We start from the raw sequence: 60948 nt of genomic DNA, 5'->3' as shown, positions 1-60948 counted from the left end.
AAATTTCTTTAGGCAAGTGGATGCCTACCTTTTGAGAACAGTCTCAAAACCTGAATCAGACCTTTACATAATGGAATACTAGTGACACCTGGTGGACTTTTGAGGAAAATAGCAAGACACATTTCTAAAGACCTATCAACAAAATAGGTTTAAAGTGGTTTAAATAATGATAATGATAATGATGATGATGATAATAATAATAATAATAATAATAATAATAATAATAATAATATATTATTTATACCCCAACCATCTGGCTGGGTTTCCCCAGCCACTCTGGGCGGCTTCCAACCAAATATTAAAAACAGTACAGCATCAAACATTAAAAACTTCCCTAAACAGGGCCGCCTTCAGTTGTCTTCTAAAAGTAAAATAATTGCTTATTGTCTTGACATCTGTTGGGAGGACGTTCCACAGGGCGGGTGCCACTACCGAGAAGGCCCTCTGTAGCCTCACTTCTCGCAATGAGGGAACCACCAGAAGGCCCTCAGTGCTGGATCTCAGTGTCCAGGCTGAATGATGGGGGTGGAGACGCTCCTTCAGGTATACAGGACATTTCCCGCTCAGCCAAAACCCCCACAAACAAAGCCAGGGAACAGATGCTCTAGAGAAATCTGAGCACCCTCCTTATAATTAAATTCCAGGGTGTTTTTTGGGTTGTTTTTTGGGGGGCATGCCAGTTGCGCTAATATAAAGGTAAAGGGTAAAGTGACCCCTGGCCATTAGGTCCAGTCGCGGACGACTCTGGCGTTGCGGTGCTCATCTTGCTTTATTGGCCGAGGGAGCTGGCGTACAGTTGTGGCCAGCATGACTAAGCTGCTTCTGGCAAAACCAGAGCAGCGCACAGAAATGCCGTTTACCTTCCCAGGAGGAGAGACTGAGCAACGGGAGCTCACCCCGTCGCGGGGATTCAAACCGCCGACCTTCTATCGGCAAGCCCTAGGCTCTGTGGTTTAACCCACAGCGCCACCCGCTAAGATAGAAATCACCTTATTTATGCCCTGGCTGCAGACCAGCTCTCAAAGGAGGCAGAGTTCTTCAGGAACTGCATCTTACAGGATGGGATAGTCCTGATTCCTGGTTTGTCCCAAGTGGGTCTGTAGATGTTGGAACTCAGATCTCTTCCACTGGGGGGGTTGCTTGTGCCTTGATGATTGGTCCACACAGGCTTCTTAGGGGGGGTCAAGAGAACTGGAGACCCCATTGCCTCAAAGGAGGCAATGACTTCTGAAGGTGGCACCAGCCCTTTATCTAGCCAGGAATAGGGATGTGAAGGTATGTGGGTTGGTAAACAGCTTCTTTCCCTATTTTTCTTCCAGGTTTCTCCATCTCTAGCTAGGAGATATAACATGGAAGGAGAGGCTACAGTCAATGACCGCCTAACTGACTCTCTTGCTGCTTGGACTTGCTGAGAAAAGTTTGATGCTTGACCTCTAAGGCAAGGACACTATCCATGGTCCTGAAACTGTAACGTGATCTCCCCCCCCCCCAAATAATCTTGGGAACTGTAGTTTAAAGGTATGAAGAATTGTTAGGGCAGAATTTCTCAAACTTGGGTCCCCAGCCGTTATTGGACTACAATTCCCATCCTTCTTGACCACTGGTCCTGCTAGCTAGAGATGATGGGAGTTGTAGTCCAACAACACCTGGGGACCCTAGTTTGAGAAACACTGATTTAAGGGGTAGCCAGTACCTCTCAATAACATTTTTTGCTATCACATTCTCCTTTATAACATTTATTTAGTACATTTAGATCCCACCTTTCCTTCAATGAGCTCAAGATGGTATACATGGCTTTCCTCCTCCCTATTTTATCCTCACAACAACCCAGTGAGGTAGGTTAGGCTGAGAGACCGTGGCTGGCCCAAGGTCTCCCAGTCAGCTTCATGGCCGAGTGGGGATTTGAACTCCAGTCTTAACCCAACACTCTAACCACTACATTGTTCTTGTTTATTATTTATTTTTCCCCTGACAGGGACTCAAGGTGGCTTACAGATAAAAATAAGAACAGCTGTGGGGGGCATCATCAAACAACAATTAAACATTGATAGAATTAAAACGAACTAACTAACTAGATAGATAGATAGATAGATAGATAGATAGATAGATTTGTGGTGCCAGAGTTTGTTGGAGCAAGTCACCCATAATTCTTCGATTCTGTGAAGTTAAAATTAATCAATATTTGACTAAACTGCCCCCGCAGCAAATCTTTTAAGTTTCCATATTGCATAAATCTTGCATCCCTTATAATTGCATCACCGATCTTGTTTTATTCTGGAATCACTACTGGGAATAAACATAATTAAAGGAGGTGGAAGGGTTATGCCCACATCCCTCCTCGAGAGCCCCCTTGGCTTCAGAAGATTTTGCACACTGCATGACTTTCTTCATCTTTGTGAAACAGACGGGAAAGGGGCAAAGTCTAGCCTGCCTTTCAAGGCCTTTGGTTTATTTCTCGGTCTCTTTGAGTTTATAGCCTTTGAAGACAGTGTTTACCTACAGCCCAGCAGCAATTCTTGGAGTGCATTTTTGTTTTCTTAAGTGTTTTACAGCCCCAGGCACCTTCCAAGGACAAACACTCCCTGGGGTTATCCACATCTGAGGCTAAAGTATGTTAAGATGATAAGAAGGGCACCATTGCATTAGGCCAAAGGCCCACCCAACCCAGCATACTATTCTCACAGCAGCTAACCAGATTCCTATAGGAATCCCACTAGCAGGACCTGCGAGCAAAAGCCCGCTCCCCTGTTGCAGTTTGCAGCAACTGGTATTCAGAAAAAATTGCTGTCTCCGACTATGAATTGATCCACTCCTCTTTTAAAGTCCACCATCCAGGTTGGTGGCCATCATTGCCTCTTGTGGGAATGAGTTCAAAAGTTTGAATATGTGCTGTGTGAAGAAGTACGTTCCTTTGTCTGTTCTGAATTTTCCAACATTCGGCTTCATTTAACGTCCACGAGGCTCCCAAGTGCATTTCCGAGCACAATTCAAAGTATTGGTGCTGACCTTTAAAGCCCTAAACCAGGCACCCCCAAACTTCGGCCCTCCAGATGTTTTGGACTACAATTCCCATCTTCCCCGACCACTGGTCCTGTTAGCTAGGGATCATAAGAGTTGTAGGCCAAAACATCTGGAGGGCTGCAGTTTGGGGATGCCTGCCCTAAACGATCTCAGCCCAGTATACCTGAAGGAGCGTCTCCACCCCCATCATTCAGCCCAGATGCTGAGGTCCAGCGCTGAGGACCTTCTGGTGGTTCCCTCACTGGGAGAGGTGAGGTTACAGGGAACCAGGCAGAGGGCCTTCTCAGTAGTGGTGCCTGCCCTGTGGAACACCCTCCCATCAGATGTCAAAGAAATAAACAACTATCTCACATTTAGAAGATATCTGAAGGCAGCCGTGTTTAGGGAAGTTTTTAATGACTGATGTTTCATTGTGCTTTTAATATTCCGTTGGGAGCCGCCCAGAGTGGCTGGAAAAACCTAGCCAGATGGGCAGGGTATAAATAATAAATTTTTATTATTATTATTATTATTATTATTATTATTATTATTATTATTATTACTATAAGAGAGGGAGAAAAATGTCTCTCTCCCCACTTACCACACATAATTTTATACATGTCTGCTGTGCCCCACAGCACTCTAAAAAGACCCAAATGCTACCCTTTTCGGTTGCCCTTTTCAAAAAACAAACAAACAAAAAAAACCCCAGCTCTAAAATACCCTTTTTGAAGTCCTTGAAGTTTTATTAACTTGTTTTTATTTCATAAAAATTATATGCTGCTTCTTTGTAGGGGGGACTTCAAAGCTGTTTACAAATAATATAAAACAGAATTATCACTAAAATATTACAACCATAATTTCAAAAAACCACAAATAAATTTAAAACCACAATAAAATGGACAAAAACAAATTGATACTCATATCAACTTTCTAAACATCTGGGTAGGCTTGTCTAAGTAAGATCGTTTTCTTTTTTTTTAAAATACATTTTATTCCAATTTTCCAAATTCAACAAATTAACAAAACCAATCTTTTATACAAAATCTTATATTCACATCTTTTACCTTGCTCCGCCGAGCTATGACTTCCCCCCCTCCCTTCATGCGGGTTTCTTGTTAATTCCTTTTTTTTGCAGTTCCTTTTTAAACATATTGGTCAATTCGTAAGGTTTATTTTAATCCTGCGAGAGTTTTTAATGATCTACAGTTTTTCTCCATATAGTCCACGTATTTACTCCAGTCCTTTTGAAACCTTGTCTCCCCCTGGTCACGAATCTTGCATGTCAATCTAGCAAGTTCAGCATAGTCCATCATTTTTATCTGCCACTCCACAATTGTAGGTAATTCCTGTAATTTCCATTTTTGGGCTAACAAAGTCCTAGCCGCGGTTGTTGCATACATAAACAGTGTTTGATCTTCTTTTCTAATCTCTCCTCCTATTATTCCTAACAAAAATGCTTCTGGTTTTTTTGGAATGGTATATCTAAACATCTTTTTCAATTCATTATATAAACTTTCCCAAAATCTTTTAACTTTTTCGCATGTCCACCACATATGATAAAATTCACCATCTTTCTCTTTACATTTCCAGCAACTTTTATCACTCATTCTATACATTTTAGCTAACTTAACTGGAGTTAAATACCATCTGTACATCATCTTATATACATTTTCTTTCAAGGCAGTACATGCTGTAAATCTTAAAGTTTGATTCCATAGTTTCAACCACGCATCATATTCAATATTATGCCCCATAAGTAAGATCGTTTTCAGCGGACACCGAAAAGAATAAAGTGATATCAATAGGCAGGGAGCTCCAAAGTGTGGATGCTGCCACATTAAGTGACCGAGTTCTTACAGATTGTTATGGGAAATATGTAGTGTGGATGTTTTGTCCCTGTCCTGACTCTACCGCCAATAAGATTATTAATTATTATTATTATTATAGCATATTAAGGAAATCCCTAATAAATGCAAAAAAAAAAAATTCTGCTCAGAGGCAAATTCTATTATGGTTCATTGGACTTAGATCACTGGGTCTGGGACTTACAGCCATGCACCACACTCACCTGCACGCTTACTCAGGAGTAAACCTAAACGGATACAATGGGACTTAACTTCGGATAATCATGTATGGGATTTTCTGGCAGCAAGCAATGCCTGCAAACCTACTTGGGAGTAAACCTCATTTGAACGCACTGGGATTTCCGAGGAAGCCTGCATATGCGTAGACGTAGAATGCAGAGGCTGAGCTATGAAATTTTGTATTTAATTACCAGCTGAGCAATAAGCCTCCCTTAAGGGCGCAGCGACCAACCCAACTATCATTGAGTGCAACGGGGCTTCCCATATATGCCTTTCACCGCGAGAACTACAACCCCCACAACTCCTTGCGCCAGCACGGAAAGCTTCGGGAGGCCGGGGTCCTTCCACTCCCATGGCTTTCTCAGAGCGGCTGCCCATGGTCTCGCCTGATTCCCTTTGCCCTTCGCGTCCTCTCCGAAACAGCCTCCAGCCCGGAAAACCTTGCCCCGAAATAAGGAAATCCCGCCCGTACCGTGACAGGCCGCTTACCCACCTCTACTCTTTTTATCTATATTTAACTTCTCTTGTCAGGCGCTTGCGTGGTGCGCCTACAGAAGCCCCGCTGACGCCTGCGCGCCTGGTGGCGATGTCGTGACAGGAAGGGGCCGGCCTTGCAAGGCCCCCCCTTGTCATTGGCAGCCAGGGCGAAGGCGCCGGGGAGATGTCTTGCTGCGGGAGCGGCGCCGTGGGCGCACGAGGCCTCGGCCGCCTCCTCCTGCTCCGTGAGTGAGGGGCGGCCGGCGGGGGCGGGGCCAACGGGAGGGGGGGTCCTTCCTTCGTCACGTGACGCTGAACTTAACCCCCCCCTCCCCAAATAACCCTTAACTCTGCCATTTTCGGGGTGGAGTTCCCCCTCTCTCCCCCACTTCCCCCTTTCCGTTCTGAAATGGAATTAAAAGGAAGCTATTGCACGTTCGGGGGAATTCGCAACCAGAGAGCTGTCCTTGGCCACAAATAAAACATGTAGGGCTGCATATGAATTCAATAAATGCTAATAATGATAATGTGGGTTTTTTTTGGGGGGGGGAGGCAGAACCTCAGTTAGTTGAGTATTTTTTTTATGGATTTACTTGATTTAATGGGTGGCAGCTGCCTCCCCCCTTGGCTACACCCATGTCTGCATATCAGAGCCACAGCTCAGGACCGCAATACCTCAAGGACCGCCTCTTTCCATTTGAACCTACCCGGACCCTGAGATCATCCTTTGTGTGCCTCCTCCTCGAGAGGTCCGGAGGGTGGCAACACGAGAACAGGGCCTTTTCTGCAGTGGCTCCCCATCTGTGGAATGCTCTCCCCAGGGAAGTTTGCCTGGCACCTTCGCTGTACATCTTTTAAACTAGGCCTTTAGGTGATATGATTGACATCCTATGCCCTTTTTAAAACGTGGCTCTTTTGGTGTGTGTGTGTGTGTGTGTGTGTGTGTGTGTGATTGGGTTACTGTTTTTATTTTGATTTTATATATTGTGATCTTTTCTGTGAACCACCCTGAGACCTCCGGGTATAGGGCAGTACAGTGGTAACTCGGGTTACAGACGTTTCAGGTTACAGACTCCGCTAACCCGGGAGTAGTACCTTGGGTTAAGAACTTTGCTTCAGGATGCGAACAGAAACCGTGCGGCGGCAGCGGGAGGCCCCATTAGCAAAAGTGGTACCTCAGGTTAAGAACAGTTTCAGGTTAAGAATGGACCTCCAGAATGAATTTAGTTCTTAGCCTGAGGTACCACTGTATATAAATTCAATAATCAATCAATCATAAATTCAATCAATCAATCAGCAAGCTATGGGGTGTGTGTGGTAGCCAGGGTTTTTTGCCCCAGAGGGGGCGTCCTTGAGGCTCCCAGCCTCTGCGTGTATGCAAATACAAATAATCATAATCATAATAAAACATGGGGTATTTGTGCCAAACTGAGTCTTTGACCTGGGTGGATTAAAGCCTAGTTATGTGTGTTTATACTTCAGCTGGTGCAGAAGTTCAGCCATTTGGACGCTCACTGGGGAAAGATGGTTTGAGCATCTTGCACCCATCCTGGTCCGACTAGCACTGGCTTTCACTTGGTTTCCGGGTCCAATTCAAAGCGCTGGTCTAGACCATACGAACTGACCCTCTAATCATCCTCAGAGGTCTTTCTTTGTGTGCCTCTTCCGCAGGAGGTCTGGAGGGTGGTGACATGAAAAGGCAACCTTTTCTGTGGTCCCTCCCCTTTTGTGGAAGGCTCTCCCCAGGGAGGCTCGCCTGGTGCCATCATGACATTTAGGTGCTATCAATCTCAAGAAAACACTAGTTTCTGGCTTGGGCTAAGGCTAGGCTAATTTTGCCCGGGAAGTTTAGTTCCAGCGGTGTAGCTAGGCATGAGCCCCAGATCATTTTTTTTGCTTGACACCAGATCGTGGCCTCCTCCCTACCTTGTAAGAATTACTGTTATTAAACCCTTTTGCTTTCATAGTCGCTGGGCATGCTGCAAAGCATAGCGCTGTTGATGGTACCTTCCATCTTAGGTTGATCTGAGCCCTAAATTTTTATCTGTAGATTTAAAAAAAGTAATTAGGAAGATAGAAAGCTGCCTTATATCGTGTCATACCCTTGATCCATCTACCTTAGTGGAAGAGGCTCTCGGGGGTTTCAGAAGGGGCTTTCCAAGTCCAAAGATGCTGCAGAGAGGGGGGTGGGGGTTGAACCTGCAACCTTTGCCATGCAAAACATGTGCTCGACCCATGAGTTGCAGCCCTTTGCTGTAACACAGCTGGTTAGCTTCAGATGTATGCAAGCAGGTGTTTGTGACATGCTTGTACTGCAAAATCTTCCACTCCCCCTGGGTGGTTTTGTTTGTTGCCTGGGCACTCATTGGTGCAGATCTTAATTCCCCAGACCACACACTCGGTGCTACCTCGGAATTAAAAATACAGTACAGTAGTTAGACACTTTGCTGCTCCTTGAGATGTATTCCCCCTCTTTCATTAAACAACAACAACAACAACAGTAACAAAAAAACCCAGGTAAAATAAAAACCACAGGCCATGTGAGGCTTGGTGCATAGTTGAATGCTTACTGGAGGAAAGGCACCTCATCTCAACCATAATTGCTTTATGGCTTTATAGCTATAGCTTAACAATGAGAAAACCAAGAGTACACATTTGCAGTGGAACAATATAATGAAAGTTGAGTGGCGCCTTTCATTAGGTGCTGTTCACGTTTGCCTGGATGAAGAGTGTAGAATTCTAACAAAGATTTTGCATGTTTCCTTGTTCTCTCTCTCCCCCACCCCCACCCCGACTTCTTTTTTTGGAGTTTAATGAGACACCATCAGTTTTTCTCTTTTGATTGCATCCTTTGCTGTCCCTGTATGAGCAGAATGGACTTTTGCTTGTGAAATGGGACCTCACCCCCCCTTTTCTCCTCCTGCATGTACACAGAATCTGCTCAGGGGGGGATTTGGCGACCCTCTGGAGCAGATTTGAGGGGTGCACGGGGTTGAGGGTGGTGCAGAAGCGAGGATGATAAAATTCCATTGGCCAAGGGAACATTCACTCATGCAGCATTGGATTCCACCCAGTTTATATGCATCTATCTAGTTTGAAAACATGTGTTTTTACTGAGTTCTTAGTAAACAGCAGTGACTTGTGGTTGCAGCCAAAAAAAAACCCTCTCCGCCCCCCCCCCCCCGGTCTCATGGCATGTGCAGGGGTTGAATACTGCAAACATGTCTCTGCTTAAACTAGCACAATGAACAATGCTGGTATATAGCAATTGCTACAGTAATTAGTTTTGTGAGTCTCAGAACTTGTTTGGTGACGTTAATTTTTCAGGATGATGAGTGTATAGCGCCCACACATTCTGGAGTTCATTGGGACTAGAATACTTGGATTTAAGTCCATTGATTAAGTTGTGCCATCTTAAAACTAAAACATTTCAGCTTTATTAGATTGTTGATCAGCCTAATTGGAGCTAATTGGAGCTTCAAGGGCTCTGAGCCATCCCTAACTGCTTTTTGAATGACAGGTACTCGCACTTGTGCAAAAGGAAGCACATGATTTTGAATGCCGGCCCTTACACATTTTAGATTTCATTCTCTTGCTGTTGAAAATCCACATTTGACAAAAGTGGGCGGGGAGGAAGAAGCATGTGACTTGATGTGATAGAACACAAATCATAAATTATCATTGGGGCCTGAATGAAGTTTATGATTTCTTCCTTATACTGCAAATGTTAGGGTCCAGTTAAAATGTGATTGCTAGAACTTATCCTCTAAGGTTTCAAGAACAAGGCAGAACTATTTGCAAAAGGACTTTGAAGCAGCACACAGCAGGATTTAAAGCAGGCATCCCCAAACTTCGCCCCTCCAGATGTTTTGGACTACAATTCTCATCATCCCTGACCACTGGTCCTCTTAGCTAGGGATCATGGGAGTTGTAGGCCAAAACATCTGGAGGGCCGCAGTTTGGGGATGCCTGATTTAACGTCTCCACTCATCAGCTGATAAGCGGAGACTTCAGTCCTGCTCCCTGCCATGATCTCAGCAGGATTCAATCCCACGCTGATGAGCATGGGTCAAATGCTGCTGCTTTTGCTGCACATGTCAATTCCATGTGGGGAACTGACACAATCAGCCAATGCAGAATTGAACCTCAACCATCAGCTGATGTCACCCATCCTTCAGAGTGATGTCAGCTAATTGGCAGGTGGACATGGTTTTGGGAAAATAGCATCACGCTCTGAAAGTTACTTACCCCTGATGTAGGTAATTGCTTTTGAAAGCTCCTATTTCAATAAAGTTGTTTGAATTTCTATTAAAGGTGCAATGATCTTTTTTTCTTTTTAAAAAGCAGACTAACATAGCTGTCCTGTAATTTGTCAAAAAAGTATGGTAAAGTTTAATTTTCTGAGTTGTGCATTTATCCTGCATTCACTAAATAAGGTGATCGAGCTTTTTCCTGTATTTTTTTCCCCTAGTGCAGAAAAATGGGGTACGGCATTGTTCCTATTTGGCCACACGAAAGAATCTCTACATCACTAAAGACACAAAGGTCATTTGTCAGGGTTTTACTGGCAAACAGGTACGTGTTTGGCTCATACTGTTGAAGAGTGGTTTTCAAACTGGGTTTGAGGAGCCCAGGGGTTTCTTCGGTGAACTTTGCAATGGCCCATCAGCAAGATTTGGGGTGGCAGACCAGCTTCTTTGAAGGACAGCTTGCTGCTGCTGTTCGTCTTCCCCTGTAATACACAGCTGGGATGAAGTTTCTGGTATACAGTGGAACCTGTACTTACGAATTTAATCCGTTCCGAATGCACATTCGTATGTAGAAACATTCGTAAGTAGAAACGATGTTTCCCATAGGAATGCATTGGGAATGGATTAATTCATTCCAGGGCCTAAAAAAAGGCACTTTAAAGGCCAGCGGGAGGCCGCCACCAGCGGCTGTGAGGGGCCCGATCTGGCCCTATGGCCGGATTGGCAGCTGGGGGGGGGGCGGTGGGAGGCCGACGGCTGTGGCAGCGAGGGACTGGTCGGCAGCTGGGGGGCGGAGGGAGGCCGGCAGCTGCAGCGACGAGAGCCCGATCCGGCCCTCTGGCTGGATCGGGAGCTGGGGAGGCAGCGGGAGGCTGATGGCTGTGGCGGGGAAGGCCTGATCGGCAGCTGGGGGGGCGGCAGGAGGCCGGACGGCTGTGGCAGCGAGGGTCCGATCCGGCCGGAGGCTGATCAGCGAGGTGCTGGGAGCCGGCAGTGAGGTGCCAGCAGCGATCCAGCGGGAGACTGGCTGAGCGACGGCTGTGGTGGCGAGGGCCCGATTTGGCCTTCAGATGCCGAAGAAATTCGTGAGCACGCCCCTATTTTTTTTTATTCGTAAGTCGATTTTTTTGTATGTAGAGTCATTCGTAAGTAGAGGTTCCACTGTATTCTAGGACATGTTCCCAGCTTATACAGAGCACTGGCTACAAATGGCATATTGTGGCATATTGTGAATGTGCAGTTGTGCTGGCTGCTAAAGAGGAGATCTCAGTCACTTTGCCCCTCCCCAGACCTCCAAGGTTTGACTTCATGAGTTCTCTGAATCCAGGATTGTGGTTAAGGTCTCTCCTGAATCACAATCGGTAGCCGATGTTTGTTCGATGGTTTCAGGTCTTGTTTAAGGAGTAGACACCTTAACCACGATCCCAGGTTCAGAAGATGTGCTAAGTCAATCCTTGATGTCCCACACTGACCCATACACCCCCCTGCCAGCCTGGCGTCAAAATTGGGTGGTGCAACACCTCCTCTCACCTACTCAGAAGAAGGAGAGGCGTTCGGCAGAGCCTGTGGAGGAGCAAAAAGACTGCAAGCTCTTCTCTAGGAGCCAGCATAGTTGTGCAGTCACAGTGAGTCTTACTGTGATATATGAACCATACCAGTGCTGCTCTATAGGTCTAACCACTTACCTGAACTCACTAAGAACTGGGCATGGAAGACGTTTGGGGGCACCAGGTCTTCTGATACACACATGGATTTGTTGTTAGGAATGCTAATGTTTGTGCGGATCCCTGGAGGTAGAATAACATGAACATCATAAGAGGCCTGCTGGGTTACAGCAAAGGACCGCAACAGGTGCTCTTGAGATCTTCCGAGTGTGAAGGCAACATCGGTGTGTTTTTGCCCAATGTGGGGCTCAAACCCACGGCCCTAATACTAAGAGTTTCCTGCTCTACTGACTGAGCTAGTGGATTTTAGTCCAACTAATAGTAGAGCCCAAGGTCATGGAAGGTTAGTTTTATGTTGTATATGTGTTGTAATTAGAACTGGTTGACAGATCTAGTTCTGAAACTATCGTTCAAGTTGTAAACATCAGTACAAACTAGCGTACAGTTTGTATCTGCCTATACTGCAAATGGTGTCTTCTATTTATAGCTTCTCATGCCACACTTAATGTTTGGAATGCTGATCCATCATGGGTCACAGAAATGAAGCTGTGCCTTAGTTCTAGAAAGCAGTAGGACATATTCCTTTTTCGTTCACGTGTGTATTTTTCTACGTCTGACTTTTCTGTTTTTAAGAAAGCAGCAGAATTAACCTTGGGAGTATTTGGTTTAATGCAGGAATGGTGAGCTTGTGGTTCTGCAGGTCTCATTAGACTTCCATTAGTCCAACCCAGCATAATGGTCAGAAGTCATGGAATTGTAGTCGAAAAACATCTGGTGATCTCTGTTTGGACTGTTCCACTTAATATTGTAGGTTTGAGATGGCACGTTTGCATGCTTCCCAGGCTTGATAAAAATAACCAAGCATTTATTCCTCTGCACTTAGAAATCTAGCACCTCATGCTAGCAGAGTATGCTTGATTTTTTTAAAAAAAAAATTGGATCATGGTTACTGGCTCTCATGCAGCTCCCATTTCTTTCACTGGCCTTGTGCAGGAGAAGTCTAGCTTTGCATCACTTTTGTTCTCCTATCTTAACCTAGTTTTTGTTATGTTTGCATTTCTCTTGCAGGGTACCTTTCACAGTCAACAAGCGTTGGAATATGGCACCAATCTAGTAGGAGGGATTTCTCCTGGCAAAGGGGGCAAAACGCACTTGGGGCTTCCGGTCTTTGACTCCGTGAGGGAGGTAATAATATATTACTATAGAAGAACTGATCCCACATCCTGGTTACATCCAGACTAGATTATCTAAATGTCTCGCTAAATATCCATGCAGTAGAAAGCTAATTTCTGCTTCTGGTGATGAGAATATGCTTTTGGCATGCCAAACCATTTGAAAGATCGATGATTTCTTCTTCTTTTTTTAATGTAATTGTATCTTAGGCTAAAGAGAAAACGGGTGCTTCTGCCTCTGCAATATATGTGCCCCCGCCATTTGCCGCCGTCGCCATCAATGAAGCCATTGACGCAGAAATCCCCCTCGTTGTGTGCATTACAGAAGGTATTCCCCAGCAGGACATGGTGCGTGTCAAACACAGATTGCTTCGTCAGGACAAGACTCGGCTCGTTGGCCCAAATTGCCCAGGAGTGATCAACGTAAGGGCTCAAGCAAAGTTAAAACTAGTAGATATGCTTTATGTAGCCAAGATCTTCTTAAGAGAGTAGAAGCCTATATATTTTGGCTAAAGGCAAGCGTGCCGCTTGATTAACATTCTTGTCTGTCCTGGAGGGACCACCCTGGTGAGCTGCAGTTTTCTCCCAATGTTGCTTGACTCCAGTTCCCAGCTTCCCTGACCATTTTTATATATCAAATTAATTTTTCTGTTTTACAATTTAGAATACTCATTTGAACACCCTTAAAATATCATGACTTCCCTTCTTCTCTTTCCATGGTTCATTTTGCATATCATAAATCCCTGCATATTTTACATAAACTAAACCATTCAGTATTCCATGTATTACATCCATCAAAACTTATTTACACTGTTGAATTTATCTTAATGCTGCCAACGACTTAAAGCAGGGGTCCCCAGACTTTCTGCGCGGCGGGCCGGTGCCCGCCGCGCCGACCGCGCAGTGGGCCGGAGGGCAGGGGAGTGCGCGCGCAGCGGGCCGGAGGGCGGGGGAGTGCGCGCCCGTGCGCATGCGCACACGCACACGGGCGGGAAAAAATCGCCAAAAATCGCTTGTGCGCATGCGTATGGGCCTCCCCCGACCCGGAAGTGCACCAGAAATGACCTCTTCCGGGTCGGGAGAGGCCCATACGCATGCGCACAAAGGATTTTCGGCGATTTTTTGCCGATTTTTTAGATCGTCGCTGCGCCGCGCGCCGTGAGAGCGGGCGGCGGCAGCGGGCGGCGGGAGTCGTCGCGGGCCGGATTGGAAGGCCGATTGGGCCGCATCCGGCCCGGGGGCCGTAGTTTGGGGACCCCTGACTTAAAGTGTACACAATTCCCCCCCATATTTTCAATAAGCATTTTCCAATCTTCTCTAAACGTATGTTCTTCTTGTTCTCTAATTCTGTGTTAAGTCTGCAAGCTGCACATATTCCATCAGCTTAAGTTGCCATTCTTGTTTAGTTGAGACCTCGCTTGTTTTCCATTTCAGGGACTAACGAGACATGGGCCGCAGTAGTGGCATACCCAGCTTCCCTGACCATTTTCCACACTGGCTGGACACTGATGGGATGTGTAGTCCAACAGCACTGAGAGGGCCACAGGTTTCCCATCTCTGATCCCGCTAATGCAGCCGTCTTAGATTTGTAAACTCATGTTCAAAACCCCACTTGTCACTATCCCTTAGCCCAGGCAGTATTACAGCGTTGCTGTGAGATCAAAGCGGAATGTGTTTTTATATTCTGTTGTAAGCCACCCAGAATGGCTGGGGTAACACAATCAGATGGGCAGGGTACGTGGAAAACGAGCGAGGTCCCAACTAAAGAAGAATGGCAATTTAAGCCAACAGCTTGCAGATTTAACATACAGTGGTACCTCGAGTTACAAACGCTTCAGGTTACAAATGCTTCAGGTTACAAACTCTGCTAACCCGGAAGTAGTGCCTCGGGTTGCGAACTTTGCCCCAGGATGAGAACGGAAATTGCGTGCCAGTGGCGTGGCGGCAGCGGGAGGCCCCATTAGTGAAAGTGCGCCTCAGGTTAAGAACGGTTTCGGGTTAAGAACGGACCTCTGGAGCGAATTAAGTTCGTAACCCAAGCTACCACTGTATAGAATTAGAGAACAAGAAGAACATACGTTTAGAGAAGATTGGAAAATGTTTATTGAATATTGGGGGGGGGGGAGGAATTGTGCACACCTGAAAAGGTTGGTAGCATTAAGATAAATTCAACAGTGTAAATAAAGTTTGATGGATGTATTAATGGAATATTGAATGGATTAGTTTTTGTAAAATGTGCAGGAATCTATGATATGCAAAACGAACCATGGAAGGAGAGGAAAGGAAGTCACTGATATTTTGAGGATGTTAAAATGAGTATTTTTAGTAGTATTAATATTAATACTAATAATTATTAAAAACCAACCTTTTCCAAAGTTCGTTTTGGGGACCCCTGGACCTTAATAGCGAGAAGATCAGCTTTCTCTCACAGTGCCTTGCATGCCGCAGCTGGTCTTCCTGGAGCCATGGGGACAGTGCGCTCTGTTCATGCAAGGCATAGCTAACACCCCATAAACATTGACTGCATACCCTCTTCCATCAGCATCTGGAGGGCACCAGGTTGGCTACCTCTGCCCTGGAACATGCCCCACAATTCTGTGCAAAGTACAGAGGACTTGCAGCAAGTTCAGAGATTGCTTTGGGCAGGCTAGACCAGTGTTTCCCAACCTTGTGCCTCCAGCTGTTTTCGGACTACAATTCCCATCATTCCTGACCACTGGTCTTGCTAGCTAGGGATGATGGGAGTTGTAGTCCCAAAACATCTGGAGGCACAAGGTTGGGAAACACTGGGCTAGACACACTGGGAAGGAGTCTTATAGAGGAAGGTTGCGATGGTGACTTCAAATAAGTGTATGAAATGACATTGATCACGTTTGTTTGGTTTTTAGCCTGGAGAATGTAAAATTGGTATCATGCCTGGCCACATTCACAAGAAAGGAAGAATTGGTAAGACCTCAAAGATTTTTCTGATGTGATTTTGAAAAGTAACAACAACAATTATAATAACAAAAACCTGCAGTTGTATTCACTCTAATACAATAGAGCGTGCATTTGGCTTAAAACCCTAGCCTTCAAGATATTAGTCAATGTTGATGATGTCTTCAATTTCATGAGAGGTGTATTTTTAAACCTGTTGTGAGCCTTGGAGACTTTTGAGTAACAACCAGCTAACAAGTTTAAATAATAATAATAATGAAAATAAGAATGACACAATGCTGAATGGATTGGATTGGACATATCCACCTTCTTTTGATTTGGCAGGTCCTGTGGAGGAACTATCACAGAGGCAGGTTTGAAGCAGCAGAGCCTGCTTCAGGGACAAATTCAAACAAAACACGTGTGCCACCTTACCATATTAGCTAGGGCCAAGTGCTTCCATGCAGAACCCAAAGTCTTTGGAGGGGGAAATAGGAATGGCAGCCTTATGAGTAAGGCCCAGCTGAGTCCAGTCTTGAAACACCCAACCAAGTCTGCCCTTAGTCTGCAGCCTGTGTTAAGTGCTAACCCATGCCATCATGACATACATGCTTCAAAAGAGAGATAACCCCCAGGTTGACTTGAGTGCTCCCTCCCCAACCAAAGAGTGGCTTTTAGATTCCTCAAGTGGTGATGCACTGTTATTTTCGCACATGCAGAAAAGGCAGGCACTTCATATAAAAACCATGTGCTGCATGGGTGAGCATTATTTCAAAACTCAGGGCGGGTGCCACTACCGAGAAGGCCCTCTGCCTGGTTCCCTGTAGCTTTGCTTCTCGCAGTAAGGGAACCGCCAGAAGGCCATTGGCGCTGAGCAATGGGGTGGAGACGCTCCTTCAGGTATATAGGACTGAGGCCGTTTAGGGCTTTAAAGGTCAGCACCAACACTTTGAATTGTGCTCGGAAACGTACTGTTTCAAACAGTGGTTGATAACACAACGGACTTTGCTGCACACTCTACACTTTTGAATAAGTACACTCCAGACCCACGGGAAATCTTTGCGAAGGTGCTGTTGGTGTGGGTTTGTTTCAATGGGGCTGATACATCAGGGGCTGCTGGTATAATGCTCCTGTGTTGCTCTTCCGTTGCATTGTGTGGCTCAGGAATCTAGTGGAACTTAACTTACATGACCTTCAACTTAAGACAAGGACACTTTTTGGAATGTTACGTGCTGATCATGAAATTAGAACTTACAAGGTCCAAAGGTCAGCTTGTTCCATAAGTTGCTTTATAAAAATTTGTATAGCTATGTCTATCTATAAATCTTTTTTTTGTTTTGTTTTCTCCTTTCCTCACCCTTCAGGTATTGTGTCGAGATCTGGCACTCTGACGTACGAAGCTGTTCATCAGACAACTCAAGTTGGACTGGGACAATCCATCTGTGTTGGTGGGTTTGAGAGAGGCTCAGTCAGTGTGTAAGAAAATACAGTACATACGATTGTAGAAACCAGTTAAGAGATGCTGACTCCCATCCCACTTTGGATTAAATGCATGTTTTGCAGTAGTGCTAAACCAAAATTTCCTCCCTTGGCAGCCAGCGAACAGGGTAAGGAGACACAACTGGGAAGGGGCAGTCTGATGCCTGGGGTGGCAAGTAGGTGGACTATATGGACGAGAGTTCAATTTTGCAAGTGAGAGTGAAAGACCAGTTTCTCTTAGAAGAGAGGGGATGAGGGAATCCCCACTCTTTTATCCTATACTGTATCTGTTTTGGCATCCCTTTGCTTCCACTCTGGTTGAATTCTAGCGGGGCTTTCAGATTTAGGAAGTTCAGGCCGTAGTTTGCACGTGTCTCCCAAACTGGTATTATTTGCAAATGAAAAGAAAGAGTTGCCTTCGCAAATTCATTTTCTAATTTACATTTGACATGTTGATTGAAAAGAGGCAGAAAAGGAAGCAGGAATTCTCTCTCACTTAACTTACAAAATTCTGGCAGTTTACCTCTGGAACTGTTAACTGACATTTTGAGTTTTGCCCTGGTAAATGTGCCCAGCACAAGAGAATTTCAACACCAGGGTGAGAATCTAGAACAGGCATCCCCAAACTGCGGCCGTCCAGATGTTTTGGCCTACAACTCCCATGATCCCTAGCTAACAGGACCAGTGGTCGGGGAAGATGGGAATTGTAGTCCAAAACATCTGGAGGGCCGAAGTTTGGGGATGTTTGATCTAGAAGAAGAGGATTCTGTAAGTTCCCAAAAGTGTTTTTGGTTTTTTTTAACTGCTACAAATGAAGGTGGTGACTTAAGCCAAGTCTTAGAAACTGCATTCCTGCTTCAGAGTTGTCGCCTACTGAAGGATTGCCATGGTAGCCGTACACTTTGGGTACGAATTCCTGTGCTAAAAGAGGATATTCATAAATATGATTCGTGCTAAATATGTAATGTAAAGGAAAGGAATGATGCTTCAATCTTCTTTTAACTTAATCTGAGGGCTGTATTTTTCACAATTTTTGCTGGAAACAGATTGTGAATTTACGTCATTTTGGTAATTCTGCATTTACCGTAATATATGGATATATGGGGTTATGCCCAACTAACTTCTATGCAAAGTTGACCATTCAAAATTAATTGACCAAAGCAAATAATGTACCTTAATTTCAGTGGGTCTACTCAGAGTATGAGTAAAATTGGCTACCATACAAAATGTTTGCCTTGGCTCTTTTGGTTGGTGCTTGCAGCCATATTTTCCAACCTGTGGGACGGCATCCAACAAAGTAGTTGCACTTGCGCAAGGTTTTCCATTTTCACAATGGAACTTTCCCTCTCCTCTCCCTGGGCACCTTCTTCACCTTCCCTAGATCTGCTTCCAAGGGTAACCCCTGGAACAGGGGATGGGAACCGAGTGGGAAGGGAAGGGAAGTTCCTATACAGAGGCAAAGATCCTTGCTCTGGCAGGACTACTTCATTGGAGAATGCTCTGAATCACAAGGTACAAGTCAACTTAAAATCTCTGGATGTAAAGGTTGTGGTTTAGCCCTGTGGAGGGGTAGAGATTTACATGTAAAAGGCCCCAGATTCAATCCCCGAGATCCCTTCTTAAAAATTTGTAGGTCATTGGGTTAAGAATGACTTCTCTTGAGACCCTATTAACATAGATGGTTTCAAGGCAGCTGCTTATATTTTATAACTAACTTTTTATTAGCCATATACCAACTTTTTGTTGTCCTTTTCTGAAACCAGAAATATTGGTAGGGGCAGAACTGAGCAACCCAATTGCCAGCTATTTAATAGCTGAAATGGAGCTCCAAGACTGAAAGCGGGCAACTCAAGTTGGTGATCCTGAAAGTTCTGCAGCCCCTCTTAGTGGAATTGGTCTCTGGAAGAAATGTGCTGCTCTTAATGGGACTCTTTGAAACCTTTCAGGGATTGGAGGAGACCCATTCAATGGAACAAATTTTATTGACTGTCTGGACGTTTTCCTGAAGGATCCACACACCGAAGGAATTATACTGATAGGCGAGATTGGTGGAAACGCAGAAGAAGATGCCGCTGACTTCCTTAGGGAAAACAATTCTGTAAGCTTATACGTTTCGAGAGAGCATCTCCTGTGCACATTCTGCTTATTGAGGAAGGAGGAGGGACAACTGTTTTAAAAGTTCACCTGTTTGTATTCCACTCTTTTAAAGTCATTGGGTTGGGTCAAAAGGTCCCCTTGGAAGGACTTTACACCCCTCACTAGAATGTTTCACGAGGAAGATGAAGCTAAATCCCAAAGATGTACTTGTGTGACCTCTTAAGTATAAGAACTGAGCTTGCTTCCAGATGGCATGTATGTTGGAACATTCACCCTGATTCCTTTGCATAAAATTTGCAGAGAGGTTTTGCGATGTCACACTTCGCAGTGCATTTTCCTGTCCCTTTCCTTACTGCCAAAACACCAAAAGCCCAGTCCGAAGTGGGTTTGTTGCACACAAGCACCAAATCAACTATAACTGTGCCACCTGAATTTGCCACTGTGCAGCTGTATCCCACCAACAAAATAGCTGCCATCCGGAAGCATCCCAAATCACGCACATGAAAGTTGTCTATAGCACAATTAAGTACACCAAGCCCAGCAGAGAGATTAATCAATAACCTTTTGAAAGCCTGACATTTGCAGGGTAAAAGCATTAAGTAGTTGTTACATGCGGCTACATATTTGCTAGCTCCTCACCGTTCCCCATTAAACATGATGGAAATAATGATGTAGACTATCTCACCAAATGGAAAGGAAGATTAACCCCATAAATTTAGCCCGTGGGCTCATTTCCTTTTTTAAAAAAATACATATTTTTATTAGTTTTTACATATATTTTTCAAACAGAATGTATCATCTCATCTCGTCTTATACAACATTTTGGCTATTTTAGCCTGAGACTTCCATCAACCACGTCTAATGATTTTCAAACCTCATTTCTTAATCTTATATTTGTTATCCTAACTATTACTTTTAATAATCCATAACTTAAAATCCATTCTCATAAATCTTTTCTGCAATATTTCATATAGTTCTCTTTACAAAACTTCTTGTAGTCCTACAAGCATAGTCAGTTGGTTACAATTGTATTTCAGATAACTCGTATATTTACTCCAGTCTTTCAAGAATTTCTGGTCCGGCTGGTTTTGAATTCTCCCTGTCATCTTATCCAACTTCATCAATTTCATCTGCCATTCCTCTTTTGTCGGTAGTTCTTCCTGCTTCCATCTCTGTGCCAATAATACTCTTGCTGCAATTGTCACATATAAAAACAGTTTTTTATCTTGTCTTTTAATGTCAGCGCCTACAATACCAAGCAAAAATGCTTCTGGTTTTTTTTAAATATAAATGTATACTTCAACCTCTTTTTAATCTCATTATAAATCATTTCCCAGAAACCTTTCACTTTCTTACATTCCCACCACAGATGATAAAAAAATGCCTTCCTTTTCTGTCAGGATCGTCTGGTGGTTGCTCACGAGTAGCAACGCCAAACTCCAACCCAACTATTTACAGGTTTATTGTGCATATTATGTACAGTGCAGAGCTACAAGTTCATGACCGTCTCAGTCACTAGCAGAATCCGGGAGTGCCCTTTTCCGGTTACGCGCCCAACAAAATATGTTAGGCACCCCCAGTCTCCTCCTACCCTCTTTGCATTTGACCCCCCTGCGTAATTGGGGCGATAGAAGTGGCGTCTCCCTCTCTGAGCCCTCCGTGCGAAGGTGGTATGAGGGCTCTGACCTAGCATCCTTGAGCCCCCTCCTTCCCTTGCTGACCACCTCCCTGTCCTCACCACTTGAGGTGTTGCTGCTTTCCTAGCTGGAAGAGATGCTGCTGGAGAGGAGGGGCCGGGGGTCCCTGTATCCCGATCTCCCTTTCACCTCCTCCCGTGGACCCTGTGGGAGCCCGCTGATATTTTCCTTACATTTCCAACATTTATTGCTTATTTTATACATTTTAGCTAATTTCACTGGTGTAATATACCATCTATACAACATTTTCATTACATTTTCTTGCATGCAGTAAATTTTGTTCCTTCTTTCCATAATTTCTCCCAGTCTTTTAGCTGCATATTATAACCAAAGTCTTTGGCCCCCGGGGACTCATTTTCAGCGGTACCATTTTGCAGCAAATACTGCAGTTCCCCAAATTGCCTACACAGGGAAATGGGAAATGAGTGAGTGAAATTTGCTCATACAACCAGACTGAGCCCACAAACTTGGGAATGGTTCACAGGATTGAGAGTCGTGTGTGTGGGTTCCTTATTTGTGACATACAAGGTGGTATTCAGAAGCTAATTGGCATGACTTAACATATGTGTGGGTACGCGGGTGGCGCTGTGCTCTAAACCAGAGCCTAGGGCTTGCTGATCAGAAGGTCGGTGGTTCGAATCCCTGTGACGGGGTGAGCTCCTGTTGCTCGGTCCCAGCTCCTGCCAACCTAGCAGTTCGAAAGCATGTCAAAGTGCAAGTAGATAAATAGGTACCGCTCCGGCGGGAAGGTAAACGGTGTTACCTACGCTGCTCTAGTTTCGCCAGAAGCGGCTTAGTCATGCTGGCCATATGGCCCGGAAAAACTGTCTGCAGACAAACGTCGGCTCCCTCGGCCAGGAAAGCGAGATGAGTGCTGCAACCCCAGAGTCGTTTGCGACTGGACTTAACTGTCAGGGGTCCTTTACCTTTACCTTTTTTAAAAATCATATGTGCATTTTAATTTCAGTGGGTTTACATTGAGTAGGACTCAACCCACAGTGTTGCATGAATTGCTTTAGGGGCAAGTTTAAGGCATTCAGAATCCGTGTTTGTCCCATAAGGAAAAAGTAATACCTGACCCAGATGATTTTTTTGTGTGTGTGCACAGTCACATTTTACTTGGAAGTGATTTCCCATGTTTGTGGAATATGTTGCCAGGAAGCTGTGGTCAAGTCCATAGGTGACCAGAGTTGCATGATTGTTTCTCTGGAAACTCTTGGGCGCATCATATTGAGGTTTCTTGAATAATTGGAGCTTCTTTAAGGCCACAAAACATGGCTAGATTTGGATTTTGGTTTCTTGAGTCAGCCTTTGCACACCATTCTTCACGCAAAAGCTTTTATGGCCCAACTACTACACATCTACTTCAATTTTACACCTTGGCTTGCAAAACAATTAGCAAACGGCACTAAAGATGAAATTGTAACTGTAATAATTATCCTCTCTCCCCCAGAGTGGGCTTTTTCTTGGTATATCTACTGCAGGAGCTGGCTTCTAAAATCAAAACCACTTAAATATTTCCTTGGTGGCCTATACATGACCTATACAAACTTGATCCTTACGGGAATTTTGTTGCACTCGCTTCCCTCCTTTTCTCTGCCCAGAACTCTCAGGCCGTTTCCTTATCTCTACCCCTAATCCTCAGGCTGCTGTTTCGGCTTGGCTGTCTTTTTCTTGTCCAACTATGCCAATAACTGCTCACTGGGGTAGTTGCAACTCTGCTTTCTCTCTCTCGCCCCTCTATTAAATGATTCCTCTTTTGTCACAGGGTCCAAACGCCAAGCCAGTCGTCTCGTTTATAGCTGGAGTCACTGCGCCTCCAGGCAGAAGGATGGGCCATGCGGGGGCTATCATTGCCGGTGGGAAAGGTGGAGCGAAAGAGAAAATCGCTGCCCTACAGAATGCTGGCGTCATCGTCAGTATGTCTCCTGCTCAGCTGGGCTCTACTATATACAAGGTTAGTTCAGCAGCCGTTTAGAAGTTCAAGGAAACAATGCTACTTCTCTGCAACTTGAAGGCAATGGAGCTTGCCAGGATGTTGCCAGAAACATTGGGCACTGTGAAATATGTTCTGCTTTACTTCCTATGAATAAGGTTTTTGTTGGGTTGGGTTTCTTTCAATGCAACAGGCGTGGTAGAAGTATGCAGATTTAGGTTGTTGGAAATGAACAAGTGATACTTGGGTTCAGGTTCCCACTTAGCCACTAGGGCTGGGCGATCCGGTTTTCAATGTCGTGATATATCACCATCATCGTATACCGATATATCACCATGTCTGAAATACGGATGGAGCTGTGCAGAGGCATTGGCTGGCTTCACGGCTTTCCCCGCATCATGATTTTTGCCAGCGCCTGCTCTTGTTAATCGCTGGCCCCTACAGGAGGCAGGAGAGAGCTGAGCCGGCAGAATTAACAGCGGCTCTTGCTCCCTTGCAATGGAAAAACAGCGGAAGTCATAGTTGGGACATCGAAGATTGCAGTCAGTTTGCCAAAAGTTGCCACAGACTCTCAGAAGCTGCTCAGAATCTAAAGCAGGCATCCCCAAACTGCGGCCCTCCAGATGTTTTGGCCTACAACTCCCATGATCCCTAGCTAACAGGACCAGTGGTCTGGGATGATGGGAATTGTAGTCCAAAACATCTGGAGGGCCGAAGTTTGGGGATGCCTGGTCTAAAGCTATCAGTTGAGCTCCCTGCAGTGAAGCGACCTGGCCTCTCTGTGACAACAGAGCATGTTCCTAGTGTTCTCCAGATACGTCCTTGCAAGCCCATTGTGACCCTGAGAACAGGCCAGCCAATGTCACCGAGAAGGGCAGAGCAGCCAGAGAGGGCCCAGGTTATGGAAGAGGTTGCAGACATTTAAAGGTGGTAAACTCTGACAGAAAGGTTCCTTTGGCAAATGCTTTTCCCAACTCTTAATGAAACCTTGTCTCCGTCTTTATCCCTCAAGGAGTTTGAGAAGAGGAAAATGCTGTGAGAGGAGGAGGAGGAGGGGGATCCGTCCGAACATGCCACTGCAGAAATATCACCTCCCTCTGTGCTGCTCACCTGCTGATTTTTCTTTTCTCGAATATAATTGACAACAGCCTTCTGAATTCAGCTTTAAAGCCATCAGGTTTCATTTCAGTGGCTCCTTTGTCCAGACATAATTGTACATCATAGCAAACGAATAAATCTACCACTATACTTGATTATTTGAAATCCTGGAGCTTGGTAGCTTTTTCTTACAACTTTCCTCAAATCACTTTATTAAAATAAACTATTATCTGGAAGCTTTAAGAATGGATATACTTTAAAGTAAAGTTAAGTAAAGAATGGATATACTTTAAATTAAAAAGTAAAGAAATAATTGTTTTTGCTATGGGCTTTTCAGCTTGTATTTTTGATGGACAATTGTCCTTGACATAGAAATTGGTGCCAAATCCTATTGGTCTAGTACAGGCATCCCCAAACTTTGGCCCTCCAGATGTTTTGGACTACAATTCCCATCTTCCCCGACCACTGGTCCTGTTAGCTAGGGATCATGGGAGTTGTAGGCCAAAACATCTGTAGGGCCGCAGTTTGGGGTGCCTGGTCTAGTACATCAGGCAGAGCTTAGTGGCATGCAAATGAATCATTAAGTTTTGCCGAGTCCGTAGAGTGTTTAGGTCTAGCGCTGGTGGCAATCGCAGATATCTTCAGGAGGGAACTGTAATGTACACAACTTTCAGAAAACCGTGAATTTATTCACCAGCAATGCAGTAAGGTCTGAAGACTCAGTTGGAAGTAGTAGAGTGGGCTTCGCCAACCTGATGCCCTCCAGATATTTCAGACTGCAGCTGCTATTGGTCCCAGCCTCCATTGGCCATGGTGTCATCAACTCCAGGCACTTCATAGCCATGCTGGCTAGGACAGATGGGAGTTATAGTCTAATGTATCTGTAGGGTTCCAGGTTGGCAGAGGCTGTAAGTAGTGCCTGAAGCCAGCTGTGACTCTCACTGTGTCCAGATATTTTATATGAAGGCCAAGCCCTGTCCCCATTCTACAGGTAGGTGGGGCTGTAGCTGTTAGATCAACTTGCATAGATGGAAATGATCTTAAAAACACTCCAGAATGCATGCAGGGAGAGCAAAGAGTAGTGTTCTCCCTGGATGTTTTTAATTGTTTCATTGATCAGCAAATGCTTTAGCAAAAGGCTTATGGGGTCTGTCCTGTGGCAAGTGACCTTAAGCCATTTGAGTTGCATTCTGGGAGAGGCAAGGCGATGGCGAGGTTGGTGCGGTGCAAGGTCATCAGCGGAGCCAATCCTGGCAACACGTTTACACCGCATCAATCTCGCCACTGCACCAACCTCACCACCGCCTCCCCCTCTCCATCCTTGTGTGCAGCTGTGACTCAGCCACAAAACCCCACTACTTGCTATAGGGAAAGTGCTGCAGCCATGACAAATCTGATATTTCCCCTTTCCGCTTCTTGAAAACAAGCCACTGTCCATTGGATGATGGCAGGTCCTTGATTTTTACTACACAGATCTCTTATTATTTCTAAAGCATAGAATCATAGAGTTGGAAGAGACCACAAGGGCCATCCAGTCCAACCCCCTGCCAAGCAGGAAACACCATCAAAGCATTCTTGTCATATGCCTGTCAAGCCTCTGCTTAAAGACCTCCAAAGAAGGAGACTCCACCACACCTTGGTAGCAAATTCCACTGCCGAACAGCTCTTACTGTCAGGAAGTTCTTCCTAATGTTTAGGTGGAATCTTCTTTCTTGAATAAGGAGTTTCTTTCATGTAATAAGGAGTTCTGTTTTATAGTTACTTAGAAGCAACTGCTGCTGTTGGTATCCTCAGAATGTATTTTCGCCTAAGCTGGTTCTAGGAGACATGCTGACTTCATACATAAAATCCTGCTTCAGAAAAAGTCATTTCATAGCCCTTGTGCTTTTCTTTTTTTAGGTTCAGCCCCCTGTTTGCTGTTGCCTCTGTGCTGCTTTCTCTTTAATTCCAAACTTCTTGTGCAATTTTCTGTGTGGGCTCTCAACAACATGGCTTCAGTTGCAAAATGTCTGAGCAGAACAACGCATGTCCCCATTTATAAAATATCCTGATTTTCATCTTCCTTTTAGTATTTTCACCTTGAAATTTTTTTATGGTTCCAAAGAGTCACACAGCAAATTTTGAAGCCCATGAGGTGTTTAACCTTCCTGGCCTTCAGTTTGTGAAATGGGAGGGAGTTTCAGCTAATCAGAGGCACGAAGTATCGGAACCCCCCCCCCATGGGCGTGTCTAAAGGTGGTTCTTTTCCACTGCAACCGTAGTTATCCCGAGAGAGGCTATATTTATACCTCTTTGTACAATGCTGGCCTAATACTTCTCTTGCTCTTGTGTTGTACCCTAGCTTTTTCTGTGCAACTGCTAATGAGTTACTGCAGCTTTTCAAAAAGAGAGAGGGGGGAAACCCCACACATCTACGGGAATATATTTTCTGCAAATAATTACCAATCATCCTCTGCTGACAAGTTTTGCTACTTAAAAATGTTACGCTCGTAAATGAGCTTTACGAGCTATAGCGGAATTTGATGGTGTTTCGGTTTGCTTTCATTATGAACGGAAATAAAATCAAGTAACGCAAAACGGAGCTGGTTGCTTGTGTAGATTGGGGTACCTTTAAAAAGAAAGCCGATCTGTAAAGGAGGAGCTTTGGGAAAGGGGGAAGCGGGGGGCTGGGAGAGAGAGAACCTGTGGATATGCTTTTCAAAATGTCGGTGTTGCTAGTTTTTATCAAACATACCCCAGAGTGCTTTCTGTATACAAATTGAGACGGATTCCCAACTTTGTTCTTGTCCGCTGCCCGCCTTTCGTGGGAAAACTAAAGCGGCAAATTCTGAGCCCATCTCAAAGTGCCTGTGTTATTCCTAATTAAAAAGCTGTGGCAGGCTCTGGTGTTTCAGTGCTGAGGGACTTGCACTCTGTGCAGACTCAGAGACTGTGTGCCCCCTGGGTGAATCATGCAAGCATAGAATTTGGTATTAACGAAAATGACAGCTTGTAAGATTTCTGGGTGGTTTTTTTTGGGGGGGGGGAGATGCTACTAGGAGTTAAGGCTGTGATGAAAGTATGTGGGTGCAATCCAGCGCAGAGAACCAGCTCTAAACGTCCTAAACAAGTTCTAAACAAGTTAGAATGCTCAAGGTTATCTCTTGTGAATACAGAGGCCACATACCCAGCTCAGCCATACTCTGAATAAACCCAATGAAATCAATGGGCAAACGGCTTTACATCATTAAATTTCTGAGTATGATGAATGTTGGATATCACCTCTCTAACAAGCCAACCCTGTGTGTGTGTGTGTGTGTGTGTGTGTGTGTGTGTGTGTGTGTTTTAAAGCAAAAATTATTTTGGGGAAGTAGGGTCCTAATTGGAGTTTGCTCACCTGCTTTTGAATTCAACTGGCAGCTGCTGACTGCCAGGGCAGCCACTCTAGCGACACTAACTAGAAACAACATAAGGAGGTGCATCTGAGCCAGTGGTCCATTTAGTGCGGTATTTTATGCACTGATTGGTGCTCCGGGGTTTCAGATGGGGAACTGCCCTAGTTCTTTCTGGAGATCATAGAATTGTAGAGTTCGAAGGAACCACAAGGATCACCTAGTCCAACCTGCAATAGAGGAATCTTTTGCCCAATGTGGGGCTCAAACCCATGACTCTGAAATTAATAGTCTCATGACTGAGCTATCCCTGCATTCAGCGCACCCCTTCCCCCAGGAGCACCTGTATGCAGGTATACACTTCCCATGCTGCAGATAAGGGTTGCCATGTGTCTTCCTTTCCAGAGAACTATTGTCTGTTTGAAAGGATGTCATAGGAAGCTGCCATACACTGAGTCAGACTGTTGATCCCTCTAGCCTGTATTGTCTACACTGAATGGCAGCAGCTCTCCATTTCAGATATCCCCAGCCTTTTGCAGAAGATGCCTGGAGACTGACATTGGCATCTTCTGCATGTGGAGAAGGTGCTCTGCCACTGAACTTTGCCCTTCTGCAAAGGGAAGATAACTATTGGTCTCTGTCACAGTGGTCGGATGGGACTACTTCAGAGTAACGACTCTCCACCGCTCTGCATTTTATCTTTTTATTGGTGCTGCGTATTTACAGTGCTAAAGGTAGAGCTATTTACAGAGACACATCTTTTCAGCTTTCATCAGAACCTCCGAATGGCTTTTGGCGCGTCTTGCGCCAGCATAACAACTTGGGGAGCCCCATCCTCTTCCCCCGACGCTTTCTGCGAAGTTCCGGAGTTGGGGGAATGGGTCTGCCCCCCCTCTTTCCTCCTTCCTGTCCCACCTGGGACGCTGGCTCTTCTACCCTGCCAGAGCCTTGGATCCCACTTCCTGTTTCCCCACTGGAGCTGGAGCTCTCCCTGCTCTCAGTCGTGCTCTGGGCTGGGCTGGAACTCAGGAGGGGAGGGGCTTCGCGATACCCCTTGCCCCTCACATCCATCCCCCCCAGGCCCCCCTTCCTCCCTCCTGGGCGGTTGCACGGGTGTTGGTGGTGACTGAAAGCCTAAGAACTCCGTGCTGTCCGAGCCGGTTGGTGTGAACACCTCCCCCCAGTCCCGTTGTCCCCCTCCTCCCTCCTGGGAAGAGGGAAAGCCCAAAAAATCCGTGGCCTCAGAGCTGGTGGGGGTGAAAATCTGCTGCCAGTCCACCTCTTCTCCTGACTGAGTGGACCTCGGAGATACCCATATCTCCTCCGTGTCCTCAAACTCTGCTTCCCATCTCCATGGTGAACTGCTTTCCCCCTCCTGTGCGTCCTCCTCCTCCCCCTCCCTTTCCATGTGCCAGGGTTTGGGCCTGTGTGGGAAGAGGGCGTGAAATTCTTCCACTAAGAATTCCTCCTGTATCTGGGTGGCTGGGACCCATTCATTTTGGGATGGCGGGGCGTCCTCCCATGCCATAAGGTATTCCAGGCCCCCCACCCCCCTTCGTGAATCAAGGATGGCCGTTGCTTCATTGAGTGGCACCCTGCCTCCTCTCTCCCCCCCTCCCTCGGGGGTCTGTGCGCCGTCTCGGAATCTGCTACTTTCCCTGTACGGAGACAGCAGCGATCTATGAAACACTGGGTGTACCCTCATGTCCTCTGGCAGTGCCAGCCTGTATGCCACCGGGTTTACCTGCTGCGTGACCGTGAAGGGGCCCAACCTTCTGGGTGCCAGCTTCTTGCACCTCCCTCTGGTGGGAAGGCCCTCCGAGGACAGCCAAACCTTGTCCCCTACCCTGATGACCTCCCCCGGTTGCCTGTGGCGATCTGCCCCCTTCTTGTACGCTTCCTTGGCCCTCTCCAAGTGTTCTCTGAGCTGCTGGTGCACCGTCTCCAGCTCCTCTGCCCAATCCTCTGCCTGCGGGCCCTCCTCCTCCTCCTCCCCCTCCCTCTCCGGGAAAGATCTGAGGTCGCGCCCGTAGTTGGCCTTAAAGGGCGACACCCCTGTGGAGACGTGCACCGCATTGTTGTAGGCAAATTCTGCCAGTGGCAGACGATCCACCCAGTCCGTTTGCCTCTGGCTGACGTAGCATCTCAGGTACTGCTGCAGAATGGCGTTGACCCACTCCGCCTGTCCATTGGTCTGCGGGTGCCGAGCCGTCGACAAGCTGACCTCCACCTGCAGGAGGTTCATGAGCCGCCTCCAGAACCTGGAAATAAATTGGCGGCCTCTATCCGAAATAACTCTTAAAGGTAATCCATGCAGTCGGAATACGTGGTCAACGAACAGTTTGGCTGTCTCTTCTGCAGAGACCGCCCTGGCACACGGTATAAAATGGCACATTTTGGACATAAGGTCCACCACCACCAACACTGCGGTCTTGCCCCTGGACGACGGCAGGTCTGTGATGAAGTCCATGGACACTACTTCCCACGGCCTGTGCAGGGTGGCTAATGGCTGTTGGGGGAGTGGCTTCTCCTGCGACCGTGGGAACCAAGCCCGCTTTGCGCGCGTTGCTTGCTTGTCGTTCCACCGGGATTCCTGTCTCACCCCCACCGCCAGAGCCGCTTTGCTCAGCTGATCCATATTACTGGGCTTTGGACCTCTCGAGAGCTCATCTTTCACATCCTCATTCAACCCCAGGTAGAACGCCGCTTCCATCGGAGGCGAGTGCAGTTCCCACCCCAGTCTGTGCACCAGCATGGTGAATCTCGCCCAATATTCGCGAACTGTCATTGTTCTTTGTCTTAAATTATGCAGTTCCTCTTTGGTCTGGTCCATATGGCTATCGGACGCATACATAGTTTTTAAAGCCTCTAAAAATAGTTTGACATTCTTCATGCAAGGATTTTTTGTCGCGATTAACGGTCTGAGCCACTCCCTGGCTGCCCCGGTAAGGTGTTCCACAATAAACGCTACCCTGTGCACATCATCAGGGAACTCATCATGGTGCAGCTCAAGAGCATACACGATCTCAGTCTCAAAGCCATGATATTCCCTCGGGTCTCCATTGAACTTGCTTACTAGGGTCCCTGCTCTCCTTCCTGGCAGCACTTGGAGTTGGGCTCCCCCTCCTCCCTTGTTTCTCTCTGCATCCAACTTGTTTTGGAGGTCCACGGCTACCGCCCTTAACTGCTGCTCTTTGTCCTGAAGTGCTCTCACCTGTTCAGCAAGGTTGTGCCTGTCCTCTTTAATTTTCTCCGTTTCTTGCTTCGCCACCTTTAATTCCCCCTGTGCCTGCAACGCCAGTTCCTGCAGGTCCTGCTGGGCTTTCTCCGCGATCTGCCGCCATGTCTCCGCTTCTGGCGCGCTCATCCCGGCAACTCCAAAGTAGCCTAAAAAAGATTCGGAGGTTGCTGTCACAGTGGTCGGATGGGACTACTTCAGAGTAACGACTCTCCACCGCTCTGCATTTTATCTTTTTATTGGTGCTGCGTATTTACAGTGCTAAAGGTAGAGCTATTTACAGAGACACATCTTTTCAGCTTTCATCAGAACCTCCGAATGGCTTTTGGCGCGTCTTGCGCCAGCATAACAACTTGGGGAGCCCCATCCTCTTCCCCCGACGCTTTCTGCGAAGTTCCGGAGTTGGAGGGATGGGTCTGCCCCCCCTCTTTCCTCCTTCCTGTCCCACCTGGGACGCTGGCTCTTCTACCCTGCCAGAGCCTTGGATCCCACTTCCTGTTTCCCCACTGGAGCTGGAGCTCTCCCTGCTCTCAGTCGTGCTCTGGGCTGGGCTGGAACTCAGGAGGGGAGGGGCTTCGCGATACCCCTTGCCCCTCACAGTCTCTTTTCCGCCCACGTCAACCAACGTGGAGCTCAAAAGCCAGGGGTGCGATGTTATTAGCACGATACTGTGACCACCATCATTGGTCTCTGGAAGTCTAATTTCCTGCCCTCAACTGCTAGGCAACACGGAAGAAGGGGAATCCATATTGGTCCTGTTCATAGTTACTGGATTGTAGAGTTGGAAGGGATCCTGAGACTCATCTAATCCACACACTGCAAAGCAGGAATCACAACTAAGAATCCCTGGCAGGTGGCCATCTAACCTGTGCTTAGAAACCTCCAGTGAAGCAGAGCCCACCACTTTCCGAGGTCGTCGCAAACTGTTCCTCAACCCTTGGTGGGTTATACAACGTGTTATCCAGTGTTGCTCTTCCACTTGCAACCCAGACTTCCACTTGCACAGCGGAACGTCCTCTTCAGTACAGCTCCCTTCTCTCCCCATGTATGCCCTGAAAAGGGGCTCCAGAGGCTTGGATGATTCTCCAGGGCAGTTTTTGAGAGTGAGCACAAAGAAATCCTGTTGCATGAGCAGAGCACCCATGTACACAACTGGATGCAGCCCACATTGCCTGTGTGCTGCAGAGATGGGCATTTAAATTGTGCAGCAAGATACCATCACATGAAGCTTCCTTGGATCAAACAAGGTGCCAGCTATTTTATTTATTGCATTTATATCCCATATTTTCCTCCAAGGAGCTCAAGGTAGCACACATGGTTCTCCCCTCTTCATTTTATCCTCACAACAGCCTAGTGAGGAAAACTAGCCTGAGAGGCAGTGACTGGCCCAAGCTTTGTGGTCGAATGGGATTTTGAACCCTGCTCTCCCACACTAACCACTACACCACACTGCCTGTCATCTACTCTGGGTGTAGATCTACTCCCTCCCACCCTCTCCTTTTTAGCTTTGCAGCAAAACCATTTTAGCTGGGGATGCTGGAGGTGGATCACATGTGCTCTCCTGGCATGCGATACATCTCTGTCTATGCAATAGATGTGTGGAAGGATCTACAGCCAGAGCACAAATGCTTGATTGCTAGAGAGTCACAAACAGAGGACTCTATGATGCCATATCTAAACTTTCGTGTGGGGAGGGAGAACAATAGAAACTTAATCTTCCTGCCACAGCACACTCTTCTTACCTGTGATGGTGTAGAACAGGCATGTCCAACAGGTAGATCGTGATCTACCGGTAGATCACTGGACATCTGGTAGATCACTGGCTCACCCCAAAGAAGCTCAACAACTTTGGCTCCCCTAAAAAAAGCTCAACAATTGTGCCCTGCCCTCCTAAAAAACGGGGTTTTCCTCCTCCCTAATAAAGCTTAACAACAACATTGCTCTGCACCCAAAAAACAGGGCTTTCCTCCTCCCTAAAAAAAGCTCAGCAACTTCGACCTGAACCCCCCAAAATGGGCCTTCCTCCCTAAAAAAAGCTTAACATCTTAGCCCCCAAAAGGGGTAGATCACTGCCAGTTTTTAACTCTGTGAGTAGATCACGGTCTGTTGGGAGTTGGCCACCCCTGGTGTAGAATGCCTGTAGCTAAGCTCTCCTCCAGGGAGCACACTCTAGAGTCTAGTTTGAACTGTAATTGGACTTTTGTAACTTTTAAGGATTATTGCCTGGCTTCCTTTCAACACTGCAACTGTTGAATCCTGGTAATACTTTTAAGTGAGTAAACTTTATATTTTTCTTGTTCACTTAAACAGCCTGAGAGTGATTTCTTTGTTAGGAGGGAAACAGAAAGTGGGAAGATGACCTAAGTCTGCCTAAAGCGTCCTTTGATATCATAATTGTTCTAGAAGGTTATGCAACTTTCTCCTTAAAAAAGGCTTCTAGAGATAAGCGGCACACGGATGGAGATGTTACCCTGCTGAAATAGGCAATTGCTTTCTCACACAAGTGAGAAAAAGAGGAAGGTTAATAAATAAATGGGGACCCAGGTGGCGGTGTGGTTAAACCACTGAGCCTAGGTCTTGCTGATCAGAAGGTCAGCGGTTCGGATCCCTGTGACGGGGTGAGCTCCCATTGCTTGGTCCCAGCTCCTGCCAACCTAGCAGTTCGAAAGCACATCAAAATGCAAGTAGATAAATAGGAACCGCTATAGCGGGAAGGTAAACGGTGTGTCCATGTGCTGCTCTGGTTTGCCAGAAGTGGCTTTGTCATGCTGGCCACATGACCCGGAAGCTATACGCCGGCTCCCTCGGCCAATAATGCGAGATGAGCGCGCAACCCCAGAGTCGGTCACGACTGGGCCTAATGGTCAGGGGTCCCTTTACCTTTACCTAATAAATAAATAATATATCCCCTCCTACTCATCTAAATCCATACAGCAAGACAGACGGCTGAGAGTCTTTGTGATCGAATGCTAGGGAGCCGAGGGACCCGGGAGAAAATCAAGACTGCATCCCCTCGCCCTACAGCTCACTGCTTTTTAGTACAGCAGCATTTATCACTGGACTTTGCCCTTTGCTATTCTGTGCTCCAGCAAATGCAGAAGCCGGAGTTTATTGCATCCAGTTTTACGGTTGGTATAAAAGCAATAGCAGCGGGGGTTTCTGCAGGAGCCGTGCATTCATAAATCTGAAATGCAAAGTGTTCAGAACCTCCGCAGTGTCAAGTATGCCTGAGCCCACAGAAACCAATGGACTCAGGTGTGCCTAAGATTGGGCTGTTTGGCATTTAGAATGGCCAGACACTGAAAACTTAACTTATCTGTTGTTGACAATCAGGGTCTGGGGAAACTGTTATCATGAGCAGAGGCTTGGGACATTTTTCGCCCTGAAGACCATATTCCCTTCAGGGGTTGGGAGTGGGGAATATGCCAATGGGGGACAGGACCGGAGGCAAAAGAGGGTGGAGAAACAAATTAAATTACACTGTTGTGAAGTAGGCTATGCTCTCTCCCTCTCCCTCCCTCCCTCCTCCTCCTCCTCCTCCTCCTCCTCCTCCTCCAAGCACTGAAGAGTATCGGGGTTCAGGGGCCCACTCCAGCCAAGCAAATATTCTGAAGGAGGAAGCAAAGTAGGGGAAGAGGGCATGTCTAGGGAGGGGGTACGGTGTGGCTTCAGGGGCCAGATAGTTGTGGAGGGCCACATTTGGGCCCGAGGATTTCTACCCCTGCCTATAAAAAGCTAATGCATTCAGACGCTTTAAAGTAGTTCAACAAGTTCCCCTGTTGGAGAGGATAAAAGGAAGGGAATGTCTTTGCAACTTTCTGAAACACTCGATTCTGCTGTCTTGTTAAAGTCTGGGAACAGTAAAAAAATAAAGCCAGTGTGAAGATAGGCGCCATCATCCTAACGATGTGTTGCTCTGATTCCTCTGAGAGTTGTTAAAAAGCTAGGAATTATTTTCTCATGATGAAAAGGGAAATAGAAACAGCTCATGTGAAAAGGTTGCTTTGTCAGGTCCTGTTTTAATGTCTGAGCAATAACAGTATTAGAGGGGAAACGCATTCTCCTGCAGTTTTGTTCATCATGCTCCTAGAATTTCTGTACTGACCTGTCTGATATCTGGCAGAAATTGATTTAAAGAGCATCATCATCCCGTTCAGAGATGTGGAAGGCTCCGAGCTAGAGAAACGTGAAGGTTGTTTGAGATATCTTCAAAGATGTAAGGGCTGAGTTGCTGCAATGATACTGGATTGTCTCTGAAAAGAGCAGCTGGCTAGGCACAAATGGATTTTGCCAGATGCAATAATAATGATGATGATCAGGTGTCATCTAAAAGAGAGAACTTCCCATCATATCTGGGATCTTGCATGCAAAAGATGCAGCCTGGTTTTTCTCTCTCGACACCTTTGGGTGCTTCCGGACGACCCGCTTCTTGAGTGTTCATCCTGTTTTGTTTGCAGGGAGATTATCAGCTTAAGAAGTATTCATTCCAATTTGTTTGTGGAGAGGTTAGATGGTGATGCATCAAACCAAGTGCTATCTCACACTTCCAACTGCATTTCCCCATCACTTAACTAAAAAAAATGCCTCATCTATTGGAGAAGGGGACTTGTTGAATGAAACTTCCAAATCAACTCTGATTGTGCAGCCTGAATTTGCTGATATGCCATTGAATCAACCCCAAAACAGCAGTTATCTACAAGCACCCTTAAAACTGGAAAGTGCTGCCATGGGCCAATCCCAGCCCGCACACTGCCCATTGGGAATGATGGTCACATTCAAGGACGTGAATTGCTGCCATGTAGTACAGTGGTAAAGGTAAAGGGACCCCTGACCATTAGGTCCAGTCGTGACCGACTCTGGGGTTGCACGCTCATCTCGCATTATTGGCCGAGGGAGCCGGCGTATAGCTTCCGGGTCATGTGGCCAGCATGACAAAGCCACTTCTGGCGAACCAGGGCAGCACACGGAAATGCCATTTACCTTCCCGCTGTAGCGGCCCCTATTTATCTACTTGCACTTTGACGTGCTTTCGATCTGCTAGGTTGGCGGGAGCTGGGACCGAGCAACGGGAGCTCACCCCGTCGCAGTACCTTGGTTTAAGTACACAATTGGTTCTGGAAGTCTGTACTTAACCTGAAGTGTACTTAACCTGAAGTGAACTTTCGCATTGAAAGTAATGGAAAGTGGATTAATCCGTTCCAGACGGGTCTGCGGAGTACTCAACCTGAAGCGTACTTAACTCGAAGTATGAGTGTAATTGGTTTTGGAAGTCCATACTTAACCTGAAGTGTACTTAACCTGAAGCGAACTTTCCCATTGAAAGTAATGGAAATGGATTAATCTGTTCCAGATGGGTCCGCGGAGTACTTAAACTGAAAGTACTCAAACCTAAGCGTACTTAAACCGAGGTATGACTGTAGCAGTATTAGTAGTTGCAATTATATAAAGGTATAGGACCCCTGGACAGTTAAGTCCTGTCAAAGCCGACTATGAGGGGTTGCGATGCTCATCTCGCTTTCAGGCTGAGGGAGCCGGTGTTTGTCCACAGACAGCTTTCTGGGACATGTGGCCAACAGGACTAAACCGCTTCTGGCACAACGGAACACCGTGATGGAAACCGGAGCGGTACTTATTTATCTACTTGCACTGGTGTGCTTTCAAACGGCTAATATTTATATGCTGCTCGTCTGACTGGGTTGCCCCAGCCACTCTGGGCAGGTCCCAACAAAAAAATAGTAAAAACACAATACAGCATCAAACACAAAAAGCTTCCTTGAACAGGGCTGCTTTCAGATGTCCTTTAAAAATCAGATAGCTGTTTATCTGTTTGGCATCTGCTGGGAGGGCATTGGGAGGAGATGAAGCAGGTGTCTTCTCTGCTGCTCCAGAGCGCAAGATGAGTTCCAGTGGATGGCAATGGCAAGGAAGTAGATTTGGACTAAATATTGGGAGAAACGTTCCAATGGGGAAAGTGGCCAGACAGCAGAACAACTTTCCTCCAGAAGTATTGTGTTCTCCTTCACTGGTGAGGCTGGGTGACCATTTTTCAAGGATGCTGTTGTCACAGGCTCCCCACACTGAGCGAAAGGTCAAACTTGTTGGCCTCCAAAAACTCTCCCAACTCTAAAATTCTATGATACTTCTTTGTAAAGAGCAGAATATGAACCAGGGAACACCCGGGTAGAGATTGGTGTGCAGCTACAATCTCAGAGGTGATGCTTAAAGTCATATGAAACAGTTGGAATGCATGAAGTATGAATTTATATTTATAGTTTTAAATGTATTTTGCTTGGAGACCTTTTAGGTAGCAAGCGACTAATAAGCTGAGTAAGTCTAATAATTAAAGCAGCTCAACGGTGGAACTTTGGAAGGTGCTGGGTTTATAAACAGAGGTTGGATGGCCATCTGTCAGGGATTTTTTTAGCTATGTTTGCTGCATTCAATCTTAGAAACGTAGAACTGTAGAGTTGGAAGGGACCTGTAGGGTCATCTCATCCAACCCCCCCGCAGTGCAGGAATCTCAGCTCAAACTTCCATGACAGATGGCCATCCAAACTCTGCTTTAAAAACTCCAATGAAGGAGAGTCCACAACCTCTCGCAAAAGACTGTTCCACTGCTGAACAGCTCTTACTGTCAGAAAGTTTTTCCTGATGTTTAGCCGGAATCTCCTTTCTTGCAACTTGAAACCATCGGTTTGAGTCCTACCCTCCAGAGCAGGAGAAAAGAAGCTTGCTTCATATTCCACATCACAGCCCTTGACATATTTGAAGATGGCTATCATATCTCCTCTCAGTCTCCTCTTTCCCATGCTAAACGTACACAGCTCCTTCAACCGTTCCTCATAAGGCTTGGTTTCCAGACTCTTGATCATCTCGGTTGCCCTCCTCTGCACATGTTCCAGCTTGACCACATCCTTCTTAAACTGTGTTGACCAGAATTGGACAAAGTATTCCAGATGTGGTTTGACCAAGTCAGTACTGTATTTCCCTTGATCTGGATACTTTACTTCTGTTGATACAGCCTAGAATACTATTAGATCCCCCCCCTCCTGCTGCTGCATTACATAGTTGACTCCATTAAGCTTGTGGTCTGCTAAGACCCCTAGATCCTTTTCACATGTACTGCTAGTAAGCACAAGTTATCCCCTATCCTATATTTGTGCATCTGGTTCTTCCTGCCTAAGTGCATAACCTTACATTTGTCCCTGCTTAAATTCATTTTGTTAGTTTGCAGGGGGTTGAGCTAGATAACCTATGGCGTCCCTTCCAACTCTACAGTTCTATGATTCTGTAATAGTGGTCTTCACATGGATTCTAGTGGCCCTTGTAAACCAGACAACGGATTAAGCCCAAATACAGGGGGACCAGTGACTCTTTGGCAACTCCTTAACTTTGCACTGAGTTTGCAAGAAATGAAACTGAGTCCTTTGTATAGCCATGCCAGATCAATTTAGGCCATTTTCATGAAGTGCAATCACAGATACACTGACAACTACACTTTAACAATGGGGGGAAAAACCAGGGACAAGTGCTTTTTCATGTTCACCAATAAACAATCCTTCCAGCCTAAACTCACTTATATAACTACTATGAGTCATCCCCGTAATTGTAGCCTTTCAGTGTTTCAAAGCACACCAGCCACCTAGACCACCATCTGGGGTTTGTATAATTCCCTCCCCAGAGCGGCATCAGTGTAAAGAACACCATCCTCTCTTCACAGAGCCAATCCTTCTTCCCGTAATTAGGAAAAAATGGCACCAAATAAAAGTGTTGAACGGGTAGCTAGTCCTTGGGGGGTTGACTCTGAGCATCTTAGAAGCTGTAAGGCAGGGAGGAGGAACTTCAGGCCCAGATTCCAAATGTGGCCCTCAGGCCTCTCCATCCGGCCCTCAGGATTCTCTCCAGGGCACCCACCCTCCTGAGCTGCACCACTCACCAGTCCAGCTTTGCAGCTTTCTTGGGTGTATTTGCCTAACTGGAATACAGTGGTACCTCGGTTTATGAACACGATTGGTTCCGGAAGTCTGTTCATAAACTGAAGCGTTCATAAACTGAAGCGAACTTTCCCATTGAAAGTAATGGAAAGTGGATTAATCTGTTCCAGACAGTCCGCGGAGTACTTAAACTGAAGCGTTCATAAACTGAAGTGAACTTTCCCATTGAAAGTAATGGAAAGTGGATTAATCTGTTCCAAATGGGTCCGCGGAGTACTCAACCTGAAGCGTACTTAACCCGAAGCATGGGTGTAATTGGTTCCGGAAGTCTGTTCATAAACTGAAGCGTTCATAAACTGAAGCGAACTTTCCCATTGAAAGTAATGGAAAGTGAATTAATCCGTTCCAGAAGGGTCTGCGGCGTTCGTAAACCGAAAATTCATAAACCGACGTGTTCATAAACCGAGGTTCCACTGTATGTCCTTGTACTCAGCTGATATTTGTTGCTTGTCTGGAGGACAGAGATAAATGTGTGAGTATGAAAAAAATACTGTACACAGGTAAAAAATCTTATTTATTGCCAGTGTGGTGTAGTGGTTAAGAGTGGTAGACTCATAATCTGGGGAACCGGGTTCACATCTCCACTCCTTCACATGCAGCTGCTGGGTGACCTTGGGCTAGTCACACTTCTTTGAAGTCTCTCAGCCTCACTCACCTCACAGAGTGTTTGTTGTGGGGGAGGAAGGGAAAGGAGAATGTTAGCCGCTTTGAGACTCCTTCGGGTAGTGATAAAGTGGGATATCAAATCCAAACTCCTCTTCTGTCTGCTTTTGCCCCGACACTGTCCATCACTGGCAATTGGCCCCCAAATGTTTCCCAGGAGGAAATGTGGCCCTCAAGCTTGTTGCTCCTTGTGCTGTACTGAAATAGGTGCATCATTTTCCTTATAATGAAGCTTTGCCTTATTTAAATCTTTGCAGCCATCTGGGTACGCAACCAAGAAGACATCCCCCCTAGGGGTGTCAATATATGCTTATTTGGCAAATGTCCAAGAATGTGCTGCACAGAGTTCTACCAGTCAGTGTGATACGATCCCTTACATTCTCAGCAGAGTTTGAGTTCTAAGAGATATTGGGGTAATTGAAGGCAGAAGATCAAACCTATCCATTCTTAAGGAAATCAGCCCTGAGTGCTCACTGGAAGGACAGATCGTGAAGCTGAGGCTCCAATACCTTGGCCACCTCATGAGAAGAGAAGAATCATTGGAAAAGACCCTGATGTTGGGAAAGATTGAGGGCACTAGGAGAAGGGGACGACAGAGGACGAGATGGTTGGACAGTGTTCTCGAAGCTACTAACATGAGTTTGACTAAACTGCGGGAGGCAGTGCAAGACAGGAGTGCCTGGCGTGCTCTGGTCCATGGGGTCACGAAGAGTTGGACACGACTAAACAACAACAACCATATCTCTCCTTTTTGAATGTTTGGTAAACTGCTGTAGGAAGAGATCATCCAAGTCTATAGCAGACACCTACAGTAAGGTCAGCGTTATTTCTTTTTTCTACAATTTTTACTCATATGCTCCCAATCTGCCTTCCATGCACCAGGTCATAGATCTCTTCCCAAGTGTACACATCCCTTACATATAATGCTCCTCTTCCTCCCTTCCTGTTTGGTTTATTCCTTTTGGGCAGGTTATACCCCTCAATTCCCACCGGAGCGGTACCTATTTATCTTCTTCTTTTTTGATACTGATTTTTATTGGGTTTTTTAAACATAATTAAGTGAATAAACATTTGTTGTTGTTGTTTAGTCGTTTAGTCATGTCCGACTCTTCGTGACCCCATGGACCATAGCACGCCAGGCACTCCTGTCTTCCACTGCCTCCCACAGTTTGGTCAAACTCGTAACAAATACACCAACAAACACAAACATAAAAAAGAAAAAGAAAAGAAAAAAGAAACTTTAAAACATCAATTTTTCAAATCATTATCTTATAGACTTCCCCTTTCACCTCTTTCTGATCTTCAATTTATAACCTTCTTTAGCAATCTCCTTTATCATAATTTTCCAATCCTCATCTCGATTTTCTTACATATATTATACTGCCCCCCCACCCCATTCCCAAAGATTCCCCTGCCACCAAGGAATCCTCAGGTGTAGTAGGCAGAGGAGGGAGTCCTTTTTCTCATTGAAGCCCCCCCCCGTCCCCCACCCCTCATCCCAGCACCTCCCCTTGCCACCAGAATGTCTGAGACAAGGGGTGAAGAGTAGGGGCACAGGGGAACTCCATTATTCCCTAATACCATAATTAATCTATTCTAATTCATTACCTATTTTCCTTTTCATGTATACAATCTTAAAATATTTTCTTCCTTTAGCCTATACATCTCTTCCAAAAATTTTTCATATTCACTAAATTTTAATATATATAATTAAATTTTTAAAAAACTATTTCCAATTTTTTCCATCCTCTTCATAACTACAGATTACTTTCTCCCAATTAACACATTATTATTCACAAATTCCACCCCACTCCCATTCTCCAGTGTCTCCCTCCCCCCTCATTCCTGTTATTCCCCCCGCTGCCACCTCCCCTGCCAATCCTCTACTCTTTCTAACCCACTCCTGACAGCTCCCCTTCCTATTTATCTACTTGCACTGTTGTGCTTTTGAACTGCTAGGTTGGCAGGAGCTGGGACAGAGCAACAGGAGCTCATCCTGTTTTAAGTGCTCAAATTCATCTTGCTTGTTTCCTGTACTCTGTCAACCAATAACAGCATCCTGGAGAATTTACAACAGAGGGAATGTAATCTGGAAATGAAAGCAGGAAGGGAATGCAGCCTGAGTGGCAGAGTCCTCTTCTTGGATGAGGGTTATTTAATGTGAAATAAACACTCAATCTTTTTTTTCCCCTCCAGGGCTGGTAAGCACTCTTCTAGAAGTTCTCAGCATGCAAGCCAAGACAGTGAATCAGGACCAGCCTGGAAGATTAATAAACTTAATAAAGCCTAGTTTCCCCCTTCCGCTGCTGGTACAAGTAGGTTGGTGGGGGGTTATTGTCCCAAACAGGGTAAAAACATTAGAAGGGTTATGCTGGATGAGATCAAAACATACAAATGGAAACTGTGATGCAGCAGCAAAAACAAAACAAAAACCTAATGCTGTTCTAGGCTGCGTTAACAGAGGTGTCCCGATCAAGGGAAGTAATAGTACCAGCAATTTATTAGGGTTCTCTCACACTTTGGAGGAAAAGGGGAGAATGACTGGGACGCATCTGAGCAAGGTCAATTTGCCTTCAGAGTCAGAAATGCCAGAAACAGCATTTTGACTCGTGTAGCCACTTCTGACTCTTAGTTATCTCACAGAATCATAGAATTGGACAGATGGGGAATTCCTGCTGCCCTAAATTCGGTGGAAAAGATCACACAGAGAACCTCTGAAGGCAAATCTCCACATCTGTCAACCTGGCTTGGTGTTCTGCAGGTCTGCGTCTTCCCCTGAAGAAAAGTCCTTTGGCCTCTAAATCTTTCAACAGCGGCTTCAACTCTGGAGCTCGTATCCCTCACCAGCTTTTGTACCTGTGCTTCAGAGATAGGAAACCATTAATCCTCCAGCTAATCCGTGTTGTTGGCACTTCAGCCAGCCAGCCCTGCAGAGATAGCTGAGCCTTATGGAATTTCATTCTTTTTTTAGAGAGAGAGAGAAGGTGCGATTAAGGTGGAACACATCTTTGCAGGCAGTGGAAACCAAGCAGCTCTCTCTCCTGTGTCCATGATGTGTAGAAGCATAAGAAGCTACCTTATGACGAATAAACCCCTTGATCCATCTAGCTCAGTATTTTATACACCAACCAGAAGAGGGTCTCTGGAGCTTCAGTTCCAACCCTACCTGGAGATGCTGGGGGATTGAACCTGGGACCTTTTGCATGCAAGAGCTACGTCCCTTTATTTCACTTCTTACTGTTGGCATCTGCCTGTCTCGGGAGACAATGCAGTGCGCCTCTGGGAGTAAAGTCAAAGCGCTGTGTTAGCAGCACTGAAGTCACCTCTTTGGGGCGCAAGCCTGGGCAGAGTGTTTGGAGGTCCTGGGCTGCCCAGGACAAGGTAAAGGACCCCTGGACAGTTAAGTCCAATCAAAGGCAACTATGATGTTGTGGCACTCATCTCGCTTTCAGGCCGTGGGAGCCGGCGTTTGTCCACAGACAGTTTTCTGGGTCATGTGGCCAGCATGACTAAACCACTTCTGGTTCAACAGAAACACTATGACAGAAACCAGAGCGCACAGAAACACCATTTACCTTCCCGCTGCAGCGGTACCTATTTATCTACTTGCGCCGGTGTGTGTGCTTTCAAACTGCTAGGTTGGCAGGAGCAGGGACAGAGCAACGGGAGCTCACCCCATTGTGGGGATTCGAACCGCCGTCCTTCTGATTGGCAAGCTCAAGAGGCTCAGTGGTTTAGATCACAGCGCCACCCGTGTCCCCAGGACAAGACCCTCCTCTCAGCCATGCAGGTGTGATCCTAAGGAAAACAGAGCAATATGTTTGGCACCAGGAGTTGACTTCACTCCAGATTTGGGTAGGATTTACTCCTTAGTTAATAATAATAGTAACAATAATGATAACAACAACAACAACAACAACAACAACAACAACAACAACAACAACAATTTATATGCTGCCCATCTGACTGGGTTGTGTCAGTCACTCTGGGCAGCTTCCAACAGATTAAACACAGTAAAACATTGAACGTTAAAAACTTCCCTATATTTCTTTTTCTGAACATTTCCCACAAGGCAGTGGAGGTTTAGGAGTAGAGTTTCTCTTCTCTTCTCTGATAGGGGCTACCTTCCCAAGTTGACAAACCTCACTTGCCCCTCACTTCCCTCTCCAGCACATGCAGAAACTGCCTTCTTGACTTTTGGACCCACTATTGGTCCGCTGAATTCTCCAGAGCCTGTCTTTGCATGCAGTGGAAGTCCCTAACTCACAGAGACCCATTGGCAACCCTCACCTGGTTTAACTGGCTAGTTGAAGCTTCTAGGAGCCAAAGATGAGAGATGAGTGCAGGGAGACTTCTTCATATTACTTCTTCATTTCATTTCTTCAGATCATTCATGCTCCACCTTATTTAAAAGGTCATCAAGGAGTTTAAGAACAGGCAGCCTCCCCAGAAAAATACAAATGGTATCAAAAGCAGCTGAGAAGTCTAGGAAACTTGACACTCCCTGTCTATCTTCAGGGCCAAGGCAGTTTCAGTTGCAAAACCAGGCCTGACCCCCCAATTGAAATGGATCTAGAAAATCAGTTTCTTCAAAGGGTGGATTTGGACATTATTGTTATTTGACACTTAACACCTGAGTTTTCTGATATTAATGTCTGATTGTGGCTTCTTCTTGAGACCACATGTTGATTTTTGCAGCAAAGCATCAGAACAAAAGTGGATCCAGACCAGTGTCTTCTTTTCCACAGAGACCAGCCTGATTTCTCTGCAAAGCCCACCAAGAAGACAAGGGCACAACCAGTTGCCCCATGAAGTGGTGTTCAGCTGCATGCTGCCTCAGATCCTGGGGAGGACACATAGCCCCATTGGCATTGACCCATGACAGGGACATCTTGGTGGTAGCTCCCTATTTCTGAAATGCCCTTCCTGGTGAGGTACATCCGTATTCCTCATTAATAACATTCAGGAGGAACATAGAAACACTTGTGCTTTTCCAAGCACTTGATGACTGAAAAATACGATTCCTGGCCACCCTGAAATTTTGTGATTGGTTTTTAACTGTTCTTAGATGTTCTTAATTTGTTTTGAAACTATTTTAAATATGGTTTCCTTTTCTTTTTAATTGCATTGTCTTAAACGTTTGGTGTTTGCAAGCTTTTGCTCCTTTGGGAGGAAGGGCGGGCTTTAGATTAAATAAAATAATAATAATTCCGCGCAAATTAAAATGAAATGAAATTTAAATTGTTGAAGGTGGTAGAGCAGGCTGAGCCCCCAGCAACTGTCTATTTAGCCACCAGCTTTAATTGGGTGTATATAGATCAATAACATATACTGGCTGCATTGTAATAAACTTTTGCAAGCACTAGAGGGTAGCATCTACTTTGAGAAGAAGGGGGGAAACCAGCCCCCCCCCCAAAGTAAGCTCCAAGTGCAGTTCAGAGGAAAACATTGTAAGCATCGAGATCAATGCTGGTTTTCACAAACTTCAGTGCACAGACAGCGGCATGGACTAATCTGTCTTGCACACTCATCATCTCAGCTCTATTCTCTGTGATATGGAATCTGTTGCCAGCCCTACCATGAGGTGACCAGCTCAGGCAAGTGGTTTTTGGTGGTGTTGTGAAAAAAAAATCACAATCCCTAACAATAATAATTTGCAACACATTAAACCAGACAGATTAGTTTTAATTGCTTTTATTTTGTTTTGTTTTTTTACTGCCTGGGAAAGCTGCTCATAGTATTTCCTGCATCGAAGTAACTTGTCCAGCCTTTGGGTGCTCTGCATCTCAACTAGATGCAGTGGGGGGAAAGTCTATTTGTTGTACCACTTCTAGCGGTGGGTGAATCAGTGTACAGCGGTACCTCGATTTAAGTACGCCTCGGTTTGAGTACTTTCAGTTTAAGTACTCCGCGGACCTGTCTGGAACGGATTAATCCACTTTCCATTACTTTCTATGGGAAAGTTCGCTTCAGGTTAAGTACACTTCAGGTTAAGTACAGACTTCCGGAACCAATTGTGTACTTAAACCGAGGTACCACTGTACAGCGGTACCTCGGTTTACGAACCGTCCTGTTTACGAATGATTCAGTTTACAAACTCCACAAAACCGGAAGTAGTGTCCCGGTTTGCGAACTTTACCTCGGTCTAAGAACAGAATCCGAATGGTGGAAGGGCACTGGTGGCAGGAGGCCTCATTAGGGAAAGCGCCCCTCTGTTTAAGAATGGTTTTGGTTTAAGAATGGACTTCAGGAACGGATTAAGTTCGTAAACCGAGGTACCACTGTATGTCCACTTCTCTCTGATTTTCATTTTTCTGGTCAAGTTCAGTTGTCCACATTTCCACATCAGTTTGCATTAAAAAGAAATCTCCCATTCGGGGGGGGGGGACGGGACCTGTCAGCATTTTAGTACGTATTTCTTATAGAATCAGAACTGAGGAGTTGGAAGAGATCCCAAGGGTCATCAATTGCAATCGGTATGCAATTTTCTCCGCTATACATACTTTTGCAAGCAGGTTCCCTTCGTATCATGCATTTCTCTGTGTTGTTTCCACTAATGCAAGCATCTATGCCCCCCCTCCAAAAAAAAAATATCCCTGTCCCAAAGTATCCTTCTAGTATACATTGGTTGGCTGGAGAATGGCACTGCAAAATTCATAAAAGAGCAAATGCCAAAGGATGGTTGTGTTTTCGGTTCTCATATCATTTCTGCAATGTGCAAATTAGGCCGATTCACCTTTAAATGTGAACTGAATTAAATTCTTTCCTCACCCTTAACCCTTTAGGCAGGAAAGCATCTTGGACCAGCCTTGATCAACACAACCTGTCACTGCTGAAGATTAGAATGCCTAATTTTGGATATTTATGGAATCATAGATTTGTAGAGTTGGAAAGGATCCCATCTAGGGCGATCTAGTCCAACTGCAGACATCTCAACGAAAGCATCCATGACAGATGGGCATCCAACATCTGCTTCAAAACCTCCAAGCAAGGAGAGTCCACCACCTCACAAGGGGGACCATCATTCCACCTTTGAACAGCTCTTCCTGTCAGAAAGTTCTTCCTGATGTTTAGTTAGAAGCTCCTTTCTTGTAACTTCAATCCATTGTTTCTTTTTGAGGGGGATTTTTTATTGAAGTTTTCACAATACAATTAAAATAACAAACTAATGTATGAGAAATAAGGGGGGGGGAGAGAAACTAAAGAAAGAACCTAGCAGTTCGAAAGCATGAAGTGCAAACAGATAAATAGGTACCACTCTGGCGGGAAGGTAAACGGCATTTCCATGTGCTGCTCTGGTTCACCAGAAGCGGCTTAGTCATGTTGGCCACATGACCCGGAAGCTGTACACCGGCTCCCTCGGCCAATAGAGCGAGATTAGCACCACAATCCTAGAGTCATCCGCGACTGGTCAGGGGTCCCTTTACATTAACCTTATGAGAAATGGGGGGGGGGGAGAGAAACTAAAGGAAGAATAAACAGAAACAGAAACTACAAAATCCTCTCTCACCACTACAGTGGTACCTCAGTTTACAAACACAATTGGTTCCGGAAGTCTGTACTTAACCTGAAGCGAACTTTCCCATTGAAAGTAATGGAAAGTGGACTAATCCGTTCCAGACGGGTCCGCGGAGTACTTAAACTGAAAATACTCAAACCGTGGCATACTTAAACCGAGGTATGACTGTATATCAACTTTCATTTCTTACAGACCATGGTGTGCCCTCCCAGCTCCCATCTGGGCTCATCTCTTTCTTCTCACAGTCTCTCAGCCTGTGAGTTCTCCCCTTGGCTGCCTCTCACACAGGGTCCTCAAACTGTGCTTCCCTTTCATGTGTTTACAGTAACTGTTCTCACTATTGTTACATTGGTTCGAGTCCTACCCTCCCGAGCACATAGGACCCAACCCCTAGGAGCTGAGGGGTCTTCGCCCCCCCCATATAGTTAAAGAACATTGCCATTCAAATGATGTACATACACTGGGTCATGTGATCGATTATGCAGGGCCGGGCTTGCTTGCCCTCCTACTAACATTTTATTCAAGTTGGCACCCCTGCTGGAAAAGGAGGATAGGACTCGAATAGACAGTCCACCAGGGACAAAGGTGGCGGTGTGGTCTAAATCACTGAGCCTCTTGGGCTTGCTGATCGGAAGGTCGGCAGTTCGAATCCCCGCGACAGGGTGAGCTTCCATTGCTCTGTCCCAGCTTCTGCCAACCTAGCGGTTCGAAAGCATACCAGTGCAAGTAGATTAATAGGTACCTCTGTGGTGGGAAGGTAAACCATGTTTCCGTGTGCTCTAGCCGCCCAGAGTGGTTGGGGAAAACCAGCCAGATGGGCAGGATATAAATAATAAATTACTATTATAGCTTCCGTCACGGTGTTCCGTTGCACCAGTAGTGGTTTGGTCTTCCTGGCCACATGACTTGGAAAGCTGTCTGTGGGCAAACGCCGGCTCCCTTGGCCTGAAAGCAAGATGAGTGCCACAACCCCATAGTTGCCTTTGACTGGACTTAACTGTCCAGGGGTCCTTTACCTTTTACCTTTTACAGTCCTCTATTCATATAGCTTGCTCCATCTTCCATGTCACAACCCTGCAGATGTTTTTAGATGTATTGCTATTGTTTCTCTCTTTTTAAGCAAAGACTCTATATGTCAAGCAAAAGAAATGGCTTGCCACAGGGGCTGTTCATGCTTGCTGCAAATGGCTGCTGGCTACGACGACTATGTTCTCCCTCCAGTGTTGGAAACAACATACCTCTGAATGCCAGTTCCTAGGAATCAGAAATGGGGAAAGTGTTGCTGCATTCAGGCTTCCCATAGAAGCGTCTGATTGGCCATCTGGTGTGCTCTTCTTATGCTATTGAAGATTAAACTTCCCAGGTCTATTGGCCAGCTGAGTCATTTCGCCCCCTTTCTTGGATACCATTTTCTCTCGCTCCATACAGTTTCTGAACAAATCCTTAAATGGGTTGTTCTTTTCACCTCCGAGAAGAGGCAGCCAGGCTAACTCATTGCCCACACTCCCTGCTGAGCTTTAAACTGTGGCTGAGAGACTGCATCCACTTTGTATTCTAGCAGTAACTGCATAATTATATTGCAATACTACCTTTCATTTCATTTTTTTCTTTTAAGGACCTTATTATTTCCTGGACTTTATGCCTCCAAGCCAATGGCTTGAGACCATGCCCAACAAGCAGAACCCCATGCCAATAATATGCATATAAAACTGTTAACATAAAACACCACAGTAAGTGTAAAGTAGTCACGGTTGTACATGTGGGGACTGGATATGCTTGGCTGCAAAGGAAATCAGGGGGAAAGGATTGTTATCCTTAGTAGCTGGTACCACTAGGCAGAACATAGGAAGGCGCTTTATACTGAATCAGACCGCTGGTCCCTCATTCATGCACCCCTAGACGATGCTGGGACTACAACTCCCATCATCCTTAACTCTTGGTCATGCTGGCTGGGGCAGGTGGAAGTTGGAGTCCAGTCACAACAGCTTCTGAAGCAAAGCAGGTTCCCCATCCCTGCCCTGCTCTGACCGGCAGTGGTTTTCAGATGAGAATTTCCCATCCCTACCTAGAGAAGCTGAGGATTGAAACTGGGACCCTCTTGATGCAAAGCAGATGCTCTGACACTGAGCTATGGCTTTTCCCCTATGGGGGCAAAGAGGACTGTGTGTGGACCAAGATAAACCAGAAAAAGTTTTGATTCCGTCTATTTGTATCACACTCCAAGGAACTCAAGGAACTACAAACTGTAGGTCTCAGTGGTGTAGTGTGGGAGGAGCCATAGGGGGGTTGCTTTGGGCGCAAAACTGTTAAGAGCACAACATTTCAACACCCGGTGCTGCCTCAGTACAGCTGCACACTTCTATCCCTGGGCTCAATTGGAAGCAGCTTCTCCGTGCGAACCAGGAAGTGACCTCTTCAGACAACGGAACAACTCTTCTTTTCTTATCTCTGCAGCTGTGATCTCCTGGGTGACGTGGATGCCATTAGGCCATTGAGTGTACATGCATTTTCCTCCCTTCCCCACTCTCTGTGTGGGCACGGGTGCTGGCAACCCCCGCTATGGCACTGGTAGGTTTCCCACCTACTGCATCATCGCAGCAACCCTTTGAAGTAGGTCAGGCTGAGAAATGGTGCCTGGCCCAAGGTCAAAATTAGGCAGGACTGCATACAAAAATGTGCATGTTAGAATAAATTTGCACAAGCATGCTAATGAATTTCCACGAGGACCTTGAAAAAAGAAAGAAAGAAGAATGATGTGCAATATGGAGAACTGAATTTGAAACCAAGAGAAAACAAAACTGACAGATTTGTCCATCCCTGCATGATAATACGCAGAATTCCTTGAGCAAGCTATGGAAATTCAAAAGAATTTTGAAACATGCCTTCAAAACAATTTTGGGGAGTCCTTCATAGGATGGACTAAGGAAGGAAGGTAGGATGTAGAAGTGAATTGGAACGAGTCACCACAACTAAGGCTGTGAAGGCCTTTGAAGCAGACACTCTTAAGGCAGCGCTTCCGGTCTCCTCCATTAGCAACTTTGCTAAACCACTGAGTAAAGCAAATGGGATACAGAACACTTAACAAACCGGCCCAGGAGCCCCTTCTTTTCGGTATTCTTAGCAGTAAACACTCGCGGCAGCACTTGTATTTTGAAGTGTTATGAATACCGGATTCCCCAAAAGCATTGCAGTTTCAATATGGTCTTTGAGACTCTGGTTAACTTAGAGGCTTTTGATCTGCGTTAATCACAGCTCTTTGATGCACTTGGACCTTTGGGCTTTGCACTAGTCATTCACTTGCAGCTTACGTGGAAAAAGTTGCATTCCAGCCTTTAGAGGAGGCATGGCGATTAGGGTGATTTATAGGCTGGTTTACCTGATGCAGGCAGGGATATGGCGACTGAGATCTCTCATCCTCTGTCAAGTGAGCTATTAATACTAGCCCTGTCAAGATGTTTGGCTTAACTTTTCTGGTGGTCCCAAGTCTCCTATGCTACGCTCTCTTTCCTTAGATGGATGAAGTCAATTAAATTGCCCATTAAGGTTTCGTTTATAACTCCTCCACCCTCCCCATAACAGATTATCTTCTTGTATTTTCACCCTACGATAATCATATTAAAATTGCACGCAGAGTCATTTGTAGTTTGGAAGATCAGCTTCTTCCCTGCTTCAGCATCAGTGTGATTTCCAGTGCACATAGATGGCAGCTTGCTAGAGGATGCTTGGGGGCAAGGAATGGCAGCGAGGTGTAAGATGACAGAGTGGAGTGTGCCACAGAGCCTGCCCTGAATGCCTAACCTAGTTTGCTGCCTTCAGGGGTTGTGGAGGTAGTAGCGGTTAGAGGAGAGGGGCAACAGCACTCACCTGACCGCATGTCACCGTCATCACTGCAGCTTACCAGGTGTCATGGACTGGCTGGATGCAGAGGAATGGTGTGAGGAACCAGCTGGGGAACCACCAAGGGAAGAAGACTCAGAGCCTGGGAATTGGTGGTGGGACAATCATGAATGGTTAGAGGGAGAAGACTGGAAAGAGGAGGTGTCAGAAGCTGAAGAGGTAACAGGGCTAGGAGAGTTTGTCAAAGAGAGGCCTAGAAGCAGAGGCAGAAGCTGAAGCAGGGGAGGCGAGAGGCCAAGAGGCAGAGATGACTCAGGCTGGTGAAGCATCATGGCTGTCTCCCCCTCCTGCTGTGACAAGCTTCCCTCATTCTCCAAGAACCAGAAGAGGCATGAAAAAGGTGGAGGAGAGGTTAGCTTCACGCAGGCCCAGTCTCTGATTGCTTGGGGGGGGGGGAACCAGCAAACTTGTCTTCTCTCCGACTGTCATTCTTTACCAAGGATTTTATATATGATTCCTATTTTCAGATACCTACTCCTGTCCAGGTTCCCACTTTTGGACTCAGAACTCAAACTCAAAAAAACATTTAGACTGCAATCCTTTGGTCCATTAATCCCCATTGAACTCAATAGGGCTCCCTTCTCTTAGACATTCTTGGTTAGGAGAACACACTGTCCATGTCTTTGTTGGAGTGTGCCATAGCCCTGGGCTGCCCTTGACCCTGTGTTTATTGACTGCAGGCAGGGCCGTCTTAAGCATATCTGGTGCCCTGGCGCGAAGATCCCTCTGGCGCCCCCCCCGTTTCCCAGCACCCCCCCCCCTGGCGGCCCTGCGCCACCCAGCCTTGCCGTAGGGCCAGCCCTGACTGCAGGAGCAGCTAAACACTGCCAGGTTAACAATGAGTGGCCAACATGGCTAATGAAGGCTTTTCAACAAGTGAGTCTCTGATCTTCAGAGCTCCAGGGCAGAAGATTAAGATTCAAGAAGAATGAATGTTCATCCTGTTTATTTGGGCTTAAGATGTTGCTGACAATGGGCTTGGCTTCAGTTATTTATTTCATGAACACTGAGACCTCAAAATTATTTTTCAATCTGGAGGATTTGGTGTGTGCAGTGCCTTTTTTCTTAAAAAAATATTTAGGGGTACTCTCATTTTGACTCAATAAAATCACAATTTTATAGTTCGAATCAGGAAAAATAAATACAGTAAATGGACAAAAGTACAAAGATTCACAAAACGCACACATATATTCAGTCTTCCACTGATGCTTCGTGCTGTTTATGTATCATTTATACTATATTTTTTATCACAGCTAGAAATGAAACTGTGGTCTCTCTCTCTCTCTCTCTCTCTCTCTCTCTCTCTCTCCTTTCTATTTGGAGAAATCATTTCTGAGCAATGAAAAAGACCTCTGATTCTGTTCCTATAGAAACTGACTTTAATGAGCGTGATTTTAAACTGTGGGATAATCGTTGTCCACACGAAGGAAAGGCAGTTTTATTCTTTCTCCCAGTTTCTTCCCTCCTTCCCCTTTGGCACCTGAAATCCCTTTTGGGAGGAGAGAACCAAGAGCCTCTTAAAGAAAGGCAAATGATACATTGGAAGACTAATCACAATTACCGATAACTCATGCTGACTCTCCCCAAGATTCCAGCCATCACCAAAAAGTAGGAGTGGACGAATTCTTATCCTTCTCATTTTCCAACAGTAAGAGCTTTTGACAGTGGAATGGTCTCCCTTGGGAGGTGGTGGACTCTCCTTCATTGGAGGTTTTTAAGCAGAGGTTGGATGGCCATCTATCTTGAATGCTTTAGTTGAGATTCTTGCATAGCAGGGGGTTGGACTAGATCACCCTTGGGGTCCCTTCCAACTCTATGGTTCTACCATTCTATGGTTCACACATGCCCATCCATAAGTCTGCTCTGTCCGGTTTTTACATTTTCTTTTTTTAAAAAAAACAACCCAGCATTTGAACATTCACATTTAAGTACCTATTTAAGTATGAATCTCAAGTGTATTTTCTCTCAAAGTATGCATTTTAATCACATTTTGGACCATGCTTCTTTAGTCAATTACTCTGCCGGAAAATTCAGGAAAGGCAAAATCGATGGATAGCTTGAGATCTTGCCCCCATATTGTTCCCTTGGGAAACTCACCTAAGCACACCTGCTGTAGACTGGAACTGGGTATGTGCAGTGCAGCTGAATGAGACACAACTGTGGGCAGCTAGAGGAAGTCACATCAACCCTGGTGCATGCCCACAAAAGAGTGAGAGACCAGAGTTAGAGACCAGGGTGATGTCAGCAGGTTCCAGGGACCCTCTTTGTTGTGTAATTTTGGGAGTGAGCTTTGAGTTCGTTTTTGTGCTGAGTGAGAGCCAGTAGGCTGAGAGCTGATGCGTGGGGAGATATATCAGAAGGAGAAAGGATTTATATCATTATGTATTTATTAGTAATTTGTATCAATCTATTTATTTACTAGTATTTATTTTAAAAATAGTGGTTGTTTTTCTTTTCTGTGCATTGTTTGGTGATACAGTGGTACCTCGACTTACGAAGACAATCCGTTCCGCGGCCGTCTTCGTAAGTCGAGGTTTTCGGTTCTCGAAGCGCCGCTTCGGCGCAGGCGCATAACGTACGCGCCGGGCACGTGCGGAGAAAAGACTTCCAGGGGTTGTCGACTTCGGAAGTCGAAACCTTCGGAAGTTGAAGCATTGGGATGTCGAGGTATGACTGTATTTTAGTACAGAAATGTGTTCCCTAAACTTTGCCCTGAATCAATATGCCCTTCAGCAAACTGATAGGAAATCTTCAGCGATGACGCTATATAGTCAACCTCGACTTACGTATGGCTCTACTTACATACGATTCCAGTTACGACTTTCAGTAGGTGCTTCGACTTACGAACTTTCCTCTAGATACAAACAGAGGCCTTGCCAGCAGCCCGGAGCTCGCCTGGCCGGCTGCAGAGTAGCGCTGAGGCCTCCGCCTCCGGGGAGAGGTCCCTCATCCCACCCCTGAAGCTGTGGAAGAGGTGCCACCTGCAAAAGGCACAGCAGGGCACACTGCAGCCCCAAACTCCACCGAGGAACTAACTTGAGGAAGTCCAGAGAAGAACCTGGCTTGCCAAGGAAAAAAAGTGACCCTGGCCAAAGTGAATCAGCTCTTTACTGACCCTTGCCCCACCCCCAGCTTGTAGCCAGGCAAGCCCACCCACCCTCAGTGCACATAAGGAAAAAAAAGTGTTAATTTTTTTCATCTACAATACTGTCTTATTTATTTTATAGTACAGTACATTGATCATTGCCTTCATTTTATGGATCTATGGTCTCGTTAGAAAGTAAAAACTGTGTTAAATTGCTGTTTTAGGGGGTGTTTTTCATCGTCTAGAACAGATCAATTCAGTTTTCCATTACTTTCTATGGGAAAGTGTGCCTCTACTTATGTACATTTCTAGTTATGACCGGACCTCCGGAACGGATTATGGTCATAGCTGCCAAGTCTCCCACTGAAAAATGTGGGATCAGCAGTGGTGCAGCACCATAGAAGCAACTTCCAGTACCGCTCTGCCCAGCGGCACCCGAAATGGAGCCTCCCTGGCAGGTAGGAAATCCGGGGGATTTCCGGGATTTTTTTCTATTTGGGATAACAGTGGGAAATGTATTAAAATCTGGGGGTTTCCCGCGAAAAACGGGAGACTTGGCAGCTATGATTATGGTTGTAAGTAGAGGTTACATTGCATTGCCCTTGTGTGTTTTCAGAGACCTTCTCCTAAACCTCTGGATTCAGACGCGTAGGAAGCCGCTCCTGCACCCGGAGCGGCAAACCTGATGCGCATCTGGGGGCGGGGTGTTGCTGTGCATGTGTGCTGCATAGCGGGTTGCCAGTGGCGGCATTTGGATCCCGGCACTGTCCGTATGGCGCTGGTACCCCTCCCTGGCACGCCCCTCCCCTCCGCCCGCTGGAGCAGGAAGAAGCAAAGCGCGCGCTGAGCAGGAGCAAGGCTTTTTACCAGGCTGTGGGGCTCGTTGGCTTGGGACTTGTGGAGGGGGGGGCGCCGAGTGTCACCCCCCTCCACGGTGGCACCTGGGGCATCCCACCCCCATTGCCCACCCACTTGCTACACCCCTGTCTGGATTGTTATAATGCTGAACCCAGCAGTGAAGGGAACTGAATGTTGTTGCACTTTCAACACATTCCTCCCTCTATTTTATCCTCACAAACATCCCTGTGAGGTGGGTAAGACTAACTGGTCCAAGATTCGTGGATGAGTGAGGGTTTGAACCCTGGTCTCTCAGGTCCTAGTCCCAAAATGCTAACCACTGCACCAAACCTAAACTTACTGAAATATCATTCCAGCTTTTACTAGTACAGTATGCCAGTAAGAGATGCTCCTGCTGTTATTTTATTGTTGTTCTTCCTTTGATTGGAGCACTAAAAAGTTTTTTTTAATACTATTAATGGATGGCTTTAAACTCTGCATCGTGGTTTTAGACTTACCGTTAGCCATGTTGTAAACTGTTACAACTGAAAGAGGGGCTATAAATACTAGTTTAATTAAAAACAAACAAACAGTTTTATTATCCACTTCTGAATGTGAGAATATATATATATATATGCATGCATACACACACACCATAATATCAAGTAAGACTGACATTCATTATAAAGTAGGTTGCATTTCTTGAGATATTTCCTTTACAATTGAATTACAAAGGTTACTGTTGCTTTCTTTATAAAAGTATGTGAAATAGCAAAACACAAGCCCTCTCTGCAAGCTTACAGTCTAAAGGCTAACACAAATGGAAAGAAGAATCAAATCAGGAAATTATTCCACACTAGCAGGGGCAGTAATTCAGTGATGCCTCAACGTCATTCAGGAAGCAAGAACTCTCTGGTCTTTAAGACTTTGAACTCTACCTCTTACTTCAGATGGGATGTGATTTGGGGTCTTGAGCCTTTAGAACACCCTCTTTATTTTGTTCAAATAGTTTTTATTTTTTTAAAAAAAATATGTGCGTGTCACAAACAAATAAAAAAGGGAAAGTACATATACCATCTCCATTTTTGATTCATGGAGTGTTTTTCACAGTTCATTTACATTTGGGGCTGATAAGAAGGCAGGTGTAAAGGGGCAAATTTATTACAGTCGTGGGTTGGGCTGAGACCAAGAAGCAGAGCCATCTTTGAGCTCTCAGGGTCATATTTCTGGGAATCTGATATGGGACAGTGGATTTGCTGCTTGTCAACATGCTTAACGTACCCATGAGTGGAGAACCTGCGGCACTCTAGATGTGTTGGACTCCATCTCCCATAAGACCCAGCCAGCATGGTTTATGATTGGAGTGGGGTGGGAGCTGTGGTCCAATAACTTCTGGAGGACCACAACCACCTCATCTCTGCATTGAAATAACCATATGACTTGGAAGCAGGTCTCTAGAAATATCATAATGGGTTGTGTTTAGTTTGGTGAGGGTAAAGGTAATGGGACACAGGTGGCGCTGTGGTCTAAAGGTCAGCAGTTTGAACCCCTGCAATGGGATGAATTCCCGTTGCTTTGTCCCAGCTCCTGCCAACCTAGCAGTTCAAAAGCATACCAGCACGAGTAGATAAATAGGTACTGCTGCGGTGGGAAGGTAAATGGCATTTCTGTGTGTTCTGGCACTCCTCGCGGTGTTTTGTGCACCAGAAGAAGTTTAGTCATGCTGGCCACATGACCAGGAAAAGCTGCCTGCAGACCAATGCTGGCTCCCTCGGCCTGAAAGCGGAGATGAGTGCCACACCCCATAGTAGATTTCGACTAGACTTAACCATCCAGGAGTCCTTTACCTTTAGTTTGGAGACTTGCTTTTGAGTTAGAAGAGTTATAACAGTAGCAGAAACCCACATGGGCTCACGGAAGGAAAATGTTTTGGTAAACACCAGTAGCTGAAGTCATTCTGAGAAGAGCAGTCAGAAGAACTACATGATGTTACGTTGAAGCTTGTTTGTTCCATAATCCAGTCTGTCTCCTGTGGTGTCACTGTTAAAGCAGCGAATATTACAGTCACGATCTCCATACCACCCTGAACCTCTTGGAGGAATGTCAGGCTATAAATGAGAGGAAAAACCTTCAAGATGAATGCAGCATCTTCCAAAATCTAATACTGTACATTTGGTTCAGGCAATACTTCCTTCTCTAGCAACACGACCTGAACATTGCTTCCCTCCGCTGGAGGTGGAAAGAGAGACTCTTAGCTGTTGCTTGAGATGGGAAGAACAGTTCCCTGCAGCAGGTGAGAAGTGGCAATCAGAGCCAAGAGGTATGAAAAGTGAAGTGCCCTTCCAGAGCTCTGAGCCTGGGGAACTGCACTCTTAAGTGGTGGTGACAACACTCCTTGGTGTGAACTAAATCAAATGTGATAAAAGCCTTAATGACACGAAACAGGAGTTGGCTGCAGAGGCAGGCAAAGTCAGGCCTCAGAAGGTCACACACCTCCCACTGAATTATCCGACCGGATACCCCACCCCAATCTTTGATGTCCATTTGTAACTGGGAACGGAAGTTGTGGGTCATTCTTGCTTCCAAGTATTCTCATGGGGAGTGAGAGACCCTGTATGTTTCATTTCAATTAAGAGCAGGGGAGAGTTGCTGCTTTGCACAACTGGAAAAGCAGAGGTGAGGTGCTCTTTCTCCAAGGAACAAACCCCAGAGGGATAGCTGTGAAATTTAGGAACCACAAAGTCAACAAAGGTTCCCAAATTATTGTGCAGTCCAAAACAGGGATGGGGAACTGATGGCCCATGCCCACCTGCCCCGCACTGACCCCCTGCTTGTTAGTGTCCAGGACACTGTCTTAAATTTGGATCACAACACAAACAGGCTAGGATTCAAGCAAAATTGAGGGGCTTGGGCAGGATTAACACAGTTTTATATTAATTAAATGTTTGCATATCAAATCTGGATATACGTAGATATCATATTGCTATGCTCAACAAATATTTAGAGCCTATTTTCAAACCTAGTGGACAGCTTAAAAAGTCAATGCAATTCTGGGCTGCATCAATAGGAGTATAGCATCTAGATCAGGCATCCCCTTAGCTAAGAGGACCAGTGGTCAGGGATGATGGGAATTGTAGTCCAAAACATCTGGAGGGTCGAAGTTTGGGGATTCCTGATCTAGATCAAGGGAAGTAATAGTACCAGTGTATTCTGCTCTGGTCAGACCTCACCTGGAGTACTGTGTCCAGTTCTGGGCACCACAGTTCAAGAAGGATACTGACAAGCTGGAACGTGTCCAGAGGAGGGCAACCAAAATGGACAAAGGACTGGAAACGATGCCTTATGAGGAACGGCTTAGGGAGCTGGGCATGTTTAGCCTGGAGAAGAGAAGGTTAAGGGGTGATATATATGATAGCCATGTTCAAATATATTAAAGGATGCCATATAGAGGAGGGTCAAAGGTTGTTTTCTACTGCTCCAGAGAAGCGGACACGGAGCAATGGATTCAAACTACAAGAAAGAAGATTCCACCTAAACATTAGGAAGAACTTCCTGACAGTAAGAGCTGTTTGGCAGTGGAACCTGCTGCCAAGGAGTGTGGTGGAGTCTCCTTCTTTGGAGGTCTTTAAGCGGAGGCTTGACAGCCATCTGTCAGCAATGCTTTGATGGTGTTTCCTGCTTGGCAGGGGGTTGGACTAGATGGCTCTTGTGGACCCTTCCAACTCTATCATTCTATGATTCTATGATTTGTGGAATATTCACCATCAAACCTTGCAGAGAATAATTTTGAGGTTTGGGAAGGAAGTGAAATGGTCCAACATGCTCACACAATCACCAACCAGCTAAAGATTGCCTCACCCTGCATATAACCAACCACCTGCAAAGGAGGACTTCCTGCAGATACCATCTGATAGGAGGTCCATTCTGTATGATGAAGGAATCAAGCTTTTAGCGTGGTGGAACCAATCCTTTGGCATTCCCTCCTCGTTGCATAGCAGATGGGCACCATCACTATCTATTGCCTTTTTGGTACCCATCGAAGAACTTTCTCAACAAGCCTTATAATTGGAAGGTTGGTTTCTGTCTTGGATTTGAAATGGCTTTAATTATTTTTATATATGATTTTGATTTTTTTTTGGGAGGGGCTGTGTTTTACTGTGGATGCTCTTATTGTTCTCATTCTTAGTTGTGAAATCGCATTGAAATGATTCAAATGGAATATTTTATAAATGGAAATAAACAAACAAACCTTAATGAAATCAGTTCATTCCTAATGAGATGACTAACCCCCCCTCCAAAAAAAAAAGATGCCAAAGATGGCTGCTGATGGGTTGAGCAAAGTAGGCAAAGCAGGATTGAACACCAGGGGACATTCTGACCTGCCTCGAAAGCCCTATTTTCCTGCTATCCCTCCTCCGCTCCGCTGGCGAAAAAAAATCAGAGCTGTTCATTGAAATTGACTTCACCTAGGCAAAGGAGGGCGGGGAGGAAAGTGCTGAAGACAAAAAAGGGCAAGACTTCTATTGGGTTTGCTCCTTTGATATTTATAAATAGTTATTCTTAAGTTTTGAAGATGAAAGTGCATTGTCATGGGATGGGTGGTTAAGGTCCTGTCCTAGTTCACTACCCAGCAATCAGATAACAGAGAACAATGGCAAGCTTCCTGCATAGAAGGTGGGATGAGTATTATTATCATCTGACACTCCCCAGGCTACCCATTCTGTTCCCCTGGCTGCCTTTCTTTTAAAGGAAGATATACTCAGTCAGTCCATTGGTCCATTCAGCTCAGTAAAGTCATGCCTCAGAAGTCGAACGGAATCCATTCCGGAAGTCCGTTCGACTTCCAAAATGTTTGGGAACCAAGGCGCGGCTTCAGATTGGCTGCAGGAAGCTGGCTGGGCTTGATGGGAGTTCAGCAATTTCTGGAGGGCCAAAGGTTCCCCACTCTTGACTGAGGGGGACAGAGGTTTAGTTTTCAAACTTCCCCACTCCTTATCTCAGCTGTTTCATTATATCATTTTAATTGCTGCTTCTTGTTTTAACATTTCTATGTCATATTTTCGGCACGTCTTTGCGAGGTGTGTCTGAAAAACAGCATATAAGCACATTTTTTAAAATAAGACTGATAATAAGGGTGATGCTTTGGGTGATAATCATAACTGATAATCACAATAAATTAATTGAAGTATATATCACATTGCTGAGCCTAGAGACAGGCTACGTGAAACTTTTATCTGACTCGGCTGTCTAGGTCATTTATTGTACAATTGAGGGCAATTTCACCCTTTATGAACGTTCATGAACGGAAAGCACGAAGTACCCCAACATTCACAGCAATTACCAGGAATTAACTCAGTGAACTATGGCTGTGGTTGGGCTTTAAATTCAATTCCCTTGGAAGGATAGCTTAGCAATAAATGAATGCCTGCCAAGCTTTAAATCCCTAAGGGGAGAAGCTGTTACAGATAGCCTATGGAAACAAACAGAGGCCAGCTATTCATAGGTGCAACTGAAAAGCATCCATCATCATTACTACCGGTAGCATAAAGCAGTTGCCTTACCTTTCTTTTCACATATTAATGGTGCACACACACACACACACACACACAGAGAGAGAGAGAGAGAGAGAGAGAGAGATCGAGAGGTGTGCCTCTAAGCTTTCTAATGCATGTTGAATACAGGATCAGACCAACTACTGTATCTACGCATCAAAATATGGGGAGAGAAAGCAATGCTATTTAGAAGCTTGGTAAAAAAAAAAATGCTAAAAGAAAGAAAATCATTTGCTTTGACATGTTTTACCTGTTTGCTTCCCTGTGATCCCAGCCAACAGGGCCGTCTTTAGTAGATGCAGCGCCGGGGTGCAAATATGAGGCCCAGCGCCCCCAAAATACCACGGATAGTGGGGGGGCCCGCAACTCTCCCCCATGCCCCATGTTTAAATTGCTGGTATTTTTTACCTATGTCATTTTAAACTGTATTAATGCTGTATTCTTAGTTTTAGATTTTGATTTATGTGGAAATTGTTTTCCATTTGGTTGTGTATTTTTTGATGTGATTTATATATTGTTTGTGACTTTTGTAACTGTGTAAATCTTGTCATGTTGTAAGCCGCCTTGAGCATTGTTTTTAACTGTGGAAAGGTGGCATACAAATATAAAATGGTGATGATGATGATGATGCCGCTGCGGGAGGGAAGCTATGCACCCTCCAGCCATATGGTTGGTGGGGCGCAGCTTCCTTCCTAAGCCTCTGTGGGGATCGCTGTTGTGAGGGACAGGGGATATCGCGAAGTCCCTCCCCTCCTGAGTTCAAGCCAATCACCGAGCACAGGGGAAAGCAGAGAGAGTTCCGATTCCAGTAGGGAAGCAGGAAGTCGGGTCCGAGGCTCAGGCAAGGTAGAGGAGCCAGGGTCCCAGGCGGGACAGGAAGGGGCGAATAAGGGAGGGAGACCCATCCCCCCAACGCCAG

At 45.7% G+C, this 60948-nt stretch overlaps 1 protein-coding gene across 1 annotated transcript; it reads left to right on the top strand.

Annotated features, from left to right (window-relative positions):
* Positions 1 to 5692: 5692 nt before the first annotated feature.
* On the top strand, positions 5693 to 24028 carry SUCLG1 (succinate-CoA ligase GDP/ADP-forming subunit alpha). Its single transcript, XM_035103083.2, has 9 exons — positions 5693 to 5809; positions 10036 to 10139; positions 12547 to 12663; positions 12861 to 13073; positions 15539 to 15596; positions 16931 to 17014; positions 18992 to 19143; positions 22608 to 22796; positions 23788 to 24028. Exons 1-9 carry the CDS (start codon positions 5749 to 5751, stop codon positions 23812 to 23814), a joined length of 1005 nt encoding a protein of 334 aa, XP_034958974.1. The 5' UTR covers positions 5693 to 5748; the 3' UTR covers positions 23815 to 24028.
* The last annotated feature ends 36920 nt before the right edge of the window (positions 24029 to 60948 follow it).

Source organism: Zootoca vivipara, chromosome 9, assembly GCF_963506605.1.
Source record: "Zootoca vivipara chromosome 9, rZooViv1.1, whole genome shotgun sequence".
Taxonomy (NCBI): domain Eukaryota; kingdom Metazoa; phylum Chordata; class Lepidosauria; order Squamata; family Lacertidae; genus Zootoca; species Zootoca vivipara.
This window is presented reverse-complemented; position numbering and strand designations above follow the sequence as displayed.

Excerpts from the sequence above, each read along its gene's own strand:
- SUCLG1 (XM_035103083.2), top strand. The coding sequence starts at position 5,749 with ATGTCTTGCTGCGGGAGCGGCGCCGTGGGCGCACGAGGCCTCGGCCGC. Across the intron at positions 17,015-18,991 it reads GGGACAATCCATCTGTGTTG|GGATTGGAGGAGACCCATTC; the intron begins GTGGGTTTGAGA and ends GAAACCTTTCAG. Across the intron at positions 19,144-22,607 it reads TCCTTAGGGAAAACAATTCT|GGTCCAAACGCCAAGCCAGT; the intron begins GTAAGCTTATAC and ends CTTTTGTCACAG.